Here is a 53,609-nt window from a genome sequence, read left to right as displayed (position 1 = left end):
CTCTTACCAAAATAAAAGCTTAGACATAAAATTTGTAGCAAATGAGCGGAGCCACATCAGCAACCTAATCCCTCACAGTCGAACAGAGGCTGTTGACAGCCGCCAGGCCGGGCCTCCCATCATTCAATCAAACTAGCCATAAAACTCTAATTGCAAAAACGACAGCAAGCAACCGCAAAGGCGGATTTATGAACAATGCGTAATTAAAGGAAGGGGCCACCTTCCGAAATTTTTGTTCTATGAATCTATTTTACTTATTGAATTTTTAGACGTGGTTAGCGCGTCCACAATATACAAAAAACCGAAACATGCATTTAATACATTGGCCAAAAAAAGATCGTTGTTTATATCACCACTACAACTCAAGGTCGTTTGTGTGGCAGCTAGGACGGCTGGCATATCCTGTTGTCATGGCAACATATCATTCTGCATTTGCATTGATGGCGCAACTGAGACAACAAAAGATGAACAAATAAAAAGGAAGAAGAAATGATTTGAACTAAGTTGTAGGTAACCAAGTTAGGTAACTGTTGGCCATATTTGCCAACAGTTAAAGAACATCAAATAAGGTCGAGGAAAGGTTTTTCCTTTACACTGCTTAAGAGATCTATGGACCCTTCACCCTTCATGCAACTTATAGAAAAACTTCCCAATTAAAATTGTAAAACTTAAGTGTTACCATAAAGAAAAAATATACCTTTCAAAATGATAAAACAGCTTCAAAAGATAACTTTTATACATACCTTGGCTGATTTCATGTTTTATAAAATACCCTTAAAGACGAGGAAATAGTGCTGAAGATTTTTGCCTGCCCGAATGCTGGCAGCAAAACTCGCAAATGATAACTTCACGGGATTCAATGCTGACGTCTCGAGCATAGGTAAGTGAAGCCGGTTTTTAGGTTCATGTGAGGCTAATCTTGTAAAAACTGCGTTGTGTCCAAAAGGTGGCACCCTTCCTTTAATGTATCATACATAGCTAGGGATTTCACGCCGCCAATTAAGGCATCCTCCCCCTCCCCTCAGGCTGCACTGAGGGTAAAGGGACAACAAGTTTTATACCTGGGTTAGGTTACGAGTAAGCTTCATACATGGTGGGGGGGGTCTGGTGGTTACCATAAGCCATACCTATCATTGCTGTACCGAAGTAGGTAACAATTTGGCAAAAGTTCATCTGAAGCGATTTAAAATACGTTTATAGTAGCGTGCGCTTCCATGTCATGAAGGAAAGACTGCAAATAAAATAAAAGCTACGGGATAGGAAATGGCTTCATTTCAGAGAAATTCACTTTGAAACCACCCTGTGTCGGCACTATCTTTAAGTAATTTCTGTGGCTCCGCTGGTCCTGACTTCAGGCAGCTAATCCTCCCCTGACCTTCACAGCGCCTCTCGGTCCGTCTTTCTCGCGGCTGAAGTTTCACTACAACAAACCACCGAGCCGCACAGGGCCGGTTTATACCAGCGTGCCGCCATTTTTGTCCCGGGGAACAATGAGGCGAGGTCGGACACCCTTCAGTGTCGCCGCGTTCCAGACGCTCTCCCCTTGTCAAACTGGACCTGAGCTGAACCAGTGGGACCAGCCCTCTGGACCAGGTATAAATGGGGACCAGTTCAGTGGGGCCAGCCCTCTGGACCAGGTATAAATGGGGACCAGTTCAGTGGGGCCAGCCCTCTGGACCAGGTATAAATGGGGACCAGTTCAGTGGGACCAGCCCTCTGGACCAGGTATAAATGGGGACCAGTTCAGTGGGATCAGCTCTCTGGACCAGGTATAAATGGGGACCAGTTCAGTGGGGCCAGCCCTCTGGACCAGGTATAAATGGGGACCAGTTCAGTGGGACCAGCCCTCTCTACCAGGTATAAATGGGGACCAGTTCAGTGGGACCAGCCCTCTCTACCAGGTATAAATCGAGGCCAGTTCAGTGGGACCAGCCCTCTGAACCAGGTACCTATAAATGGGGACCAGTTCAGTGGGACCAGCCCTCTCTACCAGGTATAAATGGGGACCAGTTCAGTGGGACCAGCCCTCTCTACCAGGTATAAATCGAGGCCAGTTCAGTGGGACCAGCCCTCTGAACCAGGTATAAATGGGGACCAGTTCAGTGGGACCAGCCCTCTCTACCAGTATAAATGGGGACCAGTTCAGTGGGACCAGCCCTCTCTACCAGGTATAAATGGGGACCAGTTCAGTGGGACCAGCCCTCTCTACCAGGTATAAATGGGGACCAGTTCAGTGGGACCAGCCTCTCTACCAGGATAAATGGGGACCAGTTCAGTGGGACCACCCCTCTCTACCAGGTATAATGGGGACCAGTTCATGGGCCAGCCCTCTCTACCAGGTATAAATGGGGACCAGTTCAGTGGGGCCAGCCCTCTCTACCAGGTATAAATGGGGACCAGTTCAGTGGGGCCAGCCCTCTCTACCAGGTAAATGGGACCAGTTCAGTGGGACCAGCCCCTGGACCAGGTATAAATGGGGACCAGTTCAGTGGGCCAGCACCCTCGGCCAGGTACAGAGAGGGGCCGACTTTCGACTAGATACTTACAGAGGAACCAACTCCTAACTATAAACAGAGAGGAGGATCAACCATGGGAGGCTGATTACCGGACATACCAGTCATAGACGGTACGGCACATGGGTCATTAACGAAGCTTCATGGTCTTCCGTCGAGGCTAAATCGCTAACGAACCTGGGAATACGGACAGCTCCAGATTGAGGAAGTCGTTCTTGGTTCCAGTTGGATAAGCACGTGCTAGATTTTTCTCTCCCTCCGTCTTCCCGTGTTCCGGTTGATATAATTTGTAAGTTGCGTGTCACTGTGGTCCGCCTGGTCCGCCTCACTGGCCGTGGTCCACTGACATAGGTCCACAGCTCTGAAACTCGACTAATGGATCACCTATACGGATCACTGTGACGGGGAACGGGGCAGTGGGGCTCGGTCTGGTCTCGGCTGACAAAAGACGCAATACTTGGTACGGAATGGTGGGAGACGAAGACGGCCAACAATAACGTCTTGTACAGAAAAAAGCAAGGTGCGGATAGTAAGATACGAGTGCATATAAAAAAGACTGTAAAACTGGTCTGTGCGCCGCATGATACAGCTATCAGACAAAAATGGATGCCTTAAAGCCAAAAATATGGAATTGCCCGTGTCCTTCCTAACATTTGCCTAACCCCTACTCAACCCAAGTCTCTACGCCGTATAGCAAGCAAGCGCCTCTTGTTGACTACCTACTGCATAAATGCATAAGCTCAGCTCAATTTTCCCAAAGTTTGACTACAGCACTTCATCACTTTCCCCCAATCACTCGCTGCGTCGTGTCCAATTTCCAGCCCAGTCAGCCGGCCGACCCTGGCCGTAGCGCCAGGCGTGGCCCGAGGGCCGCTCTCTCAGCACGCGCTGCCGAGCGGCTGGGTGTGGCCGGCTCGGACCGCCGCCCGGGGCGATTTCCACGGCGTGACGCGGCCACCAAGGCCGGCGGCCGTCCCCAGCCACCGCCGGGCCCGTCCCCAGCCGGAGGTGCCGCCGGCCGAATATGGCCAGCTGGGCCGGCTGAGGCTCTATGTATTGTATAGTCAGGGCCGGCCCGAACCGGAGCACGGGATGGGCACACACGGGAGAAGGCGGGCGACGCAGTGGGCAGCCTAAACTATAGTCAGATAGCCATCCAACGGCAACAGTGAAAACCCAGAGGCAATGGCCGATAACCAATGAGACCCCATAGTGAATTCCTGCCTGGGGCATGGAAAAAAGTCCCTTTGGGCATGCATTATAGAATTGCTCATCAACAAATATTTCAAAGGAGTACCAGTCCATAAAAACTCCAACAATTTAAAAATGCCCCCAGCCAAAGTTCATTTAGGAGCGCTCCAGTTCTGACACAAACTCGTCCAGGCTGGCGGCACCATACCGGCTGAATCATCCAAATGCGTCGCGCCCGTGGTGCGAGACAGAATCGACGAGTGACAGAATCTGCTTGTGATAGACTTAGCGTTTGACAGAGTCGCGTATAGACTCGCGTTCGTCTCACGCTCGGCCGGGACGCAACCGGAGCGCTGCCGTGGTTCGTGATGGTTTGTGACATTTTGAGACAATTTGTGACGGTTTTGTGACAGTTTGGGACGGTTTGTGTCCGTGTTTTGTGACAGTTTGTGTACAAGCTGTGTGACCGTGGTTTGTGACATTTTGTGACAATTTGTGATGGTCTGTTACAGTTTGGGACGGTTTGTGTCCGTGAGTTATGACGAATGTGTCCGTGTTTTGTGACGGTTTGTGTCCGTGGTGTGTGACCGTGGTTTGTGACAGTTTGTGACAGTTTGGGACTGTGACCACGCGGCACACCCGAGGTCGGCACGGACTGGAGGCGGAAGCCGTGATTTTCCCGGCCGCCGCGGCGCGGAGAAATTGCCCGCTCTGAGAACATTGCGGCTCCGTGACGAGAGACAGCGGGACTGAACGCTCCGATCTTCACACGTTCAGTGGTGGCAGACCATTATAGCAATGACGAAAACCCATGCATGCGAGACCGTTTATTGCGACTCGTGTTGTTTTTACACTCTCCATTTTTCACATTTAGGAGGAATTCACATTTTCGTTTGTAAAACTAAGATTAGGTATTAGGGTGTGTCACTAATCGCAATGCAAGGTGCTCCATCGATTTATTGTGCTCCACTCATGTGGAAAGGGCGTGGCATTGTTAATTTCCCGCAAGTTTTAACCCCCAGGCGGCGCCGAGCGAGAGAAGTTTGCCCTATCTCACAACATAGGCGACCCTAGCGCCCCTGGCGGCTGTTTGCGAAACTAACAGGCCGTTGACTGTATGGGCTTATCCCTGCTCTCTGTAAGCGCGTCTAGGGACAATAATAGTATGGGCAGATTGCAGAGAGTGCAAGCTAATGACGAATACCTATAATGAATACAATATATTGTCACAGGGGCCCAGGAACATTCTTCAAGTTGGGGTGCAAGCCCAAAATACCTGACATGACGCATATGAAATAGAAGCGTAGTCAGGGGGTCCCAGGAGGCCCGTGCCATCTAGTCCCCCCCCTATCGCATTCAGAGGACCCCTCGGGTCGGGAGGGCTCTGTGGCACCAGTTTACCGCTCAGGGTCTATGCTGGCCATATTTCGATTAAGAAAGAATAGGGCTCGTAACAGCACCCCGTGAGTCCAAAGAAGCCTCACTAAATTGTCCATGAGGGTTACACGCCGGCTTCTGAAGGCTACTGGCGGCCTCTGAGGGCCCTTTACCGGCCTCTTATGGCCGCTAGCGTGCCTCTGAGAGTCCTTACCAGCCCAAGAGGGGCCATATCTAGGGCCTTACGCCAACCTGTAATCAGTAATGGCCTCACACCAATGTCTCTGACGGCCCCATTACGACGACTGTGAGACTGAGGGCCCTCACTGGTGCTTCTGAGAGCCCACCCGGCCATAAAGACCCCTGCGGTACCAACTGACCTCTGAGGGTCCACGCTGACTATATTTCAGCTGAGAAAGACCTCACAGGTCTCGTAAGAGCACCTCATGAGCCCCTAAGTAGCCACACTAAGATCTCAGTCAGGGTCTACGCCGGCTTGTGAGGATCCCATAACGGAGACCGTGAGGGCCCTCAGCAGGGCCTCTGAGGTTCACAACCAGCACCTCTGAGAGACCCACACCAGTGGTTCTAAGGGCCCATAAGGACACCACTGAGGGTCCCCCAAGCCAGTGCCACACATTTATGCAACCCTATATTGGTGGCTCTGAGGTACCCACACCTGCGCCTGTGAGGGTTCGGCAAAAGCATATCTGACGGCCACCTACCTGCAACTCTGAGGGCCCTACACCAGAGACTGAGGGCCGCACTGGCGTCTCAGAGTACCTTGTCGGTATCTATGGACCCCACAGGGCTTCTGAAAATGCCGCCGGCCTCTGTGGGCCCCTTGCCGGTCTGAGGTCCCCCTCCCCGGTCGTTGAGGGCCCCCTGCCGACTTTTAAAGGGTTCGCACCAGCAGCTCTAAGGGCCACACACCCACATGTAACGGACCCACACCAGTGTCTCTGAGGGTCCACAACGGCGTCTGTATTCTGTGAGGACCCTCACCGGCGCTTATGAGGGATTCACACTAGCACCTCTGAGGGGCCACACGGGCGTCTGTGAGGACCCACACCAGTGCCTCTAAAGGCCCCTAATTGGAGGCTCTGAAGGCCCTGCATCGGTGATACTGAGGGTCCCACCAAAGGCACAACACAAGCCATAAGTCTCCTTCTGAGTCCCACACGCCGCCCTCCCACCATAGGCGGCGGAACGGGAGGGCACCGGGGCACCGTGCCCCTCTGATTTGGGCATTTTAACATAGCCCTATGGGCGTTGCATGGAAAGAATGGGACCAAAAGTCGGCAGTGCCCCCTCCCCCCCTCCACTTAATTGAAGGTGTTCCGCCGCTACTGCCTCCCACCGGAGCGAGTAAACCTGTATCAATCAACGACTTTACCACCGTTGTACGTCATAATGTTCTCATCACGCCAAATCAAATACCATCCGGAACCAAAATGGTCCAATATAAAATCTGACCTACCAAAGTTATGATCAAGTTCAGATAAATCAAAGTGGGATGACAATAGCAGGTGTTCTTAATCGATGCCGAATCAGCAGAAACCATTCACATGCAAGAGAAATACCTTGTGCTGATGTTTATATAAAAACAGACATGTAGGTCCATAAAAGGGAGCAGAGATCCTTCATCGTTGCATCAATGTTGAGGGGGCGGCGCCCATCGGCTCTCAAGTTAGAGGGGGGGGGGTAAGCGCCCCCACTGCCCCCCCCCCTGTTCCCCGGGGTCTATGCAGTGAACGACGCTACAAAAAAAACATGTGACACATAGCAGGCACTATAAACATGCGCTCGTACGTATCCCGTCAGACCAGGACGGGGATCTGGGGTAGTACTATGCAATATACATTAACACAGAACTATTTCGTGCTTTAAGATGCATAACATCACATTTCACCAACATTCTGAGTGCCAAACAAGCCAACAGCAAGGCGTCATTTCGGTAAAATGCATTTACTGATGATCGTAAGCTCACAAAGCATAGCGAGCGTGTTAATTCAAAGCAGTGCCGCTAGGGGCGCTGAGGTCGCTAATGCTGAGAGATAGGCCAAAGTGTCGGCGGTCGGCGCCGCATGGGTGTTAATATTTGGGGGAAATAAAAAATGTCACACGGTTTCTACGTGTCTGGGGCACGATAAAATCAGTGGAGCACCATTTTGCGAAAAAAGTGCCCAAAATGACACACCCTATTAGGTATATGTCCACATCAGCGAAATTCCTTTGCGATATGTCATTATGCATCTGATGAATAAGAAAAACTGGCGGCAGATATCTCTGCCCCCCCCCCCCCGCAGTGCCATGTCGCGTTGCCGCGTTCCGGCAGACCGGGTGCGTTCTGCCGCGCGGCCATGGCCGTCGTGTCCCCTATCGGCCCCGCCGGGCACGCCAGGGCCATTATAAGGTCGCCGGGTCGCCGGTCAGGCACGGATGGCGATAACGGGCGCGGCACGATAACCGTCTCAGTCATACACGGGGCCCGGCCGGGTCACCCGGCTGCGCACGGCGCCGCCGTCTCAGACGGTCGTTAGACGGCCCCGGATAATGGGCACGAGCGGCGCCCATTAGAGCTGCCTGCGAGAGAGTTGGCTCCACAGCAGTGTACTCGTTATCAAATGGGCACGTGCAAAATCACAGGCCGCGCGCGACTGCAAGACGGATAGACGTGAATCCCGCACTTCACGCGATGCACGCTTTGGGTTGTAGGTACTACATAGATCCACTGATTGATCATCGAATCATACACACTGCTGCAGCGGAATAATTTGATTTTTAGTCGGGCCGCTTATCTGCTGAGAGATTGCCATGCTATTTCCAGCGTGAAGTCCTATCGCGTGAGACCGGAAGGGCCGCTGCATGTATCGACACGGCGTTTTTAAATCGATAATTGTCGGCGGGAGACGCGGTGCCCATGGCGGTGCCTTTGACTCAGCATACCACCCAGCCGGCTGAAGGCTGGTGCACGATATCTTAATTACCTTGTAAGGATATTTGGATTATAGGAAACAGTCAGCGCCACGCATGAAGCATTTATGCAATAATGCATTTAATCTAATGCATACCTCTGTGCAAGCTTCTCTGGATGCATATAGATATTTGTTACATAGCTGCTTCATATGCAAAATAACGGCGCGCTAACAGTGGGCGTAACTACTTACAGCAGTGTTTCAGATGAAAACAAACATGAGCAAAACAAGGAAAAATGAACAAACGACCATAATAAATTGTTGACCTATATGGAGAGGTGCAGGAAGCGCAAGAGAGATTGCCTAGGCAGTTGTTTGGGAACTAATCGTTTTGAGTTGTCGCCCCGTCCTACATACCAATCAGCCTGTAGCCATTGCACCGTGTTTTAACTGTGGCCAAAACTGGCCAGGACGCGAAATATCGATTTTTAAACGTTTTCATTTGGCCACTATCGTGTTCAAAATGATCAGAGCATCTTTAACGACGAAAACTTTTATTCTTTACTTTTGAAAACGTTGAAAATGTGCAACAAAGTCAGACAACTCTCAAAAGCTAAACTTCGGCGAACAAACGCAGAAACAGTCGCCTTGCTTCACGTCAACATCTTCGAGCTTTGGATTGACAAAACTATATAATTTGGGTACCAAACGATAGCGCGAACTTTTGGCTTTGTAATGAGTTATAATTTATATAATTATAATGCATATAGGTGTTACATTTATTGATTTCCGTCAGCCCTTACCTTGGCACACTTTTTTGAAAAATGTCCATGTTCTTTTAGAGCTACAAAAATTGTACGCTGGTGTACGGTCTCAGACTACCACCATACTGTAGGTCAAGGAGTTGTCTACATGTCCTCAAAATTTCAGCTGCGCCAGTGCGCCGGTGTTGGGGGTGAACATTTTTTGAATGAGTCAGTCTGTTCCTGCTGAGCCATGGACGGGCTCTAGCGTGCGTCAAGGGAAAATGCTAGTACTCCTCGTTCATTCTCTCGTCTATTGTGACGAGTTGGTGGCCAATGGAAGGTCGCCGACCTGTGTGCGACCTGCCGTACCCTGGGGCGTAATCAGCTGACGGCACGACCCCCCACGACACGTGCCAGTTGCATTTTCATGTGTCGCGAGAAGAAAACAAGGGTCTCCGGAACCGGAGACTGAACAATGTCGGTGAATGACAGTTGTTCATTCAAAACTGCTAGCATTCCTATGAAATATACATTTCTTAAATATCAACAGCATTAGGTATCGGTGTAATTAATTATGTATAGTACCATATATATATATATATATATAGGTCTATACAGGAACTTTCCACTCCATGGCTATTGCAGGAAATTCATAGATGGATCTGGAGCTGTATGGTCGTACACATGCTTGCTTGATAGTTTATAAAAATATTTTAGTACCTGATGGAGCGCATAAAATATTCGTTGTGCCCAGTTTGCGATGGGACTGTGAACTGAAAAGTGACTGTATGAGACCGGCCAGAGCACGCATCGCTGATCATGATGATCGGCAGGGTTACCATCGGTCTCTTCAGTCAGTATTACTCTTTACTCTCTTTAGTCAGTATTAGTATAATACGTTCGATGTAGGTGGTATGGTATCATTAGTGCTGTCCACCTTCATGAAAAAGTATCCGTTTGCTGCAGTAAGAGCCAGTTAGTATGGCAATGAAGTGCTTTTACGTGCACGTTGCATGTTACATAACGCACCATACAATAGAAATTGGTAAGAAATTTTGGGATACATTCTACCATTTCACGTCATGCAATGGCGGATCCAGTGAAGGGAATAAGGGGTATTGCCCTCTCCATAGCCGAGTCATGTGGGCAAGACTATCCTTTTCCGCTCCCAAAGCTTCTGGTGATGATAAACATAATACGGCGTCGATGCCTATCTGGACGAAAAGCAGGTCTTTCCGTCACAACCATTCCTGAGCTGACTGCTCGCTGCTCATTATTTAGGTCGGTATGCTGATAAGAGATGGAACTCCCTGAACTGCGCACATGCAGATTGCAGACGTAGTGTAGCGTTGTAAAGTCACCGACGCGACGGTGGGTCGGGGTCACCGAATGGGTCAAAACTTTTGCCCCCCCCCCAAACAGATGAGCTGGATCCGCCCCTGACGTCATGTGACGTAAAACATACAAGACTCTGGACTTACTAAAGTGGAGACCGGGTAAACATCAAGTTGATATCAAAACATACGTTTAAAAATGTTTTTGAAATAAATATAAAGATTGTAGGTCCTATATGAACAGTCTTATCCTATAAGAACATTCAGGTCACCTGAGGTCATCAACGCTAATTAACAAGGTCATGTCCTCAAACTTGACTTGCCTCGTCGATGAGCCTTGCTCAGACTTGCGATTACTCTAAATTTACAGATACCTAAATGTTCATGCATTCATAGCTAGAGCATGACAATATTTTTTATATGTTCGTGACATTTGTGACGTCATAACAAGTACATAGCATCTGGTCAGACACATTTTGCACTTTAAATGATCGTTAGCTCCAACGTTTTCGTTTGAGCCCAAAAACACGTCTGTATCTCATAGTTTTTGGTTATGAGCCCTGGCCAGTTTTGGTCCAGAGTTAAACATAGTGCATTGCTAAGCAAACCGTGCCTCGTGACGGCACGCAACATTTGTGATTCATGTTGAGTAGCAAATAGCAATAGACAAATGTATATTGAGACGGGTTCACAACACATTCGGGTGAACGCGTTTCGTCGTGAAGACTTAATCAACACCCTTTCGGAAATAGAAACAATACAACACTATTTCCGAAAGGGTGTTGATTAACTCTTTACGACGAAACGCGTTCACCCGAATGTGTTGTGTAACCCGTCTCAATATATACATTTGTCTATTGCTATTTGCTACTCAACATGAATCCAAATGTTGCGTGCCGTCACGAGGCACGGTTTGCTTAGCAATGCACTATGTTTTAACTCTGGACCAAAACTGGCCAGGGCTCATAACCAAAAACCATATGAGATACAGACGTGTTTTTGGGCTCAAACGAAACGTTGGAGACTAACGATCATTTAAAGTGCAAAATGTGTCTGACCAGATGCTTATGTACTTGTTTATGACGTCACAAATGTCACGAAACATATAAAAAATATTGTCATGCTCTAGCTATGAATGCATGAACATTTAGGTATCTGTAAATTTAGAGTAATCGCAAGTCTGAGCAAGGCTCATCGACGAGGCAAGTCAAGTTTGAGGACATGACCTTGTTAATTAGCGTTGATGACCTCAGGTGACCTTGAATGTTCTTATAGGTATAAGACTGTTTCATATAGGACCTACAATCTTTATATTTATTTCAAAAACATTTTTAAACGTATGTTTTGATATCAACTTGATGTTTACCCGGTCTCCACTTTAGTAAGTCCAGAGTCTTGTATGTTTTACGTCACATGACGTCAGGGGCGGATCCAGCTCATCTGTTTGGGGGGGGGGGCAAAAGTTTTTGACCCATTCGGTGACCCCGACCCACCGTCGCGTCGGTGACTTTACAACGCTACACTACGTCTGCAATCTGCATGTGCGCAGTTCAGGGAGTTCCATCTCTTATCAGCATACCGACCTAAATAATGAGCAGCGAGCAGTCAGCTCAGGAATGGTTGTGACGGAAAGACCTGCTTTTCGTCCAGATAGGCATCGACGCCGTATTATGTTTATCATCACCAGAAGCTTTGGGAGCGGAAAAGGATAGTCTTGCCCACATGACTCGGCTATGGAGAGGGCAAATACCCCTTATTCCCTTCACTGGATCCGCCATTGCATGACGTGAAATGGTAGAATGTATCCCAAAATTTCTTACCAATTTCTATTGTATGGTGCGTTATGTAACATGCAACGTGCACGTAAAAGCACTTCATTGCCATACTAACTGGCTCTTACTGCAGCAAACGGATACTTTTTCATGAAGGTGGACAGCACTAATGATACCATACCACCTACATCGAACGTATTATACTAATACTGACTAAAGAGAGTAAAGAGTAATACTGACTGAAGAGACCGATGGTAACCCTGCCGATCATCATGATCAGCGATGCGTGCTCTGGCCGGTCTCATACAGTCACTTTTCAGTTCACAGTCCCATCGCAAACTGGGCACAACGAATATTTTATTGCGCTCCATCAGGTACTAAAATATTTTTTATAAACTATCAAGCAAGCATGTGTAGCGACCATACAGCTCCAGATCCCATCTATGAATTTCCTGCAATAGCCATGGAGTGGAAAGTTCCTGTTATAGACCTATATATATATATATATATATAGGTACTATACATAATTAATTACACCGATACCTAATGCTGTTGATATTTAAGAAATGTATATTTCATAGGAATGCTAGCAGTTTTTGAATGAACAACTGTCATTCACCGACATTGTTCAGTCTCCGGTTCCGGAGACCCTTTGTTTTCTTCTCGCGACACATGAAAATGCAACTGGCACGTGTCGTGGGGGGTCGTGCCGTCAGCTGATTACGCCCCAGGGTACGGCAGGTCGCACACAGGTCGGCGACCTTCCATTGGCCACCAACTCGTCACAATAGACGAGAGAATGAACGAGGAGTACTAGCATTTTCCCTTGACGCACGCTAGAGCCCGTCCCATGGCTCAGCAGGAACAGACATGACTCATTCAAAAAAGTGTTCACCCCCAACACCGGCGCACTCAGGCGCAGCTGAAATTTTGAGGACATGTAGACAACTCCTTGACCTACAGTATGGTGGTAGTCTGAGACCGTACACCAGCGTACAATTTTTTGTAGCTCTAAAAGAACATGGACATTTTTCAAAAAAGTGTGCCAAGGTAAGGGCTGACGGAAATCAATAAATGTAACACCTATATGCATTATAATTATATAAATTATAACTCATTACAAAGCCAAAAGTTCGCGCTATCGTTTGGTACCCAAATTATATAGTTTTGTCAATCCAAAGCTCGAAGATGTTGACGTGAAGCAAGGCGACTGTTTCTGCGTTTGTTCGCCGAAGTTTAGCTTTTGAGAGTTGTCTGACTTTGTTGCACATTTTCAACGTTTTCAAAAGTAAAGAGAATAAAAGTTTTCGTCGTTAAAGATGCTCTGATCATTTTTGAACACGATAGTGGCCAAATGAAAACGTTTAAAAATAGTCGATATTTCGCGTCCTGGCCAGTTTTTGGCCACAGTTAAAACACGGTGCAATGGCTACAGGCTGATTGGTATGTAGGACGGGGCGACAACTCAAAACGATTAGTTCCCAAACAACTGCCTAGGCAATCTCTCTTGCGCTTCCTGCACCTCTCCATATAGGTCAACAATTTATTATGGTCGTTTGTTCATTTTTCCTTGTTTTGCTCATGTTTGTTTTCATCTGAAAACACTGCTGTAAGTAGTTACGCCCACTGTTAGCGCGCCGTTATTTTGCATATGAAGCAGCTATGTAACAAATATCTATATGCATCCAGAGAAGCTTGCACAGAGGTATGCATTAGATTAAATGCATTATTGCATAAATGCTTCATGCGTGGCGCTGACTGTTTCCTATAAAGTCCAAATATCCTTACAAGGTAATTAAGATATCGTGCACCAGCCTTCAGCCGGCTGGGTGGTATGCTGAGTCAAAGGCACCGCCATGGGCACCGCGTCTCCCGCCGACAATTATCGATTTAAAAACGCCGTGTCGATACATGCAGCGGCCCTTCCGGTCTCACGCGATAGGACTTCACGCTGGAAATAGCATGGCAATCTCTCAGCAGATAAGCGGCCCGACTAAAAATCAAATTATTCCGCTGCAGCAGTGGTGTATGATTCGATGATCAATCAGTGGATCTATGTAGTACCTACAACCCAAAAGCGTGCATCGCGTGAAGTGCGGGATTCACGTCTATCCGTCTTGCAGTCGCGCGCGGCCTGTGATTTTGCACGTGCCCATTTGATAACGAGTACACTGCTGTGGAGCCAACTCTCTCGCAGGCAGCTCTAATGGGCGCCGCTCGTGCCCATTATCCGGGGCCGTCTAACGACCGTCTGAGACGGCGGCGCCGTGCGCAGCCGGGTGACCCGGCCGGGCCCCGTGTATGACTGAGACGGTTATCGTGCCGCGCCCGTTATCGCCATCCGTGCCTGACCGGCGACCCGGCGACCTTATAATGGCCCTGGCGTGCCCGGCGGGGCCGATAGGGGACACGACGGCCATGGCCGCGCGGCAGAACGCACCCGGTCTGCCGGAACGCGGCAACGCGACATGGCACTGCGGGGGGGGGGGGGCAGAGATATATCTGCCGCCAGTTTTTCTTATTCATCAGATGCATAATGACATATCGCAAAGGAATTTCGCTGATGTGGACATATACCTAATAGGGTGTGTCATTTTGGGCACTTTTTTCGCAAAACATGGTGCTCCACTGATTTTATCGTGCCCCAGACACGTAGAAACCGTGTGACATTTTTTATTTCCCCCAAATATTAACACCCATGCGGCGCCGACCGCCGACACTTTGGCCTATCTCTCAGCATTAGCGACCTCAGCGCCCCTAGCGGCACTGCTTTGAATTAACACGCTCGCTATGCTTTGTGAGCTTACGATCATCAGTAAATGCATTTTACCGAAATGACGCCTTGCTGTTGGCTTGTTTGGCACTCAGAATGTTGGTGAAAATGTGATGTTATGCATCTTAAAGCACGAAATAGTTCTGTGTTAATGTATATTGCATAGTACTACCCCAGATCCCCGTCCTGGTCTGACGGGATACGTACGAGCGCATGTTTATAGTGCCTGCTATTAGGTGTCACATGTTTTTTTTTTGTAGCGTCGTTCACTGCATAGACCCCGGGGAACAGGGGGGGGGGCAGTGGGGGCGCTTACCCCCCCCCCTCTAACTTGAGAGCCGAGTGGGCGCCGCCCCCTCAACATTGATGCAACGATGAAGGATCTCTGCTCCCTTTTATGGACCTACATGTCTGTTTTTATATAAACATCAGCACAAGGTATTTCTCTTGCATGTGAATGGTTTCTGCTGATTCGGCATCGATTTAAGAACACCTGCTATTGTCATCCCACTTTGATTTTATCTGAACTTGATCATAACTTTGGTAGGTCAGATTTTATATTGGACCATTTTGGTTCCGGATGGTATTTGATTTGGCGTGATGAGAACATTATGACGTACAACGGTGGTAAAGTCGTTGATTGATACAGGTTTACTCGCTCCGGTGGGAGGCAGTAGCGGCGGAACACCTTCAATTAAGTGGAGGGGGGGAGGGGGCACTGCCGACTTTTGGTCCCATTCTTTCCATGCAACGCCCATAGGGCTAATGTTAAAATGCCCAAATCAGAGGGGGCACGGTGCCCCGGTGCCCTCCCCGTTCCGCCGCCTATGGTGGGAGGGCGGCGTGTGGGACTCAGAAGGAGACTTATGGCTTGTGTTGTGCCTTTGGTGGGACCCTCAGTATCACCGATGCAGGGCCTTCAGAGCCTCCAATTAGGGGCCTTTAGAGGCACTGGTGTGGGGTCCTCACAGACGCCCGTGTGGCCCCTCAGAGGTGCTAGTGTGAATCCCTCATAAGCGCCGGTGAGGGTCCTCACAGAATACAGACGCCGTTGTGGACCCTCAGAGACACTGGTGTGGGTCCGTTACATGTGGGTGTGTGGCCCTTAGAGCTGCTGGTGCGAACCCTTTAAAAGTCGGCAGGGGGCCCTCAACGACCGGGGAGGGGGACCTCAGACCGGCAAGGGGCCCACAGAGGCCGGCGGCATTTTCAGAAGCCCTGTGGGGTCCATAGATACCGACAAGGTACTCTGAGACGCCAGTGCGGCCCTCAGTCTCTGGTGTAGGGCCCTCAGAGTTGCAGGTAGGTGGCCGTCAGATATGCTTTTGCCGAACCCTCACAGGCGCAGGTGTGGGTACCTCAGAGCCACCAATATAGGGTTGCATAAATGGTGTGGCACTGGCTTGGGGGACCCTCAGTGGTGTCCTTATGGGCCCTTAGAACCACTGGTGTGGGTCTCTCAGAGGTGCTGGTTGTGAACCCTCAGAGGCCCTGCTGAGGGCCCTCACGGTCTCCGTTATGGGATCCTCACAAGCCGGCGTAGACCCTGACTGAGATCTTAGTGTGGCTACTTAGGGGCTCATGAGGTGCTCTTACGAGACCTGTGAGGTCTTTCTCAGCTGAAATATAGTCAGCGTGGACCCTCAGAGGTCAGTTGGTACCGCAGGGGTCTTTATGGCCGGGTGGGCTCTCAGAAGCACCAGTGAGGGCCCTCAGTCTCACAGTCGTCGTAATGGGGCCGTCAGAGACATTGGTGTGAGGCCATTACTGATTACAGGTTGGCGTAAGGCCCTAGATATGGCCCCTCTTGGGCTGGTAAGGACTCTCAGAGGCACGCTAGCGGCCATAAGAGGCCGGTAAAGGGCCCTCAGAGGCCGCCAGTAGCCTTCAGAAGCCGGCGTGTAACCCTCATGGACAATTTAGTGAGGCTTCTTTGGACTCACGGGGTGCTGTTACGAGCCCTATTCTTTCTTAATCGAAATATGGCCAGCATAGACCCTGAGCGGTAAACTGGTGCCACAGAGCCCCTCCGACCCGAGGGGTCCTCTGAATGCGATAGGGGGGGGGGACTAGATGGCACGGGCCTCCTGGGACCCCCTGACTACGCTTCTATTTCATATGCGTCATGTCAGGTATTTTGGGCTTGCACCCCAACTTGAAGAATGTTCCTGGGCCCCTGTGACAATATATTGTATTCATTATAGGTATTCGTCATTAGCTTGCACTCTCTGCAATCTGCCCATACTATTATTTGTCCCTAGACGCGCTTACAGAGAGCAGGGATAAGCCCATACAGTCAACGGCCTGTTAGTTTCGCAAACAGCCGCCAGGGGCGCTAGGGTCGCCTATGTTGTGAGATAGGGCAAACTTCTCTCGCTCGGCGCCGCCTGGGGGTTAAAACTTGCGGGAAATTAACAATGCCACGCCCTTTCCACATGAGTGGAGCACAATAAAATCGATGGAGCACCTTGCATTGCGATTAGTGACACACCCTAATACCTAATCTTAGTTTTACAAACGAAAATGTGAATTCCTCCTAAATGTGAAAAATGGAGAGTGTAAAAACAACACGAGTCGCAATAAACGGTCTCGCATGCATGGGTTTTCGTCATTGCTAGAATGGTCTGCCACCACTGAACGTGTGAAGATCGGAGCGTTCAGTCCCGCTGTCTCTCGTCACGGAGCCGCAATGTTCTCAGAGCGGGCAATTTCTCCGCGCCGCGGCGGCCGGGAAAATCACGGCTTCCGCCTCCAGTCCGTGCCGACCTCGGGTGTGCCGCGTGGTCACAGTCCCAAACTGTCACAAACTGTCACAAACCACGGTCACACACCACGGACACAAACCGTCACAAAACACGGACACATTCGTCATAACTCACGGACACAAACCGTCCCAAACTGTAACAGACCATCACAAATTGTCACAAAATGTCACAAACCACGGTCACACAGCTTGTACACAAACTGTCACAAAACACGGACACAAACCGTCCCAAACTGTCACAAACCGTCACAAATTGTCTCAAAATGTCACAAACCATCACGAACCACGGCAGCGCTCCGGTTGCGTCCCGGCCGAGCGTGAGACGAACGCGAGTCTATACGGCGACTCTGTCAAACGCTAAGTCTATCACAAGCAGATTCTGTCACTCGTCGATTCTGTCTCGCACCACGGGCGCGACGCATTTGGATGATTCAGCCGGTATGGTGCCGCCAGCCTGGACGAGTTTGTGTCAGAACTGGAGCGCTCCTAAATGAACTTTGGCTGGGGGCATTTTTAAATTGTTGGAGTTTTTATGGACTGGTACTCCTTTGAAATATTTGTTGATGAGCAATTCTATAATGCATGCCCAAAGGGACTTTTTTCCATGCCCCAGGCAGGAATTCACTATGGGGTCTCATTGGTTATCGGCCATTGCCTCTGGGTTTTCACTGTTGCCGTTGGATGGCTATCTGACTATAGTTTAGGCTGCCCACTGCGTCGCCCGCCTTCTCCCGTGTGTGCCCATCCCGTGCTCCGGTTCGGGCCGGCCCTGACTATACAATATACATAGAGCCTCAGCCGGCCCAGCTGGCCATATTCGGCCGGCGGCACCTCCGGCTGGGGACGGGCCCGGCGGTGGCTGGGGACGGGCCGCCGGCCTTGGTGGCCGCGTCACGCCGTGGAAATCGCCCCGGGCGGCGGTCCGAGCCGGCCACACCCAGCCGCTCGGCAGCGCGTGCTGAGAGAGCGGCCCTCGGGCCACGCCTGGCGCTACGGCCAGGGTCGGCCGGCTGACTGGGCTGGAAATTGGACACGACGCAGCGAGTGATTGGGGGAAAGTGATGAAGTGCTGTAGTCAAACTTTGGGAAAATTGAGCTGAGCTTATGCATTTATGCAGTAGGTAGTCAACAAGAGGCGCTTGCTTGCTATACGGCGTAGAGACTAATGGGTTGAGTAGGGGTTAGGCAAATGTTAGGAAGGACACGGGCAATTCCATATTTTTGGCTTTAAGGCATCCATTTTTGTCTGATATGCTGTATCATGCGGCGCACAGACCAAGTTTTACAGTCTTTTTTATATGCACTCGTATCTTACTATCCGCACCTTGCTTTTTTTCTGTACAAGAAGCGTTATTGTTGGCCGTCCTTCGTCTCCCACCATTCCGTACCAAGTATTGCGTCTTTTGTCAGCCGAGACCAGACCGAGCCCCACTGCCCCGTTCCCCGTCACAGTGATCCGTATAGGTGATCCATTAGTCGAGTTTCAGAGCTGTGGACCTATGTCAGTGGACCACGGCCAGTGAGCGGACCAAGGCGGACCACAGTGACACGCAACTTACAAATTATATCAACCGGAACACGGGAAGACGGAGGGGAGAGAAAATCTAGCACGTGCTTATCCAACTGGAACCAAGAACGACTTCCTCAATCTGGAGCTGTCCGTATTCCCAGGTTCGTTAGCGATTTAGCCTCGACGGAAGACCATGAAGCTTCGTTAATGACCCATGTGCCGTACCGTCTATGACTGGTATGTCCCGGTAATCAGCCTCCCAGCTGGTTGATCCTCCTCTCTGTTTATAGTTAGGAGTTGGTTCCTCTGTAAGTATCTAGTCGAAAGTCGGCCCCTCTCTGTACCTGGCCGAGGGTGCTGGCCCCACTGAACTGGTCCCCATTTATACCTGGTCCAGGGGGCTGGTCCCACTGAACTGGTCCCCATTTATACCTGGTAGAGAGGGCTGGCCCCACTGAACTGGTCCCCATTTATACCTGGTAGAGAGGGCTGGCCCCACTGAACTGGTCCCCATTTATACCTGGTAGAGAGGGCTGGCCCCACTGAACTGGTCCCCATTTATACCTGGTAGAGAGGGGTGGTCCCACTGAACTGGTCCCCATTTATACCTGGTAGAGAGGGCTGGTCCCACTGAACTGGTCCCCATTTATACCTGGTAGAGAGGGCTGGTCCCACTGAACTGGTCCCCATTTATACCTGGTAGAGAGGGCTGGTCCCACTGAACTGGTCCCCATTTATACCTGGTAGAGAGGGCTGGTCCCACTGAACTGGTCCCCATTTATACCTGGTTCAGAGGGCTGGTCCCACTGAACTGGCCTCGATTTATACCTGGTAGAGAGGGCTGGTCCCACTGAACTGGTCCCCATTTATACCTGGTAGAGAGGGCTGGTCCCACTGAACTGGTCCCCATTTATAGGTACCTGGTTCAGAGGGCTGGTCCCACTGAACTGGCCTCGATTTATACCTGGTAGAGAGGGCTGGTCCCACTGAACTGGTCCCCATTTATACCTGGTAGAGAGGGCTGGTCCCACTGAACTGGTCCCCATTTATACCTGGTCCAGAGGGCTGGCCCCACTGAACTGGTCCCCATTTATACCTGGTCCAGAGAGCTGATCCCACTGAACTGGTCCCCATTTATACCTGGTCCAGAGGGCTGGTCCCACTGAACTGGTCCCCATTTATACCTGGTCCAGAGGGCTGGCCCCACTGAACTGGTCCCCATTTATACCTGGTCCAGAGGGCTGGCCCCACTGAACTGGTCCCCATTTATACCTGGTCCAGAGGGCTGGTCCCACTGGTTCAGCTCAGGTCCAGTTTGACAAGGGGAGAAGCGTCTGGAACGCGGCGACACTGAAGGGTGTCCGACCTCGCCTCATTGTTCCCCGGGGACAAAAATGGCGGCACGCTGGTATAAACCGGCCCTGTGCGGGGCTCGGTGGTTTTGTAGTGAAACTTCAGCCGCGAGAAAGACGGACCGAGAGGCGCTGTGAAGGTCAGGGGAGGATTAGCTGCCTGAAGTCAGGACCAGCGGAGCCACAGAAATTACTTAAAGATAGTGCCGACACAGGGTGGTTTCAAAAGTGAATTTCTCTGAAATGAAGCCATTTTCCTATCCCGTAGGCTTTTATTTTATTTGCAGTCTTTCCTTCATGACATGAGAAGCGCACGCTACTATAAACGTATTTTTAAATCGCTTCAGATGAACTTTTGCCAAATTGTTACCTACTTCGGTACAGCAATGAGCATAGGTATGCTTATGGTAAACCATACCAGACCCCCCCTCAACCATGTATGAAGCTTACTCGTAACCTAACCCAGGTATAAAACTTGTTGTCCCTTTACCCTCAGGTGCAGCCTGAGGGGAGGGGGGAGGGATGCCTTAATTGGCGGCGTGAAATCCCTAGCTATGTATGCACATTAAAGGAAGGGTGCCACCTTTTGGACACAACGCAGTTTTTACAAGATTAGCCTCACATGAACCTAAAAACCGGCTTCACTTACCTATGCTCGAGACGGTCAGCATTGAATCCGCACGTGAAGTTATCATTTGCGAGTTTTGCTGCCAGCATTCGGGCAGGCAAAAATCTTCAGCACTATTTCCTCGTCGTGTTAAGGGTATTTTATAAAACATGAAATCAGCAAAGGTATGTATAAAAGTTATACTTTTGAAGCATGTTTTATCATTTTGAAAGGGTATATTTTTTCTTTATGGTATACACTTAAGTTTTACAATTTTAATTGGGAAGTTTTTCTAGTAAGTTGCATGAAGGGTGAAGGGTTCCATAGATCTCTTAAGCATTGTAAAGGAAAAACCTTTACTCGACTTATTTGATGTTCTTTAACTGTTGGCAAATATGGCCAACAGTTACCTACTTGGTTACCTACAACTTAGTTCAAATCATGTTATCTTCTTCCTTTTTATTTGTTCATCTTTTTGTCTCAGTTGCGCCATCAATGCAAATGGCAGAATGATATGTTGCCATGACAACAGGATATGCCAGCCGTCCTAGCTGCCACATCAAACGACCTTGAGTTGTAGTGGTGATATAAACAACGATCTTTTTTTTGGCCAATGTATTAAATGCAATGTTTCGGTTTTTTGTATATTGTGGACGCGCTAACCACGTCTAAAAATTCAAATAAGTAAAATAGATTCATAGAACAAAAATTTCGGAAGGTGGCACCCTTCCTTTAATTACGCATTGTCTCATAAATCCGTCCTTTGCGTTGCTTGCTGTCGTTTTTGCAATTAGACGTTTTATGGCTAGTTTGATTGAATGATGGGAGGCCCGGCCTGGCGGCTGTCAACAGGCACCTCTGTTCGACTGTGAGGGATTAGGTTGCTGATGTGGCTCCTGCTCATTTGCTACAAATTTTATGGTCTAAAGCTTTTATTTTGGTAAGAAGCCTACTCACTGAGACATATGGGCAGCTAAAACAAAACCTTACCTATCTTGTCTGAAATGAGAATCAAGTGATAAGAGGGGTCCACAGATAACACCCTGCCCTTTGGGCACTTGTGATCATTTATAACCAGACACCTACCGAACGTCTGTGCTCGAGAGGTGTTCATTTACCACCTTATGGATACCAACCGTATCCCTCCTCGCACTCGTCGGCTGTTGAAATACCTTCCTGTCACCGACTAGACACCGGATGTTGGCGTCTCGCGTGTTTCTTCACCCGAGATGGACGCAAAACCTCGCCCGTCCTTCCGCCCGGGCCAGACAGGCCGGACTGGAACCTGTTTTTGTATGACGTCTCTTACGCCGTCGTCGCCGCCAACCGCGCCACGTGCATGCTGGACCCAACTAAGTACACGTATACCTTGCGTCGAGTTTAATGCTTTCTGCACTGCCGTGACTTAGCTCTTCAATCATCCATTAGTATTCAGGTCTCTGAAGTCTGACGTCCTTCTTTCTAACGGCTCTTGGTGTATTCATCTGATATAATTTCTAAATCTAATCAATCCTGCAGCCTAAATGATACCTACGCTCTCTTCGTCGACTTTCCGTCAGCTCGTCGCCTGGCAAAACGCTGCTCTCGTTTGTCCGTTATCAGTCGGTGCCTCAGTTCACGCTCTCCATTGTCTCCCCACTGCACCCTCTAACGGCTCCACATTTCTGGTCCGTCTGAGCGTCCTGGTTCAGCTCGGTTCTGTCCTCTCTACCGTTCTGTAACCGTTTTCCAGGACGGGCCTGCTGCGACAGGTGGCTGCGTCACCTTCGGAAGCACCCAGCCGAGACCACGCGGTGCAGGCCGCCGGTCAAACGGCCCAGCGCGCACCGAGCGCCGCTGCCGAACCGCGGCGCATGTTGAGAAACGCCGCGCCGCGATTCCGAGCCGCCCCCGTGCGCCTTCGAGCGTACAATGGCGGATTTCACGCGCGGAGGACTCGTTCACGGGCCGTCTAGTGTGTGTTTTCCTCGTGTTGTGACAGTCAGCTCTCGGCCGTACCTATAGGACCAGCAGACTGCGCTTGACCGCTTGGCAAGTGGCTGATGGTCGACGGGGGGGGGGGGGCTGGAGAAGAGAACACTCGGCACATGTAGATGAATCGGCGGGTTCCCCCTGTGAGGTCTGGTTTGTTTTCGTTTCCACCGTGTCGCCGTGTCGCTCTGTCTCGTACTTATCGTGAACATCACCCTCACTTCCTGACGAAAATCCTCAGCTGCCCTTGAACTTTGGGCGGCTGGGGTGGAGTTCGTTCACTCTTTGCTGGATTTTTCGCTGCCCGGAGCTGCGGCTGAACACTTGCGTATATTTGAACTCAGACTGACCGCGGAAGTCTGAAGTTGCGGCTGAATATCGGCATGTAGTTGAATGCAGAGTGACCGCGGAAGCACAGAGTGCGGTTTGAATGACTTTTCTTTACAATACATAGAGGCGTTGGCAAATGGCAAGTCTCACGACCGCTGGAGCTTTGGACAAATCAAACGCCAATCCATTTCGGCATTTCACCCTTAGGTACTCGATTTGTAATCATGCTTCTAAGTGATTGAAACTTGGAAGTGATTTGTTCCAGATTGAAAAAAATGCTGACTAGTTACATAATATGTCATTTGTCGGCGTCCTTCGAGGTGTTTTATCCAACCGTGCGTCTCATTAATGGAGCTACCCTTGGCCAGCTCTTATAATTACGCATACGCTTGTATGAACGTGCCCACTTCACCTATCTTAATCAAAGGGCTCCTATCATTTAATCTTCGTATGTTCAAACTTTAAACCCCTGCTCGGTTTTCACATGAGACCCGCGCACCACGCCTCCCGGGAATATGGAAATTCGCTCAGTCCTGGCGCCTTTGACGCCCGCGCCGCCGCCAGAGAAACCGACCCTGAGAGTCCCGGCGGTCTGAGGCAGAGAGTGGCTAAGGAGCGGCACGTGCCCACCGCCACCGGCGTGGGAGAGAGGTACCCCACACCGACCGGCTCCGGCTCACCCGGCTGGCCGGTACGGGGGGGGGGGGGTACCGGTCCGGCAGCTGGCCCTCTGATGGCACCGCGATTAGGGATGGATCCTCGCGTGGTGAGACATTGATTGGACTAAACGTCATCGGCAGTCCTGAGGCTCTGCCATTGCTGTAGTTTGGAAGGTGACTTACATAGGTGGGCCATTTGGGTGGGTTTGTCGAGATTGCAGGTACTTACATTATCCAGCCGTGACACACACAACTGCTGAACTCCTCAATCATCTTCGTTTTGTTCTTTCCTACACGCTTCCGTTCATTGTCATGGGAAAGCGGTGACGACCATAGTAAGCACTTACAGCGCCGTCATGTCCCAGCTGCGTGCCTCTCACGGTTTCCACTTATCCAAATTATTGTTTTTTTCCTGTTTTCGGATTACCTCCCCCTCGCCTTCCGTCCTCGGCCCGGCAGCTGCCGCTGTGCCCGGGATCTAACTTCCCCTTCCCCTCGCTGTCTGACTCCGTTCCCTCGGCTGACTCCATTCCCCCTGTCTGACTCCGTTCCCCGTCTGACTCCGTTCCCCGTCTGACTCCGTTCCCCGTCTGACTCCGTTCCCCGTCTGACTCCGTTTCCGTTCCCCCGTCTGACGCGGTTTCCCCTGTCTGACGCTGCGCCGTCCCCCTGTCTGACTCCGTTCCCCGTCTGACGGCGTTCCTCGTCTGACGCCGTTCCCCCTGTCTGACTCCGTTTCCGTTCCCCGTCTGACGCCGTTCCCTATCTGACGCCGTTCCCTATCTGACTCCGTTCTCCGTTCGTTCGCAGGGACGCCAGCCGGCTGTGCACGTCCGAGGGCACCTGGACGGGGGAGCCGCCCACCTGCGGTGAGTGCGGACCTTGGGACGGGCCGGCTCCAGAGCCGTCGGCGGACGCCGGCGCCCCGGGGCCGGCGGAGACCTTGGAGACATCCTCCCTTGAGGGCCGCCGTCGGCATGAAACACCGCCTGAGCGTACCCAGTACAGTACCTTGGGGACATCCTCCCCTACAGCCCCAGGGTACCCGGGACAGTCACTTTGAGGAGATCCTCGATTGAGAGATGCCCTCGGCGCAAACCCACCACCCTAGGGAGCGACGCCGGCCCTCCGAATTCAGAGCTAGCCCTAAGCCCGCGGCGAGGGCGGAATGAATTTAGGCAGGTCCGAGAAAGTAGGTACCGGTTAGATAATGACAGTTTAGTTTTCGATTTTTTCATCTTTTTTAGCATAACCATTGGTTGTTCGATCGCCGAGGAGTAGGTATGCTTTGTAGATAATTGTTTTGTATTCGGAAACTGGTCTAACGTCGGTGTGAAATTGCTATTGATCGTAAACGCTAAAAACATTTATCTGCAGGTGCATTGGCTGGTCAACGCAGTGGCGGATCCAGGGGGGGGGGGGCAAAATGGGCATTTGCCCCCCCCCCCCAACGGCATGATTTTAACATTACGCCTATGGACGATGCACGGAAATATTCGATAAATTTTTATGGTTTCCCCCCCCCCCCCCTAAAGCTCTGAGCTGGATCCGCCTCTGGGTCAACGTGAATAACAATGCGGGACATTCTGCTAGTAGTGGTTCAGTTTAACAAGCGGAAGTTACTTCATTACACATTCTCCAAAAGCTGCTCTTACGTGTCACCGATATTTATCACCAAAGGAGGTTATTCGCGATGCGGGGTGTTGATATCCGACCAAGGACGGGGCAATAAATCACGCTCGGTGATAAATCGGGCATTGTTTCCGGATCAAAAGGACATCCAGCGCTTCTTGCCATTAAAATACCTTGTGATGGGTCGGAGTGAATGTTAATGGTCTGCTCAGAAGCAGATTAATTGAGACGCCGCTATACAAAAAGGCTACAATAGCTAAAGCGCGTGTGATGTTAGTGCTACGCAGCTTGACGAAGGCAGTTGCCTCTCAAATCCTTTCGCCAGTCGCCTTGAAGGCTTGAAGACTTCAGCCAGCAATCCCGCGTCCTTTATCTAGCAGCCTTTCCCCTATACCACCCCATTCCACATTTAGTATACCCAGTTGTCCAGGTGTCTCCGACCAGTATCGGTCTAACCCCCAGCCATCAGCCCTCTGCTGGCAGCGCTCCAATTCCGAGCAGCTGATCGGCCCGGTCCGGTCCGGTCCGGTCCATCGGCAGAGCATCGGAGCGGAGAAAGCCCAGGGTCACCGGTGGGCCGCCCCCCCCCCACCCCCCTCCCCTCCATACCTCCGTCTCCACCGACCGGCGCGGCGGTCGCCTACGGAAGAGAAAGTGATCGTTATTAGGCGAGCACTGTATTCGAATTACGGGCTCGTTCACGGCTGGATGGAGCCAGGGGCGGGGCGCGTCCAGGTCGTTACCATAGCAACCGCTGGAGACCGACGCGTTGGTCGGTCCCTCTCTGCTTAGGGGTTAGGGCAGTGAGTGAATGTGGTTAATGGCACAGCCTGCAGCGTATTTTGATGGTGACTGGTTACTTTCCAAGCTGAATTAAGGGTCGGCTACCGTCTAACGGAATGTAATTTCCCTAACTGATCAGGTCGAAATGTCATGTGAACTGACTTTCGCCTTGCCTTGCTCGTTGTTAGGCTGTGTTGTTTCCTATAGGTCTGCCGCACAACAGAGCTTGGAATCAGACTTCTACTAGGCTATTGGTATGACAAGCGTCTCGCGTACCCAAACGACCCAGTTGGAAAGACACAATTTTATTTTAGGAAAAGGCGAAATTTCCCGATGGCTTTGTACGAGTTCTGTTAACCTGTTCAATAGAAATGACACCACAAATCCTATACAATGACCGTTTAAATTAGCTCTGATTCTGAAATATTAGCCGCTTTCACGACGGGCTATCTGGCGAATGCAACTAATTTGACCAAATCTGCGCCAAATCTCTTTTACAGCTGTTGAACGGACGACTGACGTTCCCCTGCATTTCCAGCTACGAACGTGGCGGAGGGCAAGCCGTCGAACCAGTCGTCGACGGCGCGCGGCGGCCCGGCCTCCAACGGTAACGACGGCCAGCGGAGCACGCTGCACGACGGCGGCCGGTGCACGGAGACGCTGCAGCAGGCGTCGCCCTGGTGGCGCGTCGACCTGCTGGCGGAGTACCCGGTCGACCTGATCCGCATCACCACGCGCGGCTGCTGCGGTACGTGGCAGCTGCATCAGTCCACAGGGGCACGTCTGCATAGCGAGTCCAAAATGCCCATGCCGCAGGAATACCTAAAATCCAGTTATCAAGTGCAATGCTTTTCAATCGTAAAACGTTTATCAAACGATCTTCTTAATTCATGATAGTTTTAAGGTTGTGTTGTCACTCCTCCCGTAGTAGTCATAAGCAAGGTTCATTCATGATTCTAACACTATCGTTATTCGCAAAACCCACTGCACAGTTTATCTGTCACGACTCTGCCCTGGTTTGACCGCCTTTCTCTGAGCCCCTGACCGGCTGCGTCTGCCGTGCCGAGTCTCCCGTTACACCCTGTTTGTAGGGTAGGGCAGGCTACGGACGGTAACCGAGTCCCCCCCCCCCCCCCGCCCCGTTCGGGGTGGAGGTCACGCGGTCACCGGCTGCAGAGGTGGCCCGTGTCACGGTGACTATGCCCGTGTCACCACGCGGGGAGCAGGGGGATGGGGAGGGGGGGGGGGGTGACACCGCCCGGTACCGGTCAGACCAGCTCTGCCCGACGGACGGACGGACGGACGGACGGTCGGACATATACGACTGGTGTGGGCGGTTGGCTGACCGGTCCACTCCTCTTCTCCCGGCCCCGGTCCCGTCCAACCAAAATACTGCACACTGAGACCGAGACAGAGAGGTGGTCTTGTCCGACAGAAAGATGATTGCCGGCCTCATCTTTCATACGATAGATATCCAACAGCTTTTGGTGAACTATTTCTAATTACTTATCAAATGATGGGTAAAACTTATTGATTTTCTACTTTCTCCTAATAAGTGGATAGGTATATTTTGTAAGAGCGCCGCTGACCAAATATAGGTAAAACGACATAAACATCAAAACACGAGTACCTAACTACGATGCTACAATTTTCAAATAACCTGAAAAGCGCAAACAAATATTTATCTAAAGTCCATTCAAAGTCCATTTGTTTGATCTTCACAGAGCAGATCTCAGACTGGCCGATCAATAAGAAGTTCTCTGTTCCCACTATTTCTCTTATAAGTAAACTTTTGTTTTCATAGTTTAGGATTTTGTTCAGTTCAGTTCAGTTCAGCCCCGCTCGGTGTGTACCGCGCCGTTCTGCTACAATCCTCCATATCCCGTTCCATGTCCCATTTATCCCTTCGATGTCTGGACGCCGCGGCACTGCAGTTTTTGCCGCACCTTCCTCCCTTATACGGCACAGAAACTGGGTCGCACAGGCAGGCTGCATCCGAACGATCCGATCGTATGAGACGTCAGTTTTGGCGGCAGATCAGATCAAGCCCACTGCTCAGTTAATGTCCCACTCCCCTCCTACCCAATGGCGTGTCACGACTTCTGCAATTCTTGGTGCGCAACCTAAACACCTAACGAGCATTGGCTTTGACCTACTCTCCGTCCTCTCCACTAGTTTACGGTCTGCACAATGTTTGAGGCGGTGCGTCTCCTGTCCAATGGCTATGGTGCGGATACGTTATAAACCGCGGTGTCGCTTCCATATCCCAACCCGCCCTGAACTGCTTCAGCAGCCTTCTGCAGCCCGCCCGCCGCCACATGACCCTGCCCTCCCCAGGTCACCCCTGCACCTGACACCGCCCTCTGACCCTCCCACCCACAGGGCATCCTCCACCACCTGACCCCGCCCTTTGACCTTCCAGCTAACCCCGCCCTCCGTCAGTCTCCTTCTGACCCCGCCCCCCTCTGACCCGCCCGCAGGTCAGAAGCCGCTGCAGGACATTGAGATCCGTGTGGGCACCAGTCCGACTCTGCAGCAGAACCGGCTGTGCGCCTGGTTCCCGGGCACGCTGGAGGAGGGCGCCGAGAAGGACTTCAAGTGCGCCCGGCCCATGACGGGCCGATACGTGTTCATTCAGATGGTCGGCGTCGAGGGGGCGCTGTCGCTCTGCGAGGTGCAGGTCTTCAGCTCGCAGGGTGAGTGCGATAAACGAGTGGTAGGTGTTGACGAAGGAGGTGGAGACGTTTTACAGGAACAGTTGTAACGCGCGCTGACAACATGCAGCTGAGGTTGACGTTTCGGCACATGTCCTGCTAGAGAGAAGGTATACTTCCAATTTTACATCACGATACTCGCTAGCACTTTACATTGATTTCGATAAGATTTTATTATTTGCAGACCACGCTGATTGTCAAAGTGTCGCTTACCACGTTACGTCTACGCTGAACAAAATATTATCTAACAAATGCTAGCCCACTGTTGGAATATCACCGCCTGCACCATGACGGGCGACATTCAGCTCCAGCGCGCTGTAGGCTGATGAGCCGCTGCAGCGCTATTAGAGTGTTTAGGAGACGCCAGCCGAGCGCCGTTTGACCTTGCTCCCCGGCGGGAGGGCCGCCTCTCCGGCCCAGAACAAGGCCACTCGTGACTGCTACCCATGGATCCTGGATGGAAGGGCGGACGAGACGAGTCGAGAGAAATGTGACGTCATTAATCAGGGAGCTCGTGGCGCGCCCTTGCGTCATCGCGGAGGTAACGGGTGGGCGGCAGCCTGCAGCCGCTGCCGCCGCGGACTGGAGGCGCGACCCGGAGCGGCCGATCGCGCCCGCTGAACTGTCAGTCAGAGGCCGCCGCGTGCATCACCTGGCCGAGGCGCGCCGCGACAAATTGATTCGCATTTCGCACCGTTATTTCGCGCTGCTGTGCGCTGAACTCCCACCAGGCAGCCGAATTTCTCAGGAACGTGAGAGAATATCAACTGACGACTTCCGCTATGCTGTTTTGTGCGAGATGTGCGTTTCGTGATTGTGAATGGGAGTTGTCCCGACCGCCTATGAGTCGCACTTGCGGATGGCTCGTCCGCCGGCGCTGGTGCCTGCTCTAACCTACCCCACCCGCTCCAGAGCGGCGACCATGGACAGCCGCACCGGGCCCACAGACCAGTTACACAACCCGGGCGCGCCGACCGCCACATTGCGCCACATCTCGCCGCCATGTGCCGTATCTGCCGCGCCGCGCTGCTCCACGCCGCCCCCGCCGCCCGCGCCGGCATGGGCGAAAGCATTATTCACGCCGGCCACCGAGTGGTATTCGGTGCGCGTGACCGCGGCATCGCACAGAGCTAGAGCAAGTCCGGGCGGGCGGAACTAGTTATGTGCGGCATCGCAGTCTTCTGGCGAGTCTGGGGTGAGGCGGAATCGCAACATCGCACGGACCTCTGCCGAGTCCGGGGCGGGCGGGTGGAACCGTTCTTCATAACTGCAGCTTCTTAGCGACTCCTGCCGCGTCTGAGGCGGGTGGGTGGAACGGTTCTCCTCTGTGGTCGTTCTCTGAGCCACTATCCGCCGCGGAATTGGCGAATCTGTCACGCCCGGCCTCCCAGCGTGCAGCCGGGAACCGCACGGCGGCTCAGCAGCTGAGGCGAATGGCGCGGCGGTCCGGTGGAGTTTCGACCGGGAGTTCGCACGCCTTATCGTGCTGGGAGAAATGCCTGGGAATCTTGGGTTCTGTATGGGGGAAAGCAATGGCGATTTCATAACTGTAGTATCACATTGATGCTCAGTTCGGCACTTTTGGTACAGACGTGTGCAGCCATGCATTACTGAGACGTTTTTATGGCGCTAGGCATCTCACCGCATTATATGTGACGGCTTATACCTAACCGTTTTCTTCTGGGTGCACGTCATGCCATTGTGATATGATAAATGCCAATATGCGGCCGTTATATGTTGTGTGCACCGTACCTTTCGTCACAAACGAGACTCTCATAGCTAGCAGATTGATGACCTGCTATTTATTCGAGCTGAACAGGCGCAGCGGTCACTTGCTGTATACTTAGGTCAGTATCTAATCCACAGGACAGTCATTTCATAGAAAATGCATTGTTTAGAGTGGAGACTTGGAAACGTGCGTACCAGATGCGCCAAAGACTAACTTCTATTACATGATCGATTTATTCTAAGAAAGGCCGACTAACCTCCCCCGCCCTGTGCTCCGCAGAGTTCGCCAAGGAGCAGTGCGCCCCGGATGTGCCCCTGGACAGTCTGAACCTCTACAACAAGACGTGCTACGAGCTGCAGCTGAACAAGGGCGCCGACTTTCTGAAGGCACGCCAGCACTGCCAGCGTATGAGTGGCGACCTGGTGCACACGCTGCCCGACCCGGCGTTCGCCTACCTGCTGGACCACCTGGAGCGGAGCAAGGCGGCCATGCGCACCCAGCTCATCTGGGTGGGCATCAGGAAGGTGCCTGGCAAGGACATGTGGCGATGGGTCGACGGTGAGTGGCGCGGGGTCGATGGTGGGTCGGTGTTTGGGTGTTTATTTTCTCTTCGACGTACAAGACATTGAACCCGCGCCGGGCCGGGGGGGTGTTTGAACACCCCCCCCCCCTGCGGTTTTTCGCAGATATCTCAAAAGGAGCGCCGCCGTTTTTGGCACACCTGTTCGTGCATCTTTTCCGCACATGTTGTGAAAATTTCAGACCCAGTTCACCTTAGGTCAGGTCACCAGGTCACGCCAAGTGACCTCACCTCAGAAAAAAATAAGAATGCTCGTCATAGCTACATCGATTGATCGATTGCCTTGAAACTTTCAGCGATTGATTAGAGAAACATTATCTATAAAATGTATATCTCGGAATTTTGATATCGGTGACCTAAGGTCAGGCCAACTTTGCGCCCTCTCCATTAGGTATAAGTCAATGGGAGAAAATTGAAAAGCGTCTGTTTTGCACGAACGCTATTCTAGACACTCTCAAACATCGAGATGTAGGTAAAATTGACACACTGAACCGGAAAATGGCAACTGTGACCCCTCGTTATGTCCCCGAGGTCATCTCAGGTCACGAACAGAATCTAACAGTTTTTCGCTAATAACTTCTGTTAGAGGCGTGCTAGAGCGCTGAAAACGCCTTAGATGTGTTCGGCTCGACGTTGCGGATCGACTGATATGCAACATGACCTTTTCCGGTCAGGTCATGACCTTGACCTGAGGTCAAATTTTCAAGTTGACCTTTCAAGGTCAACTTATAGTTCATTCGACGCGTCTCGACGAGAGGAACACGATGGTGGCAAAAGTAATGTCGTGGCTCTTTTGAGTCAAAAGTTATTGCCGAAAAAACGTTTTTCGTAAAAACGGCTATTTTTGGAGTTTTTGCCCTCTGGAGGCTAAACCGTTGACCTGAGGTCAAATCTGAGAACACTACTCAGAAAGGTCTGTAAAAGGGCTATCGAATGCGCTTTTCCGCGGCGCTGTAGCTCTATCGGTTCCCGAGATAGCCGTTGGTAGTTTCCAAAATGTTGAAATAGTGGACATTTGACCTTTGGTGACCTCTGGTGACCTGAGCTTTGACCTGACCCAAAAAATGACCGAAGTGTTTTCGTCCTTATTTTGGACGTTCTTTCGATTGCCGCTTACCGCGTGTCGCTACGTGGCCCAGGAGCCGAGTTAGAAGGGGGGTGTTCAGACCCCCCCTCCCCCGGCCTGGCGCGGATTCTCAGAGCACCGGCCCGGCGCGGGTTAAGAGGTACTAATTAAGAGGTAACTAAAAAAACTGCACTCACTAGTGATTTCAAAGAACGTCTTGTGCTACTGCTGCCGCGCGGATGTTGAAGCCCCTCTCACTGACCGTCCCCTGCCGCTGCCCCCAGGCACCGAGGTGGTGCGGCTGGCTGCTCTGTCCCCCCCCCCCCTCCCCTCGCTGACCGTCCCCTGCCGCTGTCCCCAGGCACTGAGGTGGTCCAGCCACGCTGGGGTCGTGACCAGCCCAACAGTTACGTGGGTGAACAGAACTGCGTAGTGCTGGACGGTGGCCGTGACTGGCTCTGGAACGACGTCAGCTGTCAGCTCGACTACCTGCACTGGATCTGCGAGTACAGTGAGTAAATACATCTGTACTAACCAGACTACCTGCACTAGATCTGCGAGTACAGTGAGTAGACACAATATAACACAGACTACCTGCACTGGATCTGCGAGTACAGTGAGTAGACACAATATAACACAGACTACCTGCCTGCCACCTGCACTGGATCTGCGAGTACAGTGAGTAGATTCACCTCTAATAACTACATGCACTGGATCTGCGAGTACAGCGAGTAAATACAACTCTAACACAGACTACCTGCACTGGATCTGCGATTGCAGTGAGTAAATACACCTGTAACACACACTACCTGCACTGGATCTGCGAGTGCAGTGAGTCCAGTAAAACTGTGTGGAATTTTAGTGATTTTAGTGAACTGTGTAATTTTGGGTAGGCTAGGCTGTGAAAGTGAAACAGGCCTTGGATTGCTGTAGGTACTCGTATGTTCTGAAGCCGAGTAAATGCCTCGTAAAGACAGGTACGTAGCTGCTGATGCATTTGACTGTATTGAACAAATTGTTTCGGAACCAAATGAACCGTTTATTTGTTAACTCGCACTTGCTTTCCCCGATTACTCTTCATGTCATTACGTTATGTCTTGGAAATTCTATCTTCTATAAAGACGTTGACACAATGCCCGCCTCTAATGACGTCCATTACGGGTCTCTCGGGTTTACGATGGCATAATGCAGCCTGGCAATTGCACGTTGCAGTGGCTAAATGAGGTCTTTAAGAATCATTTTACGTCAACTGCAATCACATCTGAGTGGGTAACACGTGTGATAATTGTCCGTGCTGCTCTCAACTCTTAGCACCACTCTCCACGGCTGCCCTCTGATGGTCCTCCACCACTCCGTCCGCCTCCCTTCCTCTCTCTCTCTCCCTCTCTCTCTCTCTCTCTCTCCCTCCCTCCCTTCCTCTCTCTCCCTCCCTCCCCCTCCCTCTCTCTCCCTCTCTCTCTCCCTCCCTCCCCCCTCTCTCTCTCCCTCCCTCTCTCTCTTCCTTCCCCCCTCTCTCTCTCTCCCTATCTCTCTCCCTCCCCTCCCCCCTCTCTCTCTCCCTCCCTTCCCGTCTCTCCCCCTCCCTCCCTCCCTCCCCCTCTCTCTCTCTCTCTCTCTCCCTCCCTCTCTCCCTGTGTCTCTCTCTCGCGCTCGCTCTGACTCGGTCCTCCACCCCTCTCCCCAGAGCCCCAGATGTGCGGCAGTCCGGACAAGAACGAGAACACGACTATCGTGGGCAGCGACTTCGGCCTGAACCGTACCATCTTCTACCGCTGCCCAGAGGGCAACAAGGTGGTCGGGGACGAGGTGCGCACGTGCCAGGAGACGGGCTTCTGGTCGGGCGCCGCGCCCACCTGCCAGTGTGAGTACCGAGTACTGATTACCGAGTAGGTACAGAGTACAGAGTACTGAGTATCGGGTACCCAGTACCCACCCGACGTATGCCTGTTAGTGCACTCCGGAGCTGTTTGTTGCGCATTGCACACTATGACACTGAACAGGGTGCACTTTACAGACTCACCCGAATTTATCACATGCTGTGTGACCGTCGCGTGTAATAGCGTAATTTATCGTTAGCTCAGCCGTCATAAATGCACAGCACTGGTCTATCATTTGCCGACTTTCGCCTTTAGCCCAGACGTTCCATCTCGCGAACTCCCCAACTGATGTGGGACCTTTCCGTCATCTCTCAATGACCTTCCCATGACCTTCCCGCGACCTTTCCGGGGTCTTCCCGTACTCCGTCGGCTTACGGCAGAGACCAGACCTTTGACCCTATAACCACGATCCCCCCGACCTCAGTGATAGCTCTCTCCCGTTTCCGGATGGTGAAATTATTCTGAGGGATACTAAATTACTGAACGGTGACCCTGGTTAACCTGTGACAACGGCGATCTTGAGCATTTCCAGGCCAAAGTCTCTTATGTGGTCCGATTTGGTATGAAGCTCTTACTAATGAATCTGTGGCGATTGGTGATCATGTTTCCCTGTATATGTTCCCCACGGCACCCCACTGACGTTCTCTCCCCTTCTGTGGCCGACAGTCGTCGATTGCGGGCCGCTGGACGAGATCGCTCACGGCCAGCTGACACTGGTCGACAACCGCACCACGTACGCCGCGCGCGCCGAGTACGTCTGTGACGCCAACTACACTCTGGTGGGCGAGCAGCTGCGCACCTGTTCCGACGGCGGCGCGTGGTCCGACCAGACGCCGCAGTGTCTCTGTGAGTACAGGGCGGCGGGGGACGGCAGTGCCTCTGTGAGTACAGGGCGGCGGGGGAACGGGGGACGGCGGTGCCTCTGTGAGTACAGGGCGGCGGGGGAACGGGGGACGGCGGTGCCTCTGTGAGTTCAGGGTGGCGGGACGGGGGACGGCGGTGTCTCTGTGAGCTCAGGATGGGGAGGGGGATGGTGGGGCGTGGTCAGACCAGACGCCGCAGTGTCTCTGTGAGTACAGGGCGGCGGGACGGGGGATGGTGGGGCCGGTAGCGGGGCAGAGAGACGCCGGTATGGGTGCGCTCTGAACCTATAGAGACATTGACATGGTGACTTTTCGGTGAAATGTATAAAATATGTAAATTCAGTTCAGCACTAACTCAGCTGAAAAGTCTGTTGCAATGGTTTGGTTATGGTATCTTGCTAAACCGAAACATTCTGATGAACCATTTACGCTCTAACTGAAATGTTATCGTCTTCATCTGAAATACGATAAAATTGAGGTCCGGGCAATGGGCAATTAGTAACAAAGTGACAAGCTCTGTACAAGAGACAAATGAGATTATACCGTGAGATAGAGCGGCCGAAATAATGTTATCTGTTATCCAGTCCACTGTTGCAAGGCTGAATCTTGATATAACGTGTGCGCCTTCGCCTTGCGTCATGCTGTAGATAGTAAATACCTGCGGTCTAGTTGGGAGAAAGGTGGTGAGGGCGAAGAAAACGAAATGTAACAAGAATCGTGGTGAAGTGTCGGCTTAAATGTTGCGTTTTAACATTCAGCTTTCGCTTGCTTGCTTACTTAGCGTGTTCACTTTATGCTTACGCGTAATTATGTGACAGGCATGTTTGGGTTGCCGTTTATTGACACCGCTGTTTTCACCACTCGGTGTTCGTTTATAGTTCAGCTGTGATTGTGTCACCTCTCAGCTCTGCCTATAACCGCTGCTGTTGACTCCCTCCCCGTTCGGCCATTTCAGACTCGCTGTGCCCGGCGCTGGAGACGCCTGAGAACGCCACGCTGACCCAGTCGGGTGACCTGACGGCCGGCACCGAGGTCACGTTCACGTGCGCGCCGGGCCACCAGCTGATTGGCCGCGCGGTGGTCACGTGTCAGCTGGGCGGGGCGTGGAGCGACCCGCCGCCGGTCTGTCGGCTGATCGACTGCGGGAGGCCGGCGGCGCCCCAGCACGGCGAGGTGGCCGTCTCCGAGACCTACCTGGGCGCCTCGGCTGAGTTCAGCTGCGGCGCTGACTACTGGCTGCTGGGGGCCGAGCAGAGAACCTGTCAGGAGGACGGCACCTGGAGCGGAGAGGACACGTTCTGCGAACGTGAGCGCTTGCTCTGAATGTCTATGACTATGATATATCTCTGCACGCAAATGACAGAGACAACCAACGATGAAATACGAATAGTTCATTGTTGATGTGACGCTTCTGTGAATGGCTGGTTGACTCCAATGATCTGTCAATGATTGAGCGTGACTGTACTGTACCCCTCCCCCTTTGTCAGTGATTGACTGCGGCGAGCCGGACGTTCCCGAGGAGAGCTACGTCACTGGGTACGACTTCCACGTCAACTCGGACGTCGAGTACCACTGTAACGTGGGTCACCTGCTGGTTGGCGAGCCCGTCCGGCGCTGCCAGCGGGACGGCACCTGGTCCGGAGATGTGCCGCTCTGCAAATGTGAGTCGAAAGGGGAACAGGGGGGATTATGGACGGCACCTGGTCCGGAGATGTGCCGCTCTGCAAATGTGAGTCGAAAGGGGAACAGGGGGGGGTATGGACGGCACCTGGTCCGGAGACGTGCCGCTCTGCAAATGTGAGTCGAAAGGGAATGGGGATAACGGGATATGAATTATGGACCCAGGGAACAAGGGAACAGGGAAGATATTGACCCGGGGAAAACTTCGTCACCAAGCTCCAGAGGGTCGCCCCGATCGGGATTTGCCCAATGTCGTGTCCGCCCGCTGCTGCACCCGCTCTTACCGGCTCGTCTGCCTCTGCCCCGCCCGGCAGACATCGACTGCGGCAGGGCGTTCGCCGTGCTGCACGGGGACGTTCAGTACGTCACCGGCCAGACGTACCTGGGCAGTGAGCTCGAGTACTCGTGCGCCCGAAACTACCAGCTGGTCGGCGACCGGCTGCGCACCTGCCAGGTGGATGGGCGGTGGTCGGGCAGCGCGCCCGTCTGCGAGGAGGTGCGCTGCGGCGACCCCGAGAGGACAGAGTGAGTAGAACGGGGGAGAGGGAGGGAGAGGTCCGCTGCGGCGACCCCGAGAGAACAGAGTGAGTATGAAGAGGGGGAGAGGGAGGGAGGGGTGCGCTGCGGCGACCCCGAGAGGACAGAGTGAGAATGGAGAGGGAGGGAGGGAGAGGAGAGGGGAGGGAAGGAGAGGAGATGAGGTGCGCTGCGGCGACCCCGAGAGGATAATGACGCTGATTTCAGACCGTTGTCCGAACGCTTCCCGTCTCACGCGGTCCCTTCATCTGTTCCCGCAGGAACTCTGTGCTCAGTATCTCGGGCAACGACCGGATGCGCCAGAAGGCCCGCCAGCTGACGGGGAACCTGGCGCCGCAGTCCACCTCCTTCCGGGTCGGATCCACCGTCACCTACAAGTGCAAGCCAGGATACAAGGTGCGTATAGGTAGACAGACTTGACTATATTCCGCTAATTGATCGCTTTTGTTCATCAATGCCCGTGCTTAAGTGGATAGCACATGTAATCGAATAAATTTAGCGATCGAGAATTCGACGTCGTCTCGTCTATTCGAGCTGTTACAGTCTGTCGGACCGTGTTTTGGTGTGAGTTGCCACTGACGGTAGTTCCCGCCGCCGCCGCCAGGTGGTGGGTGACGCTCTGCGCTCGTGTCGCGGCACCGGCGCCTGGTCGGGCCTGCCTCCGTCCTGTGTGTACGTGGACTGCGGCGCGCCGGAGCCGGCGCTCTCCGGCCGCGTCACGCTGCCGCTGAACGCCACCTACTACGGCGCCATCGCCGAGTACGGCTGCGACGTCAACTACCGCATGGAGGGCCTGAACCGGCGGCTCTGTCTGGAGAACGGCACCTGGAGCGGCCAGCCGCCGCTCTGCACCGGTACGTACAGAGGGGAGACAGTGCTCTCCCTGCCTGGACAGGGAGACGGCACCTGGAGCGGCCCAGCCGCCGCTCTGCACCGGTACGAACGGTATAGACCACTCTACCCTTTCGCAGAGATTGTGTGTGAGATGAGGTTCCGCGGATGGTCTGCTGACCTGACTGACCTGTCTGACCTTCCTGTCTCTCTGTCCCCTGTGCAGAGATCGTGTGCGAGGTGCCCGAGACAGTCTGATTGATCTGTCTGACCCCGTCTGACCGATCTCTTTGTCTCTGTGCAGAGATCGTGTGCGAGGTGCCCGAGACGGTCTGACGCTCTATGTCCCTGTCTGACCCCGGCTGACCAGTCTCCCTGTCCTCCGTGCAGAGATCGTGTGCGAGGTGCCCGAGACGCCGGCGGAGGTGCTCTCTGTGGTGACCTCTGGTCTGAAGGTCGGCGACACGGCCACCTACAACTGCGGCAAGGGACGCGAGCTGATCGGCGCCGCGGTACGCCGGTGTCTGAGCACCGGACACTGGGGCGGCACAGAGCCCACCTGTCAGTGTGAGTACACAGAATACAGGGTAACCAGTACCGAGTACCGAGCACCGGACACTGGGGCGGAACAGAGCCCACCTGTCAGTGTGAGTACACAGAGTACCGAGTACCCAGTACCCAGTACAGAGTACCTACCCAGTACCCAGTACCGAGTACCGAGCACCGGACACTGGGGCGGAACAGAGCCCACCTGTCAGTGTGAGTACACAGAGTACAGAGAACCAGTACCGAGTACCGAGTATCGAGTACCGCGTACCGCGTACCGCGTACGTACAGAGTACAGAGTACAAAGCACCGAGTACAGAGTACGGCGCCTACCTGCCAGTCGATTGCAGAGTACAGCATATTGTAGGGATCATCTATGCAATTTGTCATCTATGCGATTTGTCATTTCATGTTGTCATTCTCATTTATATTGTCACCGCTTTATTAATCAATCTGTTACCTGTTGTCAATTGCGCGTCATGTTTGTTATTTGTAAACCGGCCTGCCGCTGGCCTCAACCTTCCTAGTAACCGCTGTGCCATACGCTATAGAACGTGTCGTGCAAAGGTCACGGCGGCACCCCTGAGGCGGCCGCTGCCCGTACGTTTAGGAGCCCATTGTCGTGACGTCATGACTGTGGACAAAGGTCGCGGTAGGGGCTCTCCCGGCAGCCGGACGGTGACTCATACGTTGAGCTTGTCTCTCGCCGCGCCTGCGGGCATATTGGTAGTACTAGGGACGGCCAGCATGTGACCGCGGTTTTCGGCGACATTGTCAATTCGTTTCTCGACTCTGCTGTTCGCTACAAGACAAATACACATAGAAAACGGCTCGGGCATTTGGAGAAGAGCGGCTACTCTGAGGCGAGGGAAGAACACGGAGATTCACACAAACGACCTGACTAGGTTGCACCGGCCACAGTCGACCGAGGTGGGCTTCCGCGCCCTTAAAGACGCCTCTGACTGGCCATTGCGCTGACACCCTGGTCGGACCACGGTCATTGATCGGACCCTGCCACTGGTTCGTGCTCAGGCTGCCTTAGCGGGTAGACCTGCTCGACCAGACGCCCCACTGGTGGGCGAGTGCTCGGTTCCGACTTTCACCGCCGGTCCAACAGCGTTCTGCTGGTTCCCGCCGATCCGGTTACGACACCGCAAGTGCCGTACCGACTCGGGCGTCCCAGGTGGGCGTAACGGTTACCACACCAGTTCGCGACCCCCAGGCTCTGTCAGCCGTCGTACGGCTCTCGGACGGACACTCTAATAGATCAGCCACAGATCAATAGGTTGTCACAGACCGTCCGTCCAGCCAAGCGCTACCCACAGCGCAGTACGACAATTGGTGACCCCGACGTGATCTCCGTTGTTCGACCTTAGCCTCTCGTCATGCCGGCGGACAGCGCACAGTCCGGCGCCGCAGCTCAAGACCCAGCCAGCGTTCCAGCTTCAGCCTCTGAGTCAACTCATCGGCCCATGGCTAGCTTCCGGCTACCACCATACTCTCCGGAAGAGCCCGACCTGTGGCTACTGCAGGTGCAGTGCGCTTTCGACGTCAGCGGGGTCGACTCCGACGAGCTGAGGTTTAAGCTCCTCGTCGCAAACCTCCCCGCCAACATCGCCGTCCAGGTCAAGGACGTCATCCGGTCATCCCGGTCTTTTGACGTGCTGTGTGCAGCGCTCCAAGCCCGCCTGGCACAGTCACGCGCCGACCGACTACAAGCCCTGCTCGGCCGCCAGCAGCTCGGCGATCAGAAGCCGACGGCGCTGTTGCGCTCAATGCGCAACGAGCTAGCCGCAGCCGGGGACGCACCGGTTGATACGGAGCTCTTCCGTACCCTATTTCAACAACGGCTACCGCAGCCCGTCCGTGCTGCCCTCGCCCTCCTGCCAGCCGACAGCACGCTTGACGCACTGGCAGAAGCGGCCGACCGGTACCTGGAAGCTAGCGGACCCGACCCACGGCTATCAGCGATCGCGGCACAGCCGTACACACAGCCGGCACCGCCCATCGCTGCTGCAGTGACAGCCCCGGCGCCAGCTGCAACCCCTGCGCTGGACACCGTCATCGCCTCCCTGGTCGCTAAGATGGAGCGCCTGGAGGCCAGCAACCGACGACTCGAGGACGCCGTGCGGCGCGACCGCAGCCGTTCCCGGCCGCGCCAGGCGTCTCGCCAGTCACGCCGCCCGTCACCGGCTCGTCCTTCAACGCCGCCGCACGACGACACGCTGTGTTGGTACCACCAGCGATTCGGCGCCCAAGCGCGCCGATGCAAGTTGCCGTGCTCCTGGATCGCCTCGGAAAACTGAGGCGCCCCGTGCTGATGGCGCAAAGCACGGGCGCCCCTCCTGCCGCGCCACTCCTCTTCGTGAGGGACACGGAGACGGACCGGCAATTTCTAGTCGACACCGGGGCGCAGGTCAGCGTGCTGCCTCGCCGCTGCCTGCCCAACGGGTCCACACTGACCCCTGCTCCTGTCGGCCAGCAGCTCGTCGCGGCAAACGGCTCACCGATCGCGGTGCACGGCACCTGCCTGCTGGACGTCACATTGAGTCAGCAGCACCGCCTGAAACATCGATTCTTCGTCACTGACGTCACCACACCCATCTTGGGCACCGACTTCCTGGCCGCACATCACCTCGTCGTGGACGTTGCCAACCAGCGTCTCCTGCGGGACGGCACCGTCTGCGCCAGCGCCGAGCGATCAAGGCTGTGCTCCATCGGAGTGCGTCTCGTCCGGGAGCAGGCTGCTGCTCGCTTCGCAGCTGTCCTCGCCCGGTACCCGGATGTGACCTCACCAAAACCTGGACCAACACCGGTGAAGCACAACGTGACGCACCACATCGTCACCAAGGGTCCACCGGTGTACCAGCGGCCACGACGCCTCCCGCCGGAGCGCCTTCAAATCGCACGTGCCGAGTTCAACAAGATGCTCCAGCAAGGCACCATTCGACCGTCCAGCAGCAACAACAGCAGCAGCAGCAGCAGCAGCAGCAGCAGCAACAGCAGCAGCAACAGCAGCAGCAACAGCAGCAGCAGAGGCAACAGCAGCAATACCGGCAACACCACACTGCGGCTTCCTGGTGAGTTCTTCATCAGCAGCCAAGCCTCAGCAGCATCACCGGCCGGTTTCGTACAGGACCTGAAGCGCGCCATGTCTCAGGTGCGGCCGACACTCCCACGTCCGGTCCAGCGCGCCACGTACGTCCCGACGGCACTCCAGACGGCGACACACGTCTTCGTGCGCAGGGACTGTCACCGCTACCCGCTGGACGCTCCATACGACGGACCGTTCCCGGTTACCGAAAGGACCACCAAAACCATCACCATCGACCGTCGACAGAAAAAGGAGGTCATCAGCATCGACCGGTGTAAGGTCGCCTTCCTGGAGACGCCAGACGAATCCGGTCATCGACAGTCTGACCTGCCGACTGTGCAGCCGCACGGTACTCAGTCCAGCGGCCCGCCGGCCGCACCACCGCTCAGCAATGAGCCCAGCGGCCCGGAGCTTCTGATCTACGGTGACGCACCAACTCGCCCTGCAGCCGTCGCTCGGGCTGACGCTGCACCATTGCAGCCTCAGCCGATACTACGGACGACCCGCTCCGGCCGCGTCGTACGACCTCCGGTAAGATATCGCCATGTCACTTTTGTCCGCGACATGTCTGGCGAGGGGGTACTGTAGGGATCATCTATGCAATTTGTCATCTATGCGATTTGTCATTTCATGTTGTCATTCTCATTTATATTGTCACCGCTTTATTAATCAATCTGTTACCTGTTGTCAATTGCGCGTCATGTTTGTTATTTGTAAACCGGCCTGCCGCTGGCCTCAACCTTCCTAGTAACCGCTGTGCCATACGCTATAGAACGTGTCGTGCAAAGGTCACGGCGGCACCCCTGAGGCGGCCGCTGCCCGTACGTTTAGGAGCCCATTGTCGTGACGTCATGACTGTGGACAAAGGTCGCGGTAGGGGCTCTCCCGGCAGCCGGACGGTGACTCATACGTTGAGCTTGTCTCTCGCCGCGCCTGCGGGCATATTGGTAGTACTAGGGACGGCCAGCATGTGACCGCGGTTTTCGGCGACATTGTCAATTCGTTTCTCGACTCTGCTGTTCGCTACAAGACAAATACACATAGAAAACGGCTCGGGCATTTGGAGAAGAGCGGCTACTCTGAGGCGAGGGAAGAACACGGAGATTCACACAAACGACCTGACTAGGTTGCACCGGCCACAGTCGACCGAGGTGGGCTTCCGCGCCCTTAAAGACGCCTCTGACTGGCCATTGCGCTGACACCCTGGTCGGACCACGGTCATTGATCGGACCCTGCCACTGGTTCGTGCTCAGGCTGCCTTAGCGGGTAGACCTGCTCGACCAGACGCCCCACTGGTGGGCGAGTGCTCGGTTCCGACTTTCACCGCCGGTCCAACAGCGTTCTGCTGGTTCCCGCCGATCCGGTTACGACACCGCAAGTGCCGTACCGACTCGGGCGTCCCAGGTGGGCGTAACGGTTACCACACCAGTTCGCGACCCCCAGGCTCTGTCAGCCGTCGTACGGCTCTCGGACGGACACTCTAATAGATCAGCCACAGATCAATAGGTTGTCACAGACCGTCCGTCCAGCCAAGCGCTACCCACAGCGCAGTACGACAATATGTAGTGGGTACTGAGTGCCTTTATACCGAGCATTTGCGTTTATTTGATTGCCCTGACGTGACCAGACTTTCGCAAGCGAATCGTGCCAACGGACAACCTTAGTTTGCCTTCTCTGACCTCTGACCTCTTGTCTCAGGCACCCTCTGATCTTTCTTGACCTCTGATCTACATTTGACCTCCAACCTCCTCAGATATATCATTGTTGACCTCTGACCTTTGTATGTGACCTCTGACCTCTGTATATGACCTCCACTCTCTGAAGTAGCTAGCTGACCACTGAGATCTTATCTGATCTCTGTATCTGGCCCCCAAGATTACTTCTGGCCCCTACATCCGCTCGCTGGCCTCTGTATTTGAACTCTGGACTCTGTATCTGACCTCTTTATCTGACCTATAGCATCTGACCTCTACGCTATGTATCTGACCTCCTCCTCCGCTCTCTAACCTCTGTATCTGACCTCTGTATGAGACCTCTGACCTGCTCTCCTCCAGGGGTGGACTGCGGCCCGCTGAACGCCGTGGAGAACGGACGCGTGTACCAGGTGAACCAGAGCACGGCCTACGACTCTGTGGTAGAGTACCACTGCTTCCCCAAGTACCTGCGACACGGACCATTCACCCGGCGCTGCCTGGCAGACGGCTCCTGGTCCGGGCCCGACACACAGTGTCTCTGTGAGTACCTACCCGGGATAACGAGAGGGCAGGGGAGCTCCTGGTCCGGGCCCGACACACAGTGTCTCTGTGAGTACCTACCCGGGATAACGAGAGGGCAGGGGAGCTCCTGGTCGGGGCCCGACACACAGTGTCTCCGTGAGTACCTACCCGGGATAACGAGAGGGCAGGGAAGCTCCTGGTCGGGACCGTGAGTACACGGCGCCGGGAGGGCACCTGTCACTAAGGGCAGGGCAGGGATACAGCACGGGTCACCGTGAAGAAAGCTGAGCACGTCACCGGGGACTGGATGAAGTCGGTGAGAGAGCTTAATGACAGATTGGCTGTCTCCATTCCTTTAGTGACGTCCTCACCGCTCCGTCATTGATGAACGGGACGGTGTCGGCGGGCCTTTAGTAACGTTCCCCTCCCCTCCGTCATTGATGAATGAGACGGTATCGGCGGGCCTTTAGTAACATTCCCCTCCCTCCGTCAGTGATGAACGAGACGGTGTCGGCGGGCCTGGACGCCGGCCTGGACGGACCGCAGAACGTGCCGGCGGCCGGCTTCAGCCCGGACGACTACGCCACGGCGCGCAACACGGCCATCTGGGCGGGCGTGGCCGTCGGACTGTTTGTCCTGGTCAGCATCATCACCGCCGTGCTCTGCCTCAGGAGGTGAGAGAGGGAGAGGGCGAGAGAGAGAGAGAGAGAGAGAGAGAGGGAGAGAGAGAGAGAGAGAGAGAGAGAGAGAGAGAGAGAGAGAGAGAGAGAGAGAGAGAGAGAGAGAGAGAGAGAGAGAGAGAGAGAGAGAGAGAGAGAGAGAGAGAGAGAGAGAGAGAGAGAAGAGGAAGAGGGGAGATGGGTGAACCAGGGCGGGCTCAGTGGAAATACCGTATCTACATTCTACTATCTAGATAGTGGTGAGAAGTTATTATGTTGAGGATGCTATTTAGCTTTTAAAGATTTTATTTTACACACTCCTTTTTCTCGTTAGGTATTGGCTCAAGAATGTGACTATTATATACTGTGAGGACGTCTTAGCTGGGTCAGCTGGATCGAACGTCAGAAGTGTTTGTTTCGTAACTCTCACTGACCCTGGCTGTTTCAGGCGAGCCCACGTGGTGAAGAACTCTGAGAACGTGCAGGGCATGAAGGCGATGGAGGAGCGCAGCGTACCCATCATGAAGTTCTCCAACCTGGCTGACGGCGGCCGGTTCGGCGCGCACAACGGCGCGTTCGCCGCCGGCGCAGCGCCCATGCAGAACCGGCCGCTGCCCGTACGGCCCGACGAGGAGGACATCTACGCCGAGGCCGACAGCTTCTCGTCGGGCTCGGCGTCGCCGCCGGCCAGCCGCACGTACGCCAACCGGGACGCCACCTACGCCAACGGCGTGGACGACCACAACACCTCGTACACTAACAGCGGCGGCGACAGCAGCGTCACCTATAACAACGACGGCGCCGAGAGTGCTGCCACCTACACAAACGGCGGCGGGGAGCCCGCCGCCGGCGGCTCCGTTACCGTGAACGGGATGGCGCTCTAGGGGAGGCTGTGACGGGCGCCGGGCGCTGTAGTAGCAACTAGACGAGTGTTGGAGCGCACCAGTGGCCACGGCCTCGGGCACAAACAGGCGAAAGGACGCTAACGTGCGCGACGGAGGCCGCCGGTGGTCGTGCGGGCCCGTGGCGATACGAATCAGAAACCCAGGGACATATGCGGTGCGTACAGTATGTCTAAAAAGTATGTCCCCTGGTTTGGCTCTCCCACAGGAGGCGAATCGGTAACTTGGCTGAATCCCAGTTGCGGCACCCGGCCGCCAGGGTCGCTGCCGCGCGAGCGGCCTTGACCGCTCGCATGTCATTGGCGTTTCGGTCCCTCCCCATCTATACAGAGGTGGGGAGGGGAGAAGAGGGGAAGAGAGGGAGGGAGCGGCATCCGCTCGGCACTGGGCGATACCTGGCTGACCCCGCGCTCCCTCGCTGACCTCCGTCCTGCCCTCAGGCGAAGACCGACTTCCTCGGCCCGTAGCGGCCGAGCGGAAAACCGAGCTCGCAGGGCGCGACTCCATTGGCCCAATCTTATAAATGGAATGCTGTCGTATTCACGGCATTAGATAATATTAATAGTGATACCAGCAGTGGATGTCGTAAAATACAGTTCAAAACAAACGAAAGCACACGATTGACGCATAATGCGCCCTCCCATTCAAGTAAGCCCGCCCACTTCAATGAATGGTGTAGTTTCTTAGGGCGTAAAAGATGCAAAACACTACCAAACTTTTTTTAGCTCGGCCACTGGGACCGTCAATATACAATTGACTGAAATGCATGAAAACCATTTTGCATTTAATAGCCGTTTCCTGCACCCAAACTTTAGCCAGTGACGCCCTTTCCATTCTAAAGCGTTTATAAGATTGGTCCCAGCACCCGATTTTATATGAGGAAGTCGTTTAAAAAGCATCTTATCTCTAACCAATTTATTTATTATGGCCACTTTTACAGGACGTCTATAGAGCTTTGACGTTTACATTTCTTCCTCGTTCAGGAGCAACGTTTTAACCCTCACCGGACCTTCAGGTTTTCTGAATACCGAGGGGGCGTTGGGGGGTTGGAAGTGAGGGAACAACCCCCTTTGCCGATTCGCCCCTTAATGAGCTAGAGCCTCACGAAAGAAACGATCGTGCGCGTCGTTACGAAATGCAGCGATTGGTCTCCGATTTTAAGGACTAGGATCAGCCGATGACTTCTGAGGTTGGGTCAAGTGGCCCAAGGCACAGGTTCGGTTTTTGGTAAATAACTTCGCTAAACATGATCGCAGATCCGCGATTTTAGCAGCATCGTGTTTGTCTAGCTCAGGCGTGTCGAATGGTATACTTTTTCTTCGGGTGAGATCAAGTTAAGGTGTTAACCTCGGGTCAAGGTCAGGTCACAGCCCGTCAGGTCACGAAGCTGGTCAAAGCATAGAGATTTTATATACAATTTAATTTAGGATAGTTTAATTCAAGTCGGTATGAATCCGACTTGACAATTTACTAGGTGGGTTTTGCAGCGTTATTACTTCGGCATGTAATTATAAATCATTGCTAATTTCGATCCGGATGTCGTTATTCAATGCTGGCCTTTGCGCCCTCAGAAAAGTTTATAGTCATGAAGGCTTGCATTGACCCATACTTTCCATTTTTCACTACCATTATTCGCCGTAGTTGACCAGGTATTTTTCTTCAGCTCTCCCCCGAATCATTTGGCTTAGACCCATGGCGTATCACCCGTGCATCGCAAGACGCACCTACCACACACAAGTTCACGATCCCCACGAACCCACATCAGCGTCCGTTCGCTTGGTGTGTGACCCCTTGACCTTTGGCCGCGACAACTGCCAGCTTGCCGGAGCACCCCTCCCTGCACGCGCTGCCCCGCCCGCTCCCCTCCCTCTCTCCCCTCCCCGGGGTCGTGTCACGAAGGTTCGGGCTTACGCTACTACCGGCCGCTGCGCAGCTGTCACCTAACGCTTGGGAATGTGTGGTCTGGTGCGGATTCAGCCAACTACCGGCTCGCGACACCAGCGCCACGTAGTGGCGACGGTACATTCTTTTTAGACATACTGTACACCGACCGTATGCTTGCAGTGAACTCGCAGACGTGTGCGGCGTTAGAGCTGGCTAGTGACGTTGTGTTGGCTCCCAGAGTAGCCTCAATGTGTGTATTGAGAGAAGTGAGGACGGGGCGGAGCAGTACGCGCCCCTGTGGCTCCCTCAGTCCCGGCAGTCCTGTACCAGTGTACTGTGAGTGTATGAGCTGTAACCTTTACGAGTCGTGTGCGTATGTGTGTGTGTGTGGGGGGGGGGGGGGTATTGTGAGCACACTACTGTGAGGATACTGCAAACTGTTGGCCGGTACTGCTGCTCTTCATGATCTATGTTATGCCAATGATGCGTGTATCAGGTCAAATACATATGAATAACTAAATAAATCGTCTATTGATGCCTAACAAATAACATTATGTACAGTCACCAGCACTTGCTACTAATCACCTCGTTTTTGCTCAGTAGTTTGAAGAGCGATCAATTCTCAGTCGCACAAGATACGTCAAACGATCTGTTTGGTCCTCCTATTTTCGAATATCCAACTTGTTTTTGTATATTCGAAGCATTTTGGGATGGAGAGCCAAAAAACCTATTTTCTGCCCTAAAGTGTGCCCCAAGAAGTCGTAGAACCTAGCCCCGCCTCTGATCCACAGACCAGTAGGTAGTGCCATCTCTTGTCAGCCGAACAAGCCGCAGAAGTAAATAATGCCACGTGACCTTTGCACACGCTACAATTACTACGCAGCTGTAGTGGGGGAAGCGGGGCGGAGGCGTGGAGGGGGACGCGATCGGTCGGCTGGGGTCAGGTCGCCGAGGTCAGAGGTCATCCGCCGGAGGGTGTTTGAGCGGTTGGGCCGTGTGGGCTGGGGCCTGCGGAGTGGAGAGCGCCTGGACCTGTCTGGAAACAAGCCCTACAGCGCTGTGACAGTCGAGAATATTGTGAGGAAAGAGAGAGGGAGAGGGAGAGAGAGAGAGGAGAGAGAGAAAGAGAGAGGGAGAAAGAGAGAGAGAGAGAGATAGAGGGAGAGAGGGAGATCGAGAGAGAGAGAGAGAGCGAGAGCGAGAGAGGGCGAGAGGAGAGGGCGAGAGAGAGAGAGAGCGAGAGAGAGCAAGAGAGAGGGCGAGAGAGAGAGAGAGGGCGAGAGAGAGAGAGAGAGGGCTAAAAAAGACTGGAGGGAAGGGATAAGGACGGGAGGAGAGAAAAGAGAGACAGAAAAGGAAAACCAGAGAGGGTAAAATGAGAAAGAGGACAATGGGTAAATCAGTGAGAGGGAGCGACAGAGGAAAAATTTAGTTGTGTCAGCTTGTTTCACACGTAAAACGTAAATTTGCTTTTCATCATTACAGCTTTAGATTGGAAATTAACCCCGCGTTCGATGTCTCTCGGACGGCGAAGATTCTACGCCGTCCGGCCAATCACGTTTCATAACCGCAGCCGAACCCCCGCTGACCTTGGACGGGATTGGCCGGACGGCAAAGAATGATGAATCTTTGCCGTCCGGGAGACATCGAACGCTGCCTAAATCTTAGCATCCTTATGATGAACCCACGTTGACGGGATGCAGTGGCGGCGGAACACCTTCAATTAGGGGGGGGGGGGCGCTGCCGACTTTTGGTCCTATTATTTCCATGCAACGCTCATAGGGCTAATGTTGAAATGCAAAAATCAAAGGGGGGCACGGTGCCCTTCCCGTTCCGCCGCCTATGACCGGATGGGGACGCTTTTATGTCGTCGTTGGGAGCTCGGCACTAATGGGGCCTGGGGATGATGTTGAAGGTTTCGCAAATGTTTCATAAAAGAGATGCTAATTTTTGCACAACCTATTAAACATTTTTTTTACTTTTGCTATGAAAATGTTAGGCCCAGTTCATTCAAGATCAGGTCCACGACTCCACAGCTTACAACAGGAGCTAGGCTAGCATAACAATTAACCCGCGCCGTGTTGGTGGCATGAACTTTCCGTCGAGTGCTGGGGGGGGGGGGGCGTTTCACGCCCCTCCGTCTAACTCGGCTCCTGGGCCACGTAGCGACACGCGGTAAGCGGCAATCAAAAGAGCGTCAAAAATAAGGAGGAAAACACTCGGGCATTTTAAGGTCAGGGCAAAGGCCAGGTCACCAGGATTCATCAAAGGTCAAATTTTGTTGATTTCAACGATTTTGAACACCCGATGGCTAACTCGGGAACCAATAGAGCTACAGCGCCGCAGAAAAGCGCATTCGATAGCTCTTTTAACGCTCTTTCGCCAACATGTCCTCAAATTTGACCTCAGATCAACGGTTTAGCCCCCAGAGGGCACCGCTCTGATTGACCTCAAATTTGACCTCAGATGAACGGTGTTTTCACCGCTCTATCACGTCTTTGTCAAAAGTCAAAAAACTGCTGAAGACCTTTTATGTCCTAACATGACCTCAGGGGCACACATGGGGTCACAGGTGCGATTTTCCGATTCAGTGTGTCATGTTTACCTATGGACCGATGTTTGAGTGGGTGTAGAACGAAATTCGTCCAAAAGAGGCGCATTTCAATTTTCTCCCATTGACTTATACCTAATGGAGCAGTCGCAAAATTGACCTGACCTTAGGTCACAGACATAAAAAATCGGAGGTATCCATTTTATACACACTATTACCCTAAGCAATTACTGAGAGTTTAAAGTCCGCTCAGTCGGTGTAGCTACAGCGAGCTTTCGAATTTTTTTTTCTGATGTAAGGTCACTTGACGTTACGGTGACCTGACCGTCGCAGTTTTTTGAGATATTCGCGAAAAACCTGAGGGGGAAGGGCATAAAACGCCCCCCCCCCCCCCCCCCCAGCACTGCGCGGGTGGTCGACATAGCGACTCGGACTGAACACATGCCTTTAACGTTTCAACGGTTGAATAAGGTGAGAGGATTGCGGTAGGCTTGTATCGGATTTTCTTCTGCTTGTCGGTAGTTTGGGTTGAAGTTAATTTCGCGAGCTGTCCATAATCATTTAACAGGGAAAATTCAGCTGCACATCGTTCGGGTCAAAGTAATACCAAACATTCTCAAATTTTGTAGTAAAGAGCCAGTAGTCTACGAATATATTAAAAAAAAAAAAACAATTAGAAAAAGAATAAGCGGACCGGTTTCGTCTATCAAAGACTTCTTCAGCGCTTTTTCTAAAACGTATAAGAAAAAACTAGCACAGTGACAATCGTTTGAAATAAAATTGGATTCAGTAAGAACTAAGAACTTCATTGTCCGAAAACCGCTGACAGTTGATAGCTCAATGACACTTAGAGCCGTGCATAAGGAGGCGTGAAAACACTCTCCTCGTCTCGTTCTATTACGAGAGGACCATGTCATGGCGTGAGAAAGGTGTTCTCAATATAAATGACACTGTATGAGTGAATAAATAATCCGCGCCCCTTGGGCTATTGGCGGACCCTACCACCTGATCGGGTGTTGCAGCCGTTTCGCCTTCCACCTGAGATCTCGGAAAGTTACCGACCGATTTTGAACATTCAAAGAGCGTTCTAAAGCCCCATCAGGGAACTACCTTGTTACCAGGTTTTGTTGACCTAGGTGCAACCCATGACGTCACAAGTTAGGTCAAAGGTCGCATTTTTTTCACCGATTTAGTCTAAGGAATGCCTTACAGTCAGTTAACACATCAAATAAAAGGCATGTAATCGAAAAACATCGATGGAGCGCTGGTTGTCTGATACATATGTTGCCTAAAGAGGTCATTGATGCCAGGTCAGTTCACAGAGGTCAGGTCACTAAGGGTTACAATATGAACCCAACTATGCTAGGGTCGTGTGATACATGTTTTATGGCCAATTTTACATTTAGAATTCAATGGTGTGGGCTAGACGGCCATTGGGGCCAGTTTTGATTACATTCTGGTGGAGGTAAGGTCAAGGTCAGGTCAAAGAAGGTCAAATTTGAAAGTTGATATTTTGCATAAAAGGGGTATCTATTCGATGCAGCTCATCACAGGAAATCCAATGGTGGTCTTTGGCTTGCTCTGTGTGTTCTGTGACGGCTAAAAATTGAATTTGAAAAAAAAAAATACGTAATAAATTTTGAGTATTTTTTTTGGCCATAACTTTGCTAAAAATGGAGCTAACGAGTTTAAGTTTGGCATATCTAGAGCAGATAGTTCTATAACATATATTTCAGTTTTAATTTTGAAAGTTGTTGGTATTTTCGGGAAGTTTAATTCTATAGTTTTGATGGTCAAAATCAATTTTTGTTTGGAAATAAGAGTTAGCAGTTTGGTAGTGCTGTTTATTTTATATCTTTTTGATCTTGAATATTTTTCGTTATCTTCAAAACTGCAAGCGTGACAGCTCTTCCCGCTAAACCTTTTATTGGGTCGAAAATGACAGAGCATGACATCCCTCTGACGTCATTTGTGACTAACCTTTCATAAGAGCTCTGGAAAAATTTGGTAACAAGGTGTAAAAATGATGCCCGGAGGGGTCTTGAAAGTTTGGTGGCGACATTTGCTATACTTTAGGAGATATCGACTGAAAAGGAGAGAGGGGACCGTTTCGCGCCGCCCTCTCCCCTCAACGGGGCTTTCAGCTGCTGCTCTCACAGAACTATTGGTTATATTACAAGATAGTGGAATTGCAAGTGGCAATATAAGCTTATAAGCTTCCTGCCAGCGCCGGACCAGAGTTTAAACATGCAGGCTGAATTTTAACATTTAACTTTTGCATTTTTAAACCATTGAGCTTTTTAGAAGTTGTATGAACTGTTCAGCTCCTTTTGTGGTCCATCACAGCGGGCTTGTATGTCATTTGTCAACCAAAATCGAATTAAAAACTTTTTATTTGGTCTGGCTACCTCGCCAACTTCTTAACTGGATCGTTCAGTAGCTTTTGATTGGGCACTGCCCACGTTGTCTGTCTAGCTTTTCGTGTCATAGACACTGTCTAGTGTCTATGACACGAGAAGAGGCTGCTGACATCGTTTGTCGCGGTTGGATAATACCAATCCACGTTCCAGTGGCTGCTGGATCGCACTTTCCCTGGCCCACCTCTCCCACCAGGCTAGACTTTGCCCGGCACAGCCGTCGCCTCAGTGCCTTGGGCGGTGACCCGTTCAAAGGGGCTCACAATTCGTATGGTGCCGTGGCTCTCAAACCAATACAGAACAGTGAAACGCAAAGGCTCACTTTCCATATAAGGCGAACGGCTGATTCTGGCGCCGGGGCTTCATTCATGCTAAGGCGCCCAATCACAGCGCCGCATTTCAGTTAGTGTCGGGTGCAAAGCTACTATGCTCCGCCCCTCCATCACGTGACCCTGCCCTCACGTGGCCTCAGTCACGTGGTGTTTCCACTTCTTGGCGCATGGCGGCGCTAGTCTCGCAGGGGCGGTGGTAGCTTGCTCCCCCGCCGTCCGGGGGTGATGGGTAGCAACTGCTGGTGACTGTACTTACACCTTAGATAATTTATTACAGCATTGCAATAAGAATATACCGATCTGAATTTAATTCCTTGTCGGTCTCCAGCTCAGCTGAAGGGTGAGAGAAATGCCGTGCCGGTTAAAATCATCGAATGATCACGCCATTGGAAATTCATGTCACAAGCGGTGTTACTTTGATGCCCAGTCACAGTGGAACTGACGCCTCCTTACACAAAGATGGATTAATATTCACTAGCGGGCAAATGAAATAAGTCTGCGCTTCGTCGGAGGTCTTTGACAATTTTATTCGGGTATCCCCAGGCTAGGTCAGCCGCGGTGATACGGTCCACGACAATCGGACAATCGGTGAGACTGTGTCCCTTAATGATTTGCCACTGCAGCCGGTCCTCCGTTATTTCTCCTCTGCTCCGCTGTTCTCTCCAGCTCCTCCCCGCCGATCCCACCCCCCGGCCGCCCCCGCTCCCGTCTCTCAGAGCGTCCAGTCAGCGGCGGTCTGCCGGTGACACCCGGTCGCCGTTACGTGTCGGCGTCGGGCAGGTCGCAGCGCGACGGCTGGCCCTCGGTGGAGCAGGGGCCTCGCGGGGGCCGCACGCAGCCGGCGGCCGACTGCTGGCCGGCCGGCCGAAAACACCAGCGTCTGTTGGTGTAGTGGTCGC

The 53,609-nt window shown here is 52.8% G+C and overlaps 1 protein-coding gene across 1 annotated transcript; it reads left to right on the top strand.

Annotated features, from left to right (window-relative positions):
• The first annotated feature begins 24,632 nt into the window (after positions 1-24,632).
• On the top strand, positions 24,633-47,934 carry LOC122376701 (CUB and sushi domain-containing protein 3-like). The gene is made up of 16 exons (XM_043356615.1): positions 24,633-24,686; positions 26,771-26,980; positions 28,713-28,928; positions 30,955-31,233; positions 32,683-32,832; positions 34,006-34,182; positions 34,865-35,044; positions 36,017-36,367; positions 36,549-36,722; positions 37,056-37,266; positions 37,539-37,674; positions 37,883-38,132; positions 38,500-38,676; positions 43,804-43,983; positions 44,459-44,639; positions 45,073-47,934. Exons 3-16 carry the CDS (start codon positions 28,844-28,846, stop codon positions 45,506-45,508), a joined length of 2,967 nt encoding a protein of 988 aa, XP_043212550.1. The 5' UTR covers positions 24,633-24,686; positions 26,771-26,980; positions 28,713-28,843; the 3' UTR covers positions 45,509-47,934.
• Positions 47,935-53,609: the final 5,675 nt, after the last annotated feature.

Source organism: Amphibalanus amphitrite, unplaced genomic scaffold (assembly GCF_019059575.1).
Source record: "Amphibalanus amphitrite isolate SeventyFive unplaced genomic scaffold, NRLGWU_Aamphi_draft 002252F_arrow, whole genome shotgun sequence".
In the NCBI taxonomy this organism is placed as follows: domain Eukaryota; kingdom Metazoa; phylum Arthropoda; class Thecostraca; order Balanomorpha; family Balanidae; genus Amphibalanus; species Amphibalanus amphitrite.
The sequence above is the reverse complement of the archived record's forward strand: the minus strand, read 5'-3'. Positions and strand labels throughout refer to the sequence as shown.

Bases quoted from the DNA above. Each gene is read 5' to 3' on its own strand.
- LOC122376701 (XM_043356615.1), top strand. From the start codon at position 28,844: ATGACGGGCCGATACGTGTTCATTCAGATGGTCGGCGTCGAGGGGGCG. The intron at 32,833-34,005 runs GTGAGTAAATAC...CCCTCTCCCCAG, and splicing joins GCACTGGATCTGCGAGTACA to AGCCCCAGATGTGCGGCAGT. The intron at 38,677-43,803 runs GTGAGTACACAG...GCTCTCCTCCAG, and splicing joins CACAGAGCCCACCTGTCAGT to GGGTGGACTGCGGCCCGCTG.